This window comes from Lissotriton vulgaris, chromosome 3_1 (genome assembly GCF_964263255.1).
Source record: "Lissotriton vulgaris chromosome 3_1, aLisVul1.2, whole genome shotgun sequence".
Classification (NCBI taxonomy): Eukaryota; Metazoa; Chordata; class Amphibia; order Caudata; family Salamandridae; genus Lissotriton; species Lissotriton vulgaris.
This window is the reverse complement of record NC_141689.1, coordinates 29,362,219-29,434,307: the sequence shown is the minus strand read 5'-3', so window position 1 is coordinate 29,434,307 and position 72,089 is coordinate 29,362,219.

Here is a 72,089-nt window from a genome sequence, read left to right as displayed (position 1 = left end):
TATTTTAATAAATACGGCCGGGAGGGTAACTCCCTCCCGCCTTCCAAAAGTTCAGAACCGTTTCCGTCTTCCCATCCTTGGGGATTGTGTTTAGAGGGGGTGGCGGGTATCTCAGCCATATGAGAAACAAATCCAATTCCCTACAGTACAAGAGCCTTTAATAACAAAACATCTGATATGCAACTCTGACTATTGCATTTATGCCTTATCCAACCCATGTTATAAATATTACATCGGCAGCACTATACACAAGGCAAAAAAGAGAGCTTTGGAACATGAACTTACAACCATCACTGAGGACGAACAGTAGCCAATTGCTCAACACTTTGTAGTTAAGCACAATAAAGCCAGAAGCCTTTTGAAATTCTGTGTGTTGGATAGAATCCCGATCAGAGAGAGGGGAGGTAACATACTTCAGGAATTAAAGTGAGTGGAATCTAAGTTCATAAATGGTTACAGTACAGCACATCCTGATGGGTTAAACCTCAATAAGGAATTAGCGGTTCATTAAAGCTAAAGTAGATGTATCACCTAACAGCCCTTCTTCCTCTCAGCAGAAAGCCTCTTGACCAATGGTTTAAAAAAATGTAAACTCTTTTATGGTTCCCTCACTTTGTTTGCACATATTTTAGGTTAAGAAGTGGTCACTGGGCAGGGGGTAAATACACATTAGAAGCTGACCTATTTGGAACTTTGATGAAGTCTTGTATCCTTTGATTTATTTTTTCATGTGCCAGTGTTTTCATGTGCCAGATGTCATCTGACATCGTATAGAACTGAAATGTACCTGAGGCCCTCAAGGGCTGATTTACGTAGTTGAAAAGTGAATTGAGTTTTAAACCTTATCATGAAAGGCTTCCTGAATAATGCATTTTATGCTTTTTTACGTGATTGAGTCATTACATGATTGAAACGAGTGGCTGATCAAGAGTGATAATTGAGATAGAAGTAATAATATTGTTTGAAGGATACATTTCTGATTATTGAGATATGCCCACTTGGGCTTGATTGAAGGTTTATTCAGTATGGAACTGTTATATTGCACAATATAAAATTATTGCTGTGGGAAACATTACATGATTGACGTTGATGAAATGTATAAGGTATACTTTTAATTCACAGACATGATATTATATGTAATGAATTGCAAATGTTTATACACAGGGATCTTTAGTGAAATAACAGTGAAAAATAATGTATTTGTATAATTCTAAGATGACTAACCTTTTATAATTTACCAACTTTGCCTCAATACATTTTGTGTCACTTTCTACTGGGTTCATAATCGAGAGCATATTGTTATTAAAACAATGTTTGGAAATTGATGACCTTCTGGGCTCTCTGAAATGCATTGGGTATTTTTTTGCTGCCACACGCATTTCACATAATAAATCCTGAAGTTTTTCAATTGGAGATTGTGTTCTGCCGCTTCCTTTCCCCAGAAAAATGTGGGTTGGACCGAGTCAAGTCTACATTATTAATTAGTGAGTTTATTCCTACTGTCCAAGACTTGATGTGAGGGAGTTTGGTGATGCACTGGATAATTACATTAAACAGTTTCAGCCAGAATTAATTCCGAATGTAAAGCCTTCATTTTGAAGTGTTTTCTATGCAGGTTTGCTTTTAGATTAAAGCCACAGGGCATTCATTTTGACTGGTCATAATTTTTGCCCTGGAGTCAGCCCTGTTCTATTTGAAAACATGTTTACAGAAGAGGCTTGCAGCTGCTCTGACACCCAGACCTGATTTAGAGGTCCTGAGGGTTAGCTGCCAATAACAGACACACAAGTCCCTTCGCTCCCTGATGCGGTCACTGTTGTCTCTACAGTGCCGGGGCCTCAGGTGCTGTTATTGCCACCAGACACAATGTTCGTGCACTGTAAGATCTCTGAAGGGGTCCTGACAGCTGCAAATTTAGGACATCAACGACCACCCTTTAGGGTTTCTGTCCATTTCAAAGAGAAGAGGGTGATGTCATGGCAGCTGTTACCTGCGTTCAGCTAACAAAGACTGAAATAAAGTATTCAATGAGAGAGAAAACACATTGTAAATATAAGATGTCCCTTCCTGCACAGAAACAATCCTGCCTGTAATGCAGAAACCCTTGCACTTTGGTGGGGGGGCTGCATTTATGTTTGGCAACACACAGTGGCCACTGCAAGCAGAGAGCAGGAACGTGTCATATCTTTGTAAGTGCGAAGGATTTCTGCCCTCTCTCTTTCACTCAAAGCAGCTCAGTGCAGCAAGTTGCCTTGCTGGCTGGCGTTGCGTGACAGTAAATAACAAAAGGAGTTTGCCAGTACTGATAACAATGAGTAATATACTTGAAGTTCAAACACAGTGCATGAAACAGCATTCAAGACTGGGAGCTAGTCAATAGCTTTTTATTATTTTTTCACTTTGTTAGCAGAGAGACATATTTTTATTAAATATATATTCAAAAACAAACATATAATACATGCTAAATAGAAACTCAAGTTCGGGGATCATTCATCATATCAGACATATCACAAGCAAACGACATACAGCCATTCATGGGGAAAAGAGATACAATGATTACAAAAACTGTACAAAAGGGTGCACTATTTACAATGTAATAACAGGTGCAAGACAAGAAGAAAAAGAAAGAAAAAGAAAGAAAAGCCAACGTCTGCGCAGCAAATGAAAGATAATATCACTTCAAAAATATTCCAACACGGGGTACATTCCTATATCAAATCTGAATCTCCAAGATACTTTGTTAATCGTTAGGTGAAGGTAATGTACACAACAAAATGATAAGCAACAAGAATCCTTTCATTTAAAGCTTATCACTCTTGCAGACAGCGAGATGGCTGGGGCCTTCGCGTTTCGAATCCCGCTGATTTCTGGGGATTCTCTTCAGGGCCTTTGGTGAACTCGGAAAGCATAGATGCAGATTAACGGAGGTCTGAAGGTTTGTGACGGGGTGGACTGAGCCAAAGTCTTATCTATCAGAAGGGGAGATTTTTTAAGGAGGAAGGGCCTGGTGACAGAATTTGTCAAACGAGAACCTAGTTAATGTGGTCCGGGGGTAGTAATGGGTACCGCCTTTGGAGAATGAATTAGCCGCGAAAAGGTCGAGAGAACAACAAGTCAGGTAAGGTATTTAAAAAAAGTGTGGCGATTTCTTTGGGTTGGCGCTTTATTAATCTTGAGCGATATCTTTAAATAGGCGTTTTCTTAATCGCAATAGTAGATAACACGCGTTGAACCGCACCGGGTGGGTCGCGGGAGCAGTGAAATTCAAGGCGCCAACATCTTTACAATGCAGGGTCGACAGGGATTAATTGTTAAGATCGGTTAGTCTAACGGGACCTTTAGCTCGGCGGCGTCTGCACCAGCACTGAACAATGGCTCATGCGCATCTCCCCTTCTGATAGATAAGACTTTGGCTCAGTCCACCCCGTCACAAACCTTCAGACCTCCGTTAATCTGCATCTATGCTTTCCGAGTTCACCAAAGGCCCTGAAGAGAATCCCCAGAAATCAGCGGGATTCGAAACGCGAAGGCCCCAGCCATCTCGCTGTCTGCAAGAGTGATAAGCTTTAAATGAAAGGATTCTTGTTGCTTATCATTTTGTTGTGTACATTACCTTCACCTAACGATTAACAAAGTATCTTGGAGATTCAGATTTGATATAGGAATGTACCCCGTGTTGGAATATTTTTGAAGTGATATTATCTTTCATTTGCTGCGCAGACGTTGGCTTTTCTTTCTTTTTCTTTCTTTTTCTTCTTGTCTTGCACCTGTTATTACATTGTAAATAGTGCACCCTTTTGTACAGTTTTTGTAATCATTGTATCTCTTTTCCCCATGAATGGCTGTATGTCGTTTGCTTGTGATATGTCTGATATGATGAATGATCCCCGAACTTGAGTTTCTATTTAGCATGTATTATATGTTTGTTTCTGAATATATATTTAATAAAAATATGTCTCTCTGCTAACAAAGTGAAAAAATAATAAAAAGCTATTGACTAGCTCCCAGTCTTGAATGCTGTTTCATGCACTGTGTTTGAACTTCAAGTATATTACTCATTGTTATCAGTACTGGCAAACTCCTTTTGTTATTTATGATTACGGCTCAGCCATACTGATTAGAGCCAACCCTTGGTTGTTCTCAGGTTGCGTGACAGTGGCAAACCTGCTTCAAAGTAAAATACCACACCTGCATCTTGTATTTTATTGACTAACAGAGAAAACACAGCATGAATACTACAGCTCCATGCCATAGTATATTTACTAAAAGACAGAACACAGTGTAAATACTACAGCTCCATGTTGTATTATAATTACTAATAGAGAGAGCACCCGGGCATATTTATGATCCAGTTTGAGCCGCACTTGCACAATGCAACGTGGTACATGTGTGATCGCACTTGCGTGAAATTAATGAAGAAACAAAAGGCAACTTTTCAGAGCCCTGAGTGGCTCTATATATCTGGAGGAAAGCTCTGCCGCCCAAATCGCTGTATTGCCTTACTTTGCCTTGGGAAGGCAACCCATGGACTTTGAGTGGGTGTTCTGACGCAACTCCCATGTGTTTCGACACATTCCCAGATTTGCCAGAACTGGTGAACCGAGGAAAGTTCCAAATAGATACCCCTTTCCAGAAGAGGCGCAACAAGGAGAAATATCTTTATTGCTCTTGTCACATCCTATTGCCCCTTTTTGCACAAAACAATCCTCCATTTTTATTTTTATTTTTTATTTGAAAACGTTTATGTAGCGCCGGCTAGACCCGGAGATATTAGAGCGCTTTACATGAGAACAAGTTGCACAAAGTTACATTTGTTACCATAGCATAAAATAAAAACATATATGAGTTATCTGGAGCATGAGGGAGGGTGGAGGGTGAGGGTTCGTGGCAGGAGTGTAGGAGAAAAACAAATAAGGTTATGTGGGGCTGGAAAGGGGAGTCACCCCAAGGATCACAGAGGGAGAGGGCGGCGGAGGGAAAGGAGACAGTGGAGAGAAGAGGAAAAACAATGTCCAATGTCTGGCTTGGTAGGTGACGGATAAGGGGGTGAACCCAGTGGCAATCTTGTCTATAGATGCCAATACCGCTCCACCGGGCATCAGCCATGTTACTCGGGCACCGTGGTCAGTATAACATGTAAAGTTTCTGCCAAAGGGCATCATCAAAGTTCCATCAGCCACACCAGGCTCAGGTGGTATTAGGGAACGTCACCTGCCTCAACCTCCAGCTATCCAGTTTTCATCTCTCCCCAGCTGGACACAGAGCACCTCAGTGTGAGGAGCATGCAGACTCCGGCCCTCATTTCAGAGATATGGCAAAAAACTCTTCAGGCTAGTCTACCAAGAAACTGGCAGTGTAGATGAGTCTCCCAGCCTGGAGCACCACCAGATGGCCACAGCCCTGATTGAAAGCACCAAGAACAGAGTCACATGCGGCAGGCATCCCTCCCAGAAAGATCACCGTGGAGGAGAAATCCGTCATTCCAAAGAAGTGCACCTCCCCATAAGCAGTCAAAGCATCCGCAATGGCCAGTGACCGCCGCGAAACAGTTACTATCATTTCACTCGTAAAACACTCCAAGTTATTAAAGCACAGGCGCCATCTTGGGGAAAGGCTCAGCACCCATGAGAAAAAGCGGTGTTAGCGAGGATGGCCCAGCAACAGATCAATCCCAATAAACAACAGGCACCGAATCTGAAACTCTTGTCCAGGCTACAAGACTCCATTGTGCAGCCCCACAGCGGAAAGGTGAGGCGCTCCTCATACCTCACAAATGTGCGCAATCTTAGGGTCAGGCCGCCCAAACAATGCTCGCTGACAACAGCAAGATCACCATTGCATATCAGCAGCGGTACATCAACCGCTCACCTCCGTTCTCAGCTGTAAGCATTCACCAAGCTCCTGCCCAGGATCGGCAGCTCCAGAATAGCGGGTGGGCTCTCCTGTTCTGATCAAGCAGCAAGAAGAGAGGACACCCGTTGCTCAGCCTCCGTGTCCTCTCCTCGCATCACGGACAGCGGCCGCCGTTCTCATTGTTTTTAGTGGGGATATCCAGTCTCCGATATCCGTCGCACTCCCTAACCAGATGCAGGGTTAAAATTGCTTTCGGTGCAGCAGGATTCGACTTAGGTGCACCGCATTGGCAAAGCCGTTTTCTTCCAGAAGGGCGCCTATTTAGGTTGCTGTAGTAGCTGCTCTTCAATCCTCAACTTAGCTTCATCACAGTTGGGGACAGATGCTAAGCGGCACTGGAGAATCGCTGTCTTGATGCCAACTGATCCTGAGGTGTGGTGGAGTCGAGAAGGGCCATTTTCTGGGATATTTCACCAAAGAGGCGATCCCTAGCCCGGGAGTTCCCGGCCTTAGCTCCTTACCCGTCGGCCATCCTCATGCAATGGAGGCACCCTTGCAGCATGGTGCAAGGGTGCCTGCTTTAGCACTAGGCTGCCAAAATGGCGCAAACGCAAGTGAACAGTTAGGAATGTGCGCCATATTGCCTTAAACCTTCCCTTTCCCTGCCAGCCAGTGTAGCACTGCAAGGTGGTTTGTTGCGCTGCACTGCATGGCACTTTCATAAATCTACCCCACAGTGTAAATATCAGAGCTCCATGTCATATTATGTTTACTAATATAGAGAACACTGTAAATACCAAAACTCTACATCCTAACATGTGTACTAATATGGAGATCAAAGTGTATATGGATTTATAACTATGTGAAAATAAAAAATGTCCATGTACAACATGTTTCTGGAAACAAAACATTTTTTTAAAAAGAGAAAAATATATTTTTTGATAAATAAAAAGAATAATGAGATGATCATATGTGTTACTGCTGTATTCTGATGTTGTTCCAAATGAATATAAACAATGTTTAAAGGAAAGAATGTATAGGCCATGAGGGAAATATTCAATATTGTTTAGACTGTATTCCCCTCTTTTCCCTGGCCTCAAGCAGCTCTAGAGGGGGTCCCCCATTGTTTGTTAGATCAAAGTGTAAATGCCACAGCTCCTCATCATAATGTATTTAGTATTAGAGAGACGGCATTTGAAATACCGCAGCTACATCTCTACTATAGTAAAATTTAATTTTAGAACAAAAGCAAAAATAATGAAACAAAACGCATTGTATAAATCTTACATAGACAGGTTTAGATTGCACCCTTTTATTATTAGAGTTTTGTGAGAACTCAGGTAAGTTAATTAAATATGCATTTTAAAGTTATGGAGTACAGTATATAAACCTTTATCCAAACACAACTGCTGGCTACTGGAAGCCAGAAACAACCACAACAAGGATGTCTACGGCATTATGAAGAAGTTCTCCAATATCGTAACCACGGTGTATGACATCACCTCCTCCCAAGAACTATGCGACATTGTGGCAGACTTCTTCCATGACAAGATCCCAGCCATTTATAAGAACTCCAAACCCCAACACCCCACTACTAACAGCATCAGCCTACTCACACCCACGAGCACAAACCCCAAATACCTTCTCACCCGTTGGGACCCTTTCACAACTCAATCACCATCATGAGCTCCCATGGACAAATGTCCCAACTACATTGTCTACCTTGGTAGCAAGACGATAAGTGACGACCTTGAGCAAGTCTTGAGTGCCTCCATCAGCAAAGCCTACTACCCTGAGGATTGGAAACATGCTGAAGTGAGTCCCTCCTGAAGAAACCACCTGCTGACTCCCCAGATCCGAAGAACTACTGCCCCATCTCCATGCTTCCCTTTCTGATGAAGTTTCTCCAAAAGGCAATCAACCAGCAACTGGACCAAACACTTGGAACACCACAACCTCCAGGAACCCTCTTAATCCGGACTCTGAGCCAACTGCAGCAGCAAGACAGTTCTGATAGCCACAGCCACCAACAACATCAGGGCCTCCTAGACCACTGCGAAACAGCAGCCCTCATCCTTCTGACCTGTCAGCCGCCTTTGATACGTCTTCCACCACATCTTGATCAACACTTCTGCACCTAGTCCTGCACACTCATAGACACTTCTGCATCTCACTTCTGCCCCCACTTAGACACCTCTTCACCTGACTGCTGCACACTCATAGACACTTCTGCACCTGCTACTGCACAGTCATAGACATTTCTGCACCTGACCTCTGCCCACACATAGTCACCTCTGCACCTGACTGCTACACACTCATAAGCACTTCTGCCCTGACCATTACCCACTTATAAACACTTCTTAATTTGCTACTGTACACTCATAGACACTTCTGCACCTGCTACTGCACAGTCATAGGCACTTCTGCCATTGACTACTTCCCTCTCATAGGCACTACAGAGCCTAAAACTTCTCACTCATAGGCACTTCTGAACCTGCTACTTCACACTCATAGGCGTGTCTGAGTGTGCAGTGTGTGGTTCACACTCATAGGCATTTCTGCACCTGACTACTGAACACTAATAGGCATTTCTCCACAAATTGCACATTCATAGGCACTTCTGCACCTGACTACTTCCCTCTCATATAGATTGGTAATCTCAATGGGATAACCAAGTATTGTACAGAACTTTGGGATAGATACAGTAAAGGAGCAGTGGTTCTCTCACATAAAAAAACTCTTCTGTTTATGTCCCCCTTTCCCGATGGGAATTCACAAACATATGTGTAAGCAGCACACAACTGATGAAACAATTTTGATTCATCAAATCGTTTTTGTATTAGAAAATTTAAGGCATAAACAAAAATACTAATTGACAATATTCAACATACACAACAAAATACACAAAAATATATTCACAATAGTGACATGAAATGGTGACAGATTGTGACAATACACATAAAAAAAACTCCACAAATATTAACAAACAGACAAAAACATCAAAAATGAAACGAACCATTGATGCGTCGACCCCTATTATCGTGTGTGTTTCATACAAATCACATTGGGGTCTTCTTCAGGACAATGAACTGTTGTGTATGTCCTGTTTTGAAAGAAAAAGAACAGCTATTTTTAGATATCAGTGAGTGCATTTATATAAAAATAAAAATGTGGACATCAGGAAAGGGGGACATAAACATAAGAGTTTTTTATGTCGCAGAACCTCTACTATACTGTACTTCCCTATCATAGCCACTTCAGAACCTGCATCTTCCCATTCATAGACACTTCTGAACCTGCTACTGCACACTCAGGCTTTTGTGCACCTGACTGGTTCAAACTCATAGACATTTCTGCACCTGACTACTGAACACTAATAGGCTCTTCTGCACCAACTGCACAATCATAGGCACGTCTGCACCTGACTGCTGCACACATAGACACTGCACCTGACTGCTGCACACCCATGGGCACTTCTGCTCATGACTGCTGCAAACTAATAGGTACTTCTGCACCAGACTACTGCACACTCTTGGGCACTTCTGAACTTACTACTGCACACTCATAGACACTTCTGTACCTGACTGCTTCTCACACATAAGCACTTCTACTCCTGCCTACTCATGTGCACTTCTGCACCTGCAATTGAATATTCATAGTATGAGAAAGTTCCCTCTTTCTGCATGGTTGCCACCACTTTTTGCTGAATGGTTGATGTGCTTTGGATTAGTTGGCCCTGGGCGCCTGCTAGTCAGGTACCCAGGGTTTATGTGCTATCCCTAAAACTGCATTGAAGCCTAAACCCAATTGGCATCTCTGAACAACGGTCAGCCCCTGGTAAATTGTGCCACAGGTACCCAGGGCACTGTGACCAGAGAAGGTCTCCAAAGGCTGCAGCACTTATTGTGCCACCCTTAGAGGCCCTGTACCCAAACACTCACACACTGCCTTTGCAGGCTGTGTATTTTTTTGCAGAACAAAGTGTAGAGTCAACATGGCACACATATCTGTGTGCCATGCCTACAACTCACTGCCCTGGCATAAGTCAGTCACACTTCTAGATGGGTGTACTATACCAGTGGTGAGGATACTAGTGCTGTCATTAGGAGTATATTGTGCTGTGAGTTTGTCATCACAAACTCCATAGTACCATAATAGCTACACTGAAAACTGAGAAGGATGGTTTCGAACTTCTCAGCACATTACACCCACACTGATGCCACTCTGAGATTTAATGAAAAATGCACACAGAGGGCATCTTAGAGATCCCCCTGAAAACTAACCTACCACTAGTGTCCAGACTGAGTGGCTGCTTTCAGCTGCCACCATCAGACATGTTTCTGGACCCCTGGGTCAAGAATCTACTGCTCTCTAGGGCCTGAAACAATGCACATCCTGAGACTAGGTGCCAAGCCTCCTCCCTCAGGATGGGCAGGGTTCACAAAGGGGAAGCTTCAAAGGCTTTCCACCTTTGTGAGCTTCCCCAGGCCACTTGCTTCTCTCAGCAACTGGTCCCCACTGGTTCTGACCCCCACTTTGAGGACCAGCTGGAAAAACAAGTGAAGAAAAGAGGTGTGCCCACCTCTGCCAACTCCACTCCTCAGGTGGGGGAAGCGAGGTGAAACACAACTCTCAGTACATACCATCTTAAAGATGGGGAACTCACCCAGCCAAGGACAGGCCCATGCCCCCACCCACTGGAGGGTGGCATAATAGGGGATGTGGGAAACAACCTTTACAATGCAACTTTTACAACGCACTACCATTACAACGAAACTTTTACAACGCAACATCCATTACAACGCATGCCATTACAACGCAACCATTACAACGAATGACACTACAACGCATGTCATTACAATGCAGTCATTACAACGCATACCATTACAATGCATACCCTCACAACACATAGTACCCTTACACTATCCAACACTTACCCTACTGTTGCACCCCCTGGAGTTAGAATAGTAATTGTTACCCCTACACTATCCAACACTTACCCTACTGTTGCACCCCCCTGGAGTTAGAATAGTAATTTTAACCCTACACTATCTAATACTTACCAAACATGCAATGTAATGGTATGCGTTGTAAAGGTAGTATGAGTTGTAATGGAATGCGTTGTAAAGGTAGTTTTTAAAAATGTGTTGTAATGGCATGCGTTGTAATGGAATGTGTAGTAATGGATGTTGCGTTGTAAAAGGTATGCGTTGTAAAAGTATGCATTGTAACATCATACATCCGGGGATGTACCCACCCCAGGGAAGGGACCCTCTTGACCCTAAGTTTTAACGTCCTGTAATGCCCCTAAATCTAGTATTTAGGGGCACCCCTGAACCTTTCTTTCTCAGACAAGAAGAAACTACAAGAAGAAGAAGGACCAAACAGCTTTGCAGAGCTAACAAGATGAAGACGACCACTGACTTGGACCCAGCCCTAACGGCCTCTCTCCACCTCAAACCTGCAGAATCAATCTTCACAAGAAAATAACATAATAGTAAGCAGACAAAGACACTTTCTGTTTTGAATTTATGTTTGTATTTAGATTTTGAGGAAGTGTCAAGAGTTGAAATTGTGAAGGTTTAGTCACTATAACAGCCGCCTTGTGATTTCAATGTCTGTTTTATTCTGAGTACCCTTTATGAATTTACAATATAAAATTGACTATATTTTTTTTAAGACATACCCGTGTCCTTGCTGCTTATTATTATAAGTTATTTTCTTGCGAAGATTGATTCTTATACTCAAAAGGAATTTGTTTTAAATCATTGTTGAATAGCACATTAGGCAGACAAATCACTATTTCTTCATTTGACTAATATATCTAATTATCCAACTGTGTATATTTAGCAAATCCCTTGAAGGCACATTTACCCATCCACTTCTTTTGCCCAACCCTCAAGGGTATATTGGAGTGTCCATTTTATATATCACTTCCCATTCATAAGCACTTCTGAACCTGATACTGCATACTCAATCAATCAATCAAAGACATTTGTAGAGCGCACTACTTACCCGGAGGGTCTCAAGGCGCTTAGGGGGTGGGGGGTGCTGCTACTGCTCGAACAGCCAGGTCTTGAGCTTCTTCCTGAAGGAGAGGTGGTCTTGGGTCAGGCGCAGGTCGGTCGGGAGGGAGTTCCAGGTCTTGGCGGCCAGGTAGGAGAAGGACCTTCCTCCTGTTGTCGTTCTTCGGATGCGGGGAACGGCGGCCAGGGCGTGACTGTCTGATCGGAGATGGCGTTTGGGAGCGTAGAAGTTGATGCGGTTGTTGAGGTAGCTCGGGCCTTGATCATGTAGGGCTTTGTGTGCGTGGGTGAGGAGACGGAAGGTGATTCTTTTGTGGACGGGGAGCCAATGGAGGTCTCTCAGATGTCCGGAGATGTGGCTGTGTCGTGGGATGTCGAGGCTGAGGTGTTCTGGATCCGCTGGAGTCTCTTCTGGAGCTTGGCGGTGGTTCCGGCGTAGAGGGTGTTGCCGTAGTCCAGTCGGCTGGTGATGTGGGCCTGGGTGACCGTCTTCCTGGTCTCGTGGGGATCCACCAGAAGATCTTCCGTAGCATGCGCAGGATGTTGAAGCACGACGAGGAGACGGCGTTGACTTGTCTGGTCATGGAGAGGGAGGAGTCCAGGATGAAACCCAGGTTGCGTGCGTGGTCTGTCGGTTTGGGTGCGGTGCCCAGGGCGGGGGGCCACCAGGAGTCGTCCCAGGCGGAGGGCGAGGAGCCCAGGATGAGGACTTCCGTCTTGTCTGAGTTCAGTTCCAGGCGGCTGGTCGTCATCCACTCGGCTACGTCTTTCATCCCTTCGTGAAGGTCGGCTTTGGCGGCGGCGGGGTCGTTGGTCGGGGAGAGGATCAGCTGGGTGTCATCCGTGTAGGAGATGATGTTGAGGTTGTGTTGGCGTGCGATGGCCGCGAGGGGGCTCATGTAGACGTTGAAGAGGGTGGGGCTCAGCGAGGATCCTTGAGGGACGCCGCAGATGACTTCAGTGGCCTCTGACTTGTACAGTGGTAGACGGACTCTCTGTGTTCTTCCGTCGAGGAAGGAGATGATCCATTCCAGTGCCTTCTCCTGGATTCCGACGTTGCTGAGGCGCTGCACTAGGGTGCGGTGGCAGACAGTGTTGAATGCCGCGGAGAGGTCTAGGAGGATGAGGGCCGCTGTTTCTCCGTTGTCCATCAGGGCTCGGATGTCATCAGTGGCAGCGATGAGGGCGGTCTCGGTGCTGTGGTTGGCTCGGAAGCCAGACTGTGAGCGGTCGAGGGATCCATTCGTCTCGAGGAAGGCGGCCAGCTGTTTGTTGACGGTCTTCTCGATGACTTTGGCTGGAAACGGGAGGAGCGAGATGGGGCGGTAATTTTTGAGTTCGGTGGGATCCGCTGTAGGTTTCTTGAGTAGGGCGCTGAGTTTGGCGTGCTTCCAGCTCTCCGGGAAGGTGGCGGTGTCGAAGGAGGTGTTGATGATGATGTCCCGCAGGTGGGGTGCGATGACAGCGTCGGCCTTGTTGAAGACATGGTGAGAGCAGGGGTGGGTTGGAGATCCGGAGTGGATGGAGTTCATCATGCGGACGGTGTCTTCGGTGCTGATCGGAGTCCAGGCACGGAGGGTGGTAGTGGGGGGCGGTGGTTCGGTCGTGGCGTTCGTCGGTTGAGTGCTGAAGCTGTTGTGTATGTCCGCGATCTTGTTGTGGAAGTAGGAGGCAAGGGAGTTGCAGAGGTCTTGCGATGGGGTGATGTCGTTGTTTCCGGCTTTGGGGTTGGAGAGCTCTTTCACGATGTTGAAGAGTTCCTTGCAGTTGTGTGCGTTGTTGTCCAGCCGGTCCTTGCATGCAGTTTTCTTGGTGGCACGGATCAGTTGGTGGTGCTTCCGGGTGGCAAGCTTGAGGGTGGTCATGTTGTCCGGTGTTGGTTCCCTTCTCCAGGCTTTCTCGAGGGCTCGGCGGTTCTTCTTGGCGCTCTTGAGTTCGTCGGTGAACCATGGGGTCTTCTTGCTGCCGGGTCTGCTGGGCGGGGTCCTCAGTGGGGCGAGTTCGTCCGCACAGTTGCTGATCCACTTCGTGAGGTTGTCGGCGGCCTGGCTGGGGTTCGCTGAGCTGGCGGGAGGGTGCTGGCTCAGGGAAGCGGCGAGCTGGTCGGCTGTGATCTTGTTCCAGCTTCTTCGAGGAACCTGTTGCTGGTGGTGGTGGATCGTCGTTCTTTTGAAGGTGAAGTGGACGCAGCTGTGGTCCGTCCAGTGGAGTCGGGTGGCGTGGCTGAAGGCGATGTCTTTGCTGGATGAGAAGACGGCGTCGAGTGTGTGTCCGGCGAGGTGGGTGGGGGTGGACACCAGCTGCTTGAGACCGAGGTTGGCGAGGTTGTCGAGCAGGGTGATGGTGTTGCGGTCATTGTTGTTCTCCAGGTGGAAGTTGATGTCCCCCAGGAGGATGTAGTCAGCGGAGTGGAGGGCATGCGGGCTGATGAAGTCGGCAATGTCCTCGCTGAATTGTGTGGTCCCGGGGGTCGGTAGATCAGGGTGCCTCTGAGGGTGGTTTTGGGGTCCGTGTGGATCTGGAAGTGCAGGTGTTTGGCGGTTGTCAGGGTGTCGTCGGTGTTGGTCTTGATGCGGATGGTGTCCCTGTAGATGATGGCGATGCCTCCTCCAGTCTGGTTGTCGTGGTCTCTTCGGGTGATCTTGTAGCCCTCTGGGAAGGCGATGGCGATGTCGGGCGCTGAGGAGTCGTTCATCCAGGTTTCCGTGAGGAAGGCGACGTCAGGAGCTGTGGTGTCGAGGAGGTTCCAGAGTTCGATGGCGTGTCTGTGGACGGAGCGGGTGTTGAGGAGGATGCACTTCAGGTGGTTGCTGCTGCTGTTTGGTTTGACGGGTGTTGGTGCGGGACAGGTCCGGATGCAGGTGAACTTGCAGGCGTGGCAGCTGAAGGGTCCATACTGATAGGCATTTCTGCACCTGACTACTGCCCACTTAATAGTCACTTCTGCACACTTCTGCACCTTCTGCACCTGACTAGGTAATTCGGCATGTGACTGATATGCACTCATAGGCAATTTTACATATGACTACTGAACACTTATAGGTACTTCTGCACCTGACTACTGAACACTCATATACACTGCTAAATGTGTTACTTCCCACTCATAGACACTTCTGCACCTGACTGCAGCACACAAATAAGCACTGTTCACACCATTGGATGGTGCTGGGGGTATAAACGGCTTTTAAATACGCAAAAGAAGAACTGTAAGAAATAGAGGAACTACAGAGGGAACTACTAGGAGGAGAAGGAGTGACAGTGGCGGAAGCACTCTTAGACAACATTAATAAAACTGTATATGAATTCAACTCACATGACTTAAAGAAAAAAGCTGTCAAAGTCATGAAAGACATAAAAAACTTCACGAAGGAGAAAGCATACTCTTATTTATGGGAAGATTACTACACATCCTTGTTCACTCTAGACAGACATAACACATGGGATAGATTTAACCCCTTTGCTGCGGGGGTTATTCCCCCGCTGTGCTGGGGGGGAGGGGGCGTGCACAGCGCCTGCATGCTCATCACAAGCTGCTCGTCATGAGGCACGGCGCTCCTGTGCTCATGACGAGCTGAGCTCGTCACAGGTGCATTGGTTCTAATGGAACGTTCAGCACAGCAGGAGAATTCCCCCCGCACCTGAGCGTTCCACGGGCCATGATGAGCTGAGCTTGTCATGAGCACCGGAGCACCGTGGCTCATGACAAGCTCAGCTCATCATGAGCATGGGAGGGGTTAAAAAGAACCAGCCCTGTTTCATTTTCAGAATCATCTGAAGGCTCTGACGATCCAGACGCACAGGAAGGACCTAGCCCCTTTAATATAAATCTAGGGAGAGGCCAAAGATGCAAGAATTAAACATGGCATCAACTCCCAGGAGAACACCAGACCAGGAGGAAACACTATCAATGGAGTCCACTGGCATTTTAGACATCATTGAACACCATGCCAATGTATACAAAATAACTATTTCCAATTTGTGGCAGCATATGCTTTTAGCATCAGAAATCGCATTCCTGAAAAAAGGCTTATCCTTTGTCAATACTGAGAAAACTAATTTTTTCACTCGGAAGGTTGAATTATTTCAATTTTTTCAAAAAATCAGACTAAAGATTTTCTTTATGGACAAGGCACCAACCATCAAGAATCCACTACAGGGCTCAAACCGCCTTCCATATTTTATCCCACTAACTCAATAATGCCAACCTGAGTTATTAACCTTTGAAAAACTGATTGTCTGTGGTCTGGACAACCTGAAATCAGCTAGATACTTTATTCCATACAATGTCTCTCTGGCACGTGTTGGACATGATACATTAAGGACAATTTTATGATTTGGTCCGAGCCCCAGTCTGCTTTTGAAGATTTTCCCAAATATCTGAATGGAGTTTAGAAGTACCTCATTTTTACATCTGTCATACAGAAAACTGAAATTGCCTTCTTAAGCCTCATGTTCAAACATCAGTAAGGTAGAATATATACCAACCTAGACAAAGAAGCCTTTTTATAGCCTGCAGTAGCAATGACTGTAGGGTTCTGTGAGATGGCCTACCCGTTGATGAATTTTTATGCCTTTGCCTAAGGGATAAACTATTGTCCAGAGACTATCCAAAGAAAAATAGTAATAAACTCATTCAAAGTAATGGTACTGTCCAAGAAAATAGCTACTTATAGCTAAAAAGAAAACTTCCTTAGAGAAATTGACTGTGTTACTACCTACCGTATATATTTTAGTAAAATCAGCAAGCTGATAACAAAGAATTTGCACCTGATGAACATGGAAAAATGAAACAAGATCTTAACTTTTTTTTTATCCTATAGTTCCCGATCAATACTCTTAGACTTTTCTGAAAAGTGCACTGAGAAGTCTTCTTCACTGGGACCAGCAGTTTTGAATGCAGGAGCAGGATTAGCCTGTTGATTGATGATATCAAACAGTTTTTGGGACAGTTGTTAGAGCTGTCAAGCTGAGCTCTGAAATAATCTGATTTAGCAATACTAATGTGTTTGTTATAAGAGCTTCTCTTCTTCCTTAACTGTTTGAGACTAGAGGTGGTGGGGACATTTCTCCAACATCTCTCAGAGAGCCTTATATTGTGTCTTTTGTCGTTAAGGGCACCATTGAACCAAGGTTTGGATTGTTTGCAAGGAATCCTTTTGAGTTGCTTGGGGGCTGCAAAGTCGAGAATGTTTGTCATGGCGCTGACATATTATTTATGTTTGTGGGAGGTTCTAGAAGATTCTTGCTAAAGTTGGTGAGGTTAGGGATGTTGATGTCTCTCAGGTTACGAGTCAGTTTTTTTTTTTGAGTGGTTGACCTTGTCTGAGCAATACCTTTTCCTGGATGTGAAAGTAGATTTGGTGATGATCCGACCAATTGCAAGTTACTATGTCATCCAGTTGAATGATGTGATCTCTAGCTATAATAAGTTTGAGGGTAGCGCCCTTGGAGTGAGTAGGTCCATTGCAAGCCTGTATACAGTTGAGGCCGGAGAGGAGCGACTTAAGAGAGCTAACTAGTGTATCATTCATGTCCTTCCAGTGAAGGTTGAAGTCACCTAAGAAGATGTGGTAGGGGTCAGGCTGGCCGGGAGGGGTAAATAACACTGCACAGGAGAACAAATGGTCTCTTGATAGAGCAAACTGGGGGGATGGGAGTATGGGCAAACAGTAAATAGTAGAACTATTTGACAAGCATGTGAGGGTACAAAAAGCAAATGGCCCAATCCCATAGAATACTCATCCAACAGTCCGTCAGGAGGGACACCAAGTGATGAGCCTAGCCTTGGTCAGATTAGCGCTTGGAGAGGAGATGACCATAGTTAGTGTGGCAGAGATAGCTGAGGTTATCCCAGTGTTCCTGGCTGACTGAGAGACAATGTCAAAAAGCCCACATGTCTTTTACTACTTCCAAGTACAGGTAGTGAGTACCTTCAATGGGCAGAAGATGGAAGTTCTGAGGGACACAGAGGCAAGTATAACTACTGTCAGGTATCACCTGGTGTCCTCAGAGCACTCGATACCAGACACATTCCACCAGGTTGTGGTAGCAGACAACCATGATAGTCACTACCCTGTGCCTCTGCTTCCAATTGAATGGGGGAGTTTCAGGTTCTTGTCATTGTTGCAATTGTTGCAGGGATTCTGCTCAGGAAGAGAACTATGCTTGGTACCATTGAATGTCGGTATGTAGGGACTGAGTCCTCATACCACCTCTGTTTCTATGGGCCTGCATACAGCTAGCTTATAGTGCCTCACTTGCCCTCTTAATATTTCCAGAGAGACAAGTTATTTAGCAAAGAGAACACAACACTCCCCACCCTCTCATGGATCTCAGTAGCAGGCCACTCCCTTTCATTCTCGCATTCGAGTAAAATACAAAAGAGACATATAGTAAGCCATGTGACTCTGGGCAATAGCTTGCTTAATCTTCCCGACGGCCCCCAGCGCCTAGAGACCCTTACGGGTGATTGTGCACTTTACAAATGTGGATTATTATCATTATTATTTTCATTATAATTTGCAAAAACTGAGTAAAACAATATGATGTTTTTTTACAACTCTCCCTGTTCCCGAAAGCTAGGCAGAAGACTGTGATCTTACCACAACACACCGTTTGTTGGTGCCTTTCTTATAAAAAAAACACACTTTCATGCACAGCACATTTTTCTCATTTACAAATAAATGTGAAATTGTGTCTATTATCTTGCTTCTCTAGAGGGGAATCTACAAAACCTGGGTATCTTTAGAATACCCAATACGTGGGAAAACAGACACAAATTTAGCATGCAACCTCTTTATTGTAAGAAAGTTGTGGTTGCTTAAGTGTAAACTGCACAGAAAAAATCAGGAGCTAAACGGCAGTTAATTTGCTTGGAATCTGTGAAGACGTGGTATCATCACGCGGCTGCTTTGTATGCCTCATTCTTTTGCTTAAAATATTATTGTTCCTTGTTTTTCATTCTAGGCAAAACACCCTAATACCACCAATGGTTCAAGCAGAAATACTTTTGCAATTGGTCGCTTAGATTGCACACTAGGCATAACTCGCTGCTGCGGTGCCATCCATTGGAACTTTGCATCATTACAAGCCATGGATTGGCTTTTAGACGCCTTGCATGTGATGTGGACAGCTGGGAGTGAATAGCAGGCTCCTAGGAGAGTCTGTCATTAGAAACACCATTGTTCCTGAGAGAAAGCATAGTTCTACTCCGGAAGACAGGAAACCAAAAGAACTAAGGTGTGCCTCCAGCAGCCCTCGCTCAGAAATGCAGGTGTCACTCAGAGGTGGCTGGAATGAACCAGTCCCCTGGCTCAGGCTTGGAGAACCGGGCATGAGGCGATGTGGCCTGGTAAATACAGATGCCCAACATACATGGGACGGTACACAAGGGGGTGTAATGGACGGAGCATCTGAACCAATCAAACACTCACACCCAGTCAAAAGATCTGGGTTTAATCCATCACCGTTCTTTAGCCCACTCTGCCACCCCAGTTCAGACATGGCTATATGCAAATCAGTCTGACCCTGTGCCTCATGGGAACAGTCCAGCCCGAATTGCCAAGCCATGCCTTCCCTGGACCGGAAACAAGTTTCAGAGGACCGGTTTACGGCATTCCAGCCGTCTTCAGCCCGGCTTGCTTGAATCCAGTGGCAAAGTGAGCAAGGGACTCACGTCTGAGCATACCCTGCCATACTTATGGCGGCCAAAAGCAGTACAAAAGGGGGTGGTAATGGACGGAGCATCTGAACCAATCAAACACTCACACCCAGTCAAAAGATCTGGGTTTAATCCATCACCGTTCTTTAGCCCACTCTGCCACCCCAGTTCAGACATGGCTATATGCAAATCAGTCTGACCCTGTGCCTCATGGGAACAGTCCAGCCCGAACTGCCAAGCCATGCCTTCCCTGGACCGGAAACAAGTTTCAGAGGACCGGTTTACGGCATTCCAGCCGTCTTCAGCCCGGCTTGCTTGAATCCAGTGGCAAAGTGAGCAAGGGACTCACGTCTGAGCATACCCTGCCACACTTATGGCGGCCAAAAGCGGTACAAAAGGGGGTGGTAATGGACGGAGCATCTGAACCAATCACACACTCACACCCAGTCAAAAGATCTGGGTTTAATCCATCACCGTTCTTTAACCCACTCTGCCACCCCAGTTCAGACATGGCTATATGCAAATCAGTCTGACCCTGTGCCTCATGGGAACAGTCCAGCCCAAACTGCCAAGCCATGCCTTCCCTTTCCTTTACCGGAAACAAGCTTCAGAGGATCGGTCTCCGGCATTCCAGCCGTCTTCAGCCCGGCTTGCTTGAATCCAGTGGCAAAGTGAGCAAGGGACTCACGTCTGAGCATACTCTGCCACACTTATGGCGGCCAAAAGCGGTACAAAAGGGGGTGGTAATGGACGGAGCATCTGAACCAATCAAACACTCACACCCAGTCAAAAGATCTAGGTTTAATCCATCACCGTTCTTTAGCCCACTCTGCCACCCCAGTTCAGACATGGCTATATGCAAATCAGTCTGACCCTGTGCCTCATGGGAACAGTCCAGCCTGACCTGCCTAGCCATGCCTTCCCTGGACCGGAAACAAGCTTCCGAGGACCGGTTTCCGGCATTCCAGCTGTCTTCAGCCCGGCTTGCTTGAATCCAGTGGCAAAGTGAGCAAGGGACTCACGTCTGAGCATACCCTGCCACACTTATGGCAGCCAAAAGCGGTACAAAAGGGGGTGGTAATGTATGGAGAATCTGAACCCATCAAACACTCACACCCAGTCAAAAGGTCTGGGTTTAATCCATCATCGTTCTTTAGCCCACTCTGCCACCCCAGTTCAGACATGGCTATATGCAAATCAGTCTGAACCTGTGCTACATGAGAACAGCGAGCGACGGATTGTGCAGGGAAAGTCCCCTGACAAAAATCGGCATCTCACCTTCCGGTTGGATGCTGTGCTGAGTGTTGAACTGTTACTAATAACGTTGAACATTTGCGCATAACACGGTCACGCAATGAGCTCCAATGCGCCCCGTGATTTACATTTTGCTGCGGCATAACCGACTCCCCCACCCCAGGTGCACACCCCCGCGGCCTCGCGCGTACGGTGCACAGAACAATCTTAACCCCTTTGTCTCCTCACCGGATCGTCATCAGGTCATGGGTCGGAATGTGTCTCGGTGCATGCTTACAAACAGCCACTTATAAATACATGCCTCTCAACGAAGTCACGTAATCTGATGTACTAAGGTGAAACGCAACACTTGTTAAGGAACTCCACTGTTTTACATTTTCAAAACCCCTTATATATTCCAATATGACGCTCATGACATGCTTTGCATGCTACCTATGTTCAAAGCTCGGCTCGTGCATGGGCACTTCGAGCCAGAGCCGACTCTCCGCGTGGTGGGCCCATTCAAAGGAACGCAGCCGGAAGTGGAAGGCGGCCCCTTCCGCTCCCTAAGTGCCTGATTGCAGCAAGAAACAACTGCGAGGTGACCAGTGAACATTTCACACAGCACACACTTACAACCAGCGTGCAACGATTGCAATACACTGGTCAACAACTTTTTTTGCAAGTAGAAAATGCATATTGCTCAGCAAATGGGGTGGCAAGTGCGCTTACAAAGAAATAATGCGCAATTGTCACGTTTTTAAGGTACTCTGGGTTGCTTTCTTTCAAAGTGGATATAGACATGTTTAACTTGCCATATCATTTATTGGGCTGAAAGGGGACAATGGTGGCTACAATTAGGTTTAAAATTGCTTTCTCCCACTTCAAAGAGCCCACTGCTGCTATGATCAGCTGCTATGACAGTCCCCCAGCTCGACTCTCCTGGTGTGCCCTCCAGGGCATCGCTGCAGTCAGAGGACGCGCCTTACCTAAGCCTTTCTTCAAGCAGCGAGACACCTAGAGTGATTGAAGGCAGGGGTTCAAGTCGTTCGGTTCTTGACGGGTTCTGGCGATATGCTGTGTGAAACACAGAATTTTAGTTTACCTAGTTTTAGCCATGCCTATAGTTACATGGGTCATATCTCTTGCAAAGGAGTTCTCGGTACGCTTTTCTGGTTGTGCTTTTTTTTAAGGATCTCCACACCTTTTTCATCACATTTAAACTGCTAGTTAAAGGGTCACGGGTCCCGTAGTTTTCAAAGTCCTCAATCTTAAGTAATTGTACTGCAAGGAGCCTGCACTGCACGATTAAAAACACATATCTAATTTCCTTACTGCGGGCGCATAGTGATGGCTCTTGTCATTTGTAATAAAAACAAGAAAAAAAGCTCTCGCGTGGCAGCAGGGGGGAGGGATTCACTTGCGGGAGGAATAATTGCAACCAGATGGGCCACGCGCTCCCGCGAGTGGATCTCTTGACTTGCACACATTGCCATTTAAGGCAGTAGAACGCGTGCACGTGCTTGGCTGAAAAGCCTAAGCACTAGGAAAAGGTTGTTTTCCTTTGCAGCGCATGCGCTGCGATGGCTCGACCTAAAAAAGGAGACTGAGTCATATTACCTTGAATGTGCTTGCCCCAGGGCAGCTGTTAAGTTGTGCTGCCCTGGGGCAGTGCATTCCAGTAAGGTACTGAGCAGTCGATCCGTGTTACCCCAGTTCAGACATGGCCATATGCAAATCAGTCTGACCCTGTGCCTCATGGGAACTGCCAAGCCATGTCTTCCCTGGACCGGAAACCAGCTTCCGAGGACTGGTTTCTGGCATTCCAGCCATCTTCAGCCTGGCTTGCTTGAATCCAGTGGCAAAGTGAGCAAGGGACTCACGTCTGAGCATACCCTGCCAATTTATGGCGAACAAAGTGGTACAAAAGGGGGTGGTGATGGACCACTTTTGCAGACTGGGTCAGACTAATTTGCATATGGCCATGTCTGACCTGGGGTGGCAGAGTGGGCTAAATAACGGTGATGGATTAAACCCAGGTCTGTTGACTGGGTGTGAGTGTTTGATTGGTTCAGATGCTCCGTCCAGCACCACCCCCTTTTGTACCACCTAGTTGATATTAAGCTGACTGACCCAAGGAAGATTGCTATGGAGGTGGACCACTGTGTGAGTACCAGGGTCCACAAGAAGTGTTTGGGCAAGACTCAGGCAATGGTTGGCCGGGTCCCCAGCATAAAGGTGGGGGGGACAAGGATAAAGCACAGGAGTACCCTAAAGGGCCTCAAATTAAACCCAGGGTAAGGGTTCCTATCCCCCAGGAGATAAGAAGCAAGAGGTCTCTTCAGGAAAGCCTGCTGAGACTGGCCTCCACAAGTGTGTTGCATATGGCCAGGTGGGTCACTTGAAGGGGGACCCCAAGTGTCACAAAAGGACACAGCCACCCACTGGTATATTTGATTTACTGATGAGGCCCTAGTAAAGTGCACTGAGAGTGCCAGGGCTGGTAAATCATATGCCACTAGTGGGTTTGCAGCACTGGTTGTGCCTCCCACAGAAGTAGCCCTGTAAAGGTAACTGAGACCTGCCACTGCATGGTCTGTGCACAGTTTGTAACTGTCATGTCGACCACTTGCCAGGCCCCAACCTTCCTTTTTTCTACATGTCAGTCACCCCGAAGGTATGCCCAAGGTACCCCTGTGGGCAGGGTGCTGTGTATGTTAGAGGTAGGACATGTACTGCTGTGTGTGACATGTCCTGGTTGTGAATTGCAATGTTTTTTGTTTTTCACCATTGCAAGGCTGACTGTTCCCATAGGACAGAATGGGGAGATTGTTTATAACATCTTATTGACATAACTGGCCCTGAGAATCAGGTAGGAAATTAAGTTTAGTATGACTCTACTCAGAATGTTAAAATACATCTTTTAGAGAGAGTGATTTTTAGATTCTGTGTTTGAAAATACCACTTTTTTCGAAAGTTGGTATTTTCTTGCCTAACCATCCAGTGTGCCTCTGCTAGGTTTGTGTATTGCATGCCTGACTTTTGGATTACAGGGGCTGGAGAGAGGCACCAGCCCCAGAAGTCTTATGGGTCAGGGCTGGGCTAAATAGACCTGGGTTGCATTTAGAGTAGTGGGAGGAGATTTCCTTGCACCTGAATGAGCCTCATCTGCCTTGCACAATGCTCTCTCCACCCCCTCCCAGGAAGCTGCACCGGCATACAAGGGTGAGCTGTTGCATTTTTTTTAATTGCGCTATTCTTTTAAAATTGCATTGTAAACGTGCGGCATTATTTCATATCTGCATTCTTTTACTTTTAATTCATTTCCACTTTCCCTACCTGACTGTCCTTCACTTTTCACACTCCGCTCCACCGCTGCATGATGCCGATTGTTGTGGAGGGAGGTCACTTGACTCAACTTCGTCACCATCCTGGTGATGCATTTCCGGGGGTGGAGGGGGCGGAACTGCACACTTTGCCGGGATTTAGGCAGAGCAGACCTCAGACGCGCAGCATACAAGGGTGGGCTACTGCGTTATTTTAAATCGTGCTATTCTTTTCAAATTGCATTGTAAATGTGGGGCATTATTTCAGATCTGCATTCTTGTACCTTTAATTGATTTGCTTTCCCTACCTGACTGTCCTTTTCTTTCCCCACTCCGGTCCACCGCACCATTTTGCTGATTGTTGTGGAGGGCGGTCACTTGACTCAGCTTCATCACCCACCGGGTGATGCATTTCCGGGGGTGGAGGGGGTGAACTGCACACTTTGCCGACAATTAGGCAGAGCAGACCTCGGACGCGCAGCATACAAGGGTGAGCTGCCGCGTTATTTTAAATTGCGCTATTCTTTTATAATTGCATTGTAAACATGGGGCTAGTTCAGATCTGCATTCTTTTACTTTTAATTGATTTCCGCTTTCCCTTCCCAACTGTCCTTCACTTTCCCCGCTCCGGTCCACTGCTGCATCGTAAACGTGGGGCATTATTTCAGATATAACTTATTTTACTTTTAATTAATTTCCACTTCTCTACCTTACTGTCCTTCATTTTCCCGGCTCCGGTCCACCACAGCATTTTGCTATTTGTTGTGGTGGGCGGTCACCTTACTCAGCTTTGTTACCCTCCTGGTGGCGCATTTCTGGGGTGGAGGGGGCAAACTTTGCCAGCATTTAGGCATGAGCCGACCGCGTACGTGCAGCAGGTATGCCGAAGGTGCAACAAAGGCTAGCCAGTCTACACCCGTCCGCGGCTGGACGTCACCAGACGCCTGTCACTCAAGCCAGCTAGTAACACCTGCTGTTCTCCCCTCTGCAGTCTCCCTGTGGGTCCATCCCGTTGTAGAAGCTTTGGCTTCAACTCATGAACACCCAGTTCATCTCCCGCACATATCTATCTAATCACGGCCTTGACATTAAACTGCTTAGTCTCAACTACTGGTCTTTAGTTAAACACTATCTAGATGTGTATGACCTGCAGTGTGACGAAGTCACCAATGCTCTTTTTCTGACAGAGACATGGTTGTCTCCTGACACGGTGGCAGAACCAAGGTTGGCATTGCCCCCAGCCTATAACATCATTACCCTCAACCGGGAGACTAGAGGCGGCGGTGTGGCAGTTGTGTTTAAATCATGTTATACCTGCACATTTGTCACAGAAACTGTAATAGGCTGTGAATGTGGTCGGTTCGGGATCTCCTTTCACTCGAACTATACTATGTCTGGCTTACTGGTGTACCGCCCCCCCAGGCACCTCAAAGGAATGTACTGCACTGGTTGATGCAGTAGGTTCGCTGGTCATGTGATATGCGAACTTTTCTGTTATTGGTGACTTAAACCTGCATCTTGATTATCCTTAGGCAAGGGGCTCTCCCCTTTTGGGGGCAATATGAATTGCTTTGTTTGCCCCCCTGGGGGGGCAGAATTTTTTTTCTTTAAATTGGGCCAATGTTTTGGGGAGTGGCCCCTTGGGCTAGGGTCACTTCCATGGGGGCCATTTTAGGGAGCCCATATTATAAAATGTAGTCTTGGGGAGCGACCCCTTATGCAAGGGTTGCTCCCCTTTTGGGGCCTATCATTTTTCTTTGTTTGCCCCCCTGGGGGGGCTGATATAAATTTTAATAGATGTATTTGGCCCACTGGTCCAACTGAATAAATGTAGTGGGGAGCGGCCCTTTGGGCAAGGGTCACTCCTCTTTTGGGGGCAAACATTTTGGCTTTGTCTGTCCCCTGGGGGACAGATTTAATTATTTTTCCATCAGCAAACTTTAGCACACTCCACCACCCCAGTTTTGACATGGCCATATGCAAATGAGTGTGACCCAGTGCCTCATGGGAACAGTCCTGCAAAGCCATGTTTTCCCTGTCCCGGAAACAACCATCCTGGGACCGGTTTCTGGCAAATCAGCAGGCATCAGCCAGGCTAGCTTGAGTCCAGTGGCAAAGGGACCCATGTCTGGGCATACCCTACCAACCTAGGGCAGTTAAAGCGTACCGGGTCAGACTGATTTGCATATGGCCATGTCTGTACTGGGGTGGTGGAGTGAGCTAAAGAATGATGGTGGATTAAACTCAGATCAGTTGACGGGGGTGAGAGTTAGATTTGCTGAAGCGCTCCGTCCATCATCCCTTTTGATATCCCCCCCCAGGGGCAGTTTGGCATATTTTTTTGTGTAGGGCCAGTAGCCCGCCACCGTTTTTTTTTAATGGGGGAGAGACGCCCCTTGGACATGGGTTACTCCCCTTTACGGAGTATAATAGTGACCATTTCTGCCCTCTTTGGGTGGAAGAGTAGCAGTATGTTTTAGGCCCATCTGCACCCAAAGGGAGCAGAAGCATCTAGACATCAGAGTTTTTTAAATTTTTGTTTTGGGGTGGCCTCAAGGGCAAGGGTTGCTCCCCTTTTACAGAGGTGAATATTTAATTTATACACTTAGGCCCACCTACCCCTTAGCTTGGATGGTGGTTTGGTGCATTGTTTGCATATGTGATTGTAATGTTTTCTTCTCCTTTTTATTCTAGTGTAAAGCTTTTGATTCCTGTTTGTGCTTTCGACAGTGGTTGTTCTGCAGTTTTGCGTACTTGCAGTTTTTTGGTAATTAAAACATTAGTGTTGTATTTGCTCCAAATGAGTAATATTGTAATGTAGAAATGATTTGTTTTGTAAGTGGTCTCATAGTGGCAGCATAATTAGTTAGTGTTTTGAGCAAGAAAATCTTTGTGATGTGTTTTGCATTGTTTTATGTGTAATTTTCTTTTCTCTTTCTTTTTTAGTGGGATATTGTTGAACCATATTGTGTCTGTGCAGAGTACGTGGTGGTGAGTTTAGCTGCTCCGGCAAGTGAGTGGCATAGTTTTGAATTGTATGTTTTTTTTTTATAAAGGTGAATTTTGTTCATTACTTATTTTAGATAGTGTTTGTAGTTGTTGACTTGTTTGACAAGTTACCTTTATTAGTAATCATTATGGCTAGCCGTAGAATGACTGCTCAGCAGGAGGGTGGTATGCTTCTTGAATCTTCCTCTGAGCTGGATTATGAGACTGACAGTGCGTCTGAGGGAGAGAAGGGGGGGGATTCTGGCAGTGAGTTTTGTCTCCACATGGAATCATCGGATGATGAAGGTTCTCTCAGTGCAGATGAAGGGCCTATTTTAGAGGAGAATACTGATGTGCCAATGGTGCGAGAGCCATCTAGATTGCAGCCTGAGGCTGCTAGGCTTCCTACTGTAAGTGCTGGACTCTGGGTTGATCCAAACATGGTGCAGCCGGTGTTGCCTGCCTTTAGCAGTGATGCAGGGTGAAGAGGGGATTGTGACTTTTTTTGCCTATACAGTATTTTCAGTTATTTATGGATGATATACTTCTGGGTGAAATTGTTGAGCAGACTAATTTGTATGCTGAACAGTTTTTTGAGGGACAACAGTGACAAACTTAGACCCCCTCTAGAGCTACCTGGTGGACTCCCACCAATCTGGAAGAGCTGAAGAAGTTTTTGGGTTTGACTTTATTGATGGGTTTGCTAAGGAAGCTGAACCTGGCTTCATATTGGTCTTTCAGCCTTTTGATGGCAACAGCCATATTTCCTGCAGTTATGACTTGTGATCGGTATTTACTTTTGCTATGCATGCTGCATTTTGTGGATAATTCTTTGGTGTTGCCACATAGTCATCCTGACTGTGACCGTCTTTTTAAGATTCGACCTTGATCATTTTGTTGATCGATTTTCAGAGATCTACATTCCGGGGAAAGAAATATCTATTGAGGAGTCTTTGGTTTTGTTCAAGGGTCGTTTGGTTTTTAGGCAGTACATCCCTAGCAAGAGGGCACGCTATGGAATTAAGCTGTATATGTTGTCTGAGAGTAGGATAGGATATGTTTTTAATTTTCATGTGTACACTAATAGAGATTCGACTATTGAGCCACCTGGTTATCCGTGCACTTTTGGAGTTTCAGAGAAAATTGTGTGGGATTTTGCTAGAAGACTGTTCAACAGAGGCCAGCATTTGCACCTTGATAACTTCTATACTGCTGTGTAATTGTTTAAGGAATTGTTTAAAAAGGACACTTTTTCATGTGGCATAATCCACTCTAACCGCAGAGGTTATTCAAAAGAGCTTGTTTGCAAAAAAATTTAGAGGGGTCGGTGCAGTTCCTTGCGTAGTGAAGAACTACTAGCTGTGAAATTTGTGGACAGGAGGGCTGTTTACATGCTGACTACCATCCATGATGAGAGTACTTCACCTGTGCCTTTTTGGGGTCAGGTTGCTAAAGTGCACAAACCTGTGTGCATCCTAGACTACAATAAGCACATGGGTGGTGTTGACAGAGTAGATCAGAGGTTGGAACCTTACACTGCTATTTGGAAGACTTATGTTTGGTATAAGAAGTTGGCCATCCATTTTTTCAACTTAGCAACTTTCAATGTTTTTATTGTGTTCAAGGAGTGTTCTCCTGCGTCAAAGTTGACATTTCTTCAGTTTCAGCACTCTGTGATAGCTAGCCTTGTTGTTGTAGAACAGGTAAGTGTTCCTAGATTTGGAGTGGTGCAGGATGTGGCTCGATTGAAAGATCGCCACTTTCCTGATTACATTCCTTCCACATCTACAGAAGACATTCCCACTAGGAGATGTAGAGTTTGTTGGGGAAGATGTTTGAGGAAGGAAACTCCTATTTTCTGCCCCGGTGTCCTCCTAACCCTGGGCTGTGTGTGCCTGCTTGTTATAGAGCGTACGATTTGAAAATGGGGTGGTGATGGACAGAGTTTCTGAATTAAGCAGAATACTCCTACACAGTCAACAGATCAGGGCTTGATCCATCACTGTTTTTTAGCTCACTGCACCATCCCAGCTCAGAACCTGGCTACATGCAAATTAGTCTGTCCCTGGCCCAGTGCATCATGGGAACAGGGCAGACCAAACTACCAAGCCAATTCTTATACTGGAAAGGAAACAAGCTTCCGGGGACCGGTTTCTGGCATTACAGCCGTCTTCGGCCCGACTTGCTTGAATCCTGATGGTGCAGTGAGCAAGGGACTCACATCTGAGCGTACCCTTCCACGCTTGTGGTGGGCAAAACGATTCAGAAAAGGGGGTGGTGATGGACAGAGTTTCTGAATTAAGCAGAATACTCCTACCCAGTCAACAGATCAGGGTTTGATCCATCACCATTTTTAGCTCACTGCACCATCCCAGCTCAGAACCTGGCTACATGCAAATTAGTCTGTCCCTGGCCCAGTGCATCATGGGAACAGGGCAGACCAAACTACCAAGCCAATTCTTATACTGGAAAGGAAATAAGCTTCTGGGGACCGGTTTCTGGCATTACAGCCGTCTTCGGCCCGGCTTGCTTGAATCCTGATGGTGCAGTAAGCAAGGGACTCACATCTGAGCATACCCTTCCACGCTTGTGGTGGACAAAACGATTCAGAAAAGGGGGTGTGATGGACAGAGTTTCTGAATTAAGCAGAATACTCCTACCCAGTCAACAGATCAGGGCTTGATGCATCACCGTTTTTTAGCTCACTGCACCATCCCAGCTCAGAACCTGGCTACATGCAAATTAGTCTGTCCCTGGCCCAGTGCATCATGGGAACAGAGCAGACCAAACTACCAAGCCAATTCTTATACTGGAAAGGAAACAAGCTTCCGGGGACTGGTTTCTGGCATTACAGCCGTCTTTGGCTCGGCTTGCTTGAATCCTGATGGTGCAGTGAGCAAGGGACTCACATCTGAGCATACCCTTCCATGCTTGTGGTGGACAAAACGATTCAGAAAAGGGGGTGATGATGGACAGAGTTTCTGAATTAAGCAGAATACTCCTACCCAGTCAACAGAGCAGGGCTTGATCCATCACCGTTTTTTAGCTCACTGCACCATCCCAGCTCAGAACCTGGCTACATGCAAATTAGTCTGTCCCTGGCCCAGTGCATCATGGGAACAGGGCAGACCAAACTACCAAGCCAATTCTTATACTGGAAAGGAAACAAGCTTCCGGGGACTGGTTTCTGGCATTACAGCCGTCTTCGGCCCGGCTTGCTTGAATCCTGATGGTGCAGTGAGCAAGGGACTCACATCTGAGAATACCCTTCCACGCTTGTGGTGGACAAAACGATTCAGAAAAGGGGTTGGTGATGGATAGAGTTTCTGAATTAAGCAGACTACTCCTACCCAGTCAACAGATCAGGGCTTGATCCATCTCCGTTTTTAAGCTCATTGCACCATCCCAGCTCACAACCTGGCTGCATGCACATTAGTCTGTCCCTGGCCCAGTGCATCATGGGAACAGGGCAGACCAAACTACCAATCCAATTCTTATACTGGAAAGGAAACAAGCTTCGGGGGACCGGTTTCTGGCATTACAGCCGCCTTCGGCCCGGCTTGCTTGAATCCTGATGGTGCAGTGAGCAAGGGACTCACATCTGAGCATACCCTTCCACGCTTGTGGTGGACAAAACGATTCAGAAAAGGGGGTGGTGATGGACAGAGTTTCTGAATTAAGCAGAATACTCCTACCCAGTCAACAGATCAGGGCTTGATCCATCACCTTTTTTTTAGCTCACTGCACCATCCCAGCTCAGAACCTGGCTACATGCAAATTAGTCTGTCCCTGGCCCAGTGCATCATGGGAACAGGGCAGACCAAACTACCAAGCCAATTCTTATACTGGAAAGGAAACAAGCTTCTGGGGACCGGTTTCTGGCATTACAGCCGTCTTCGGCCCGGCTTGCTTGAATCCTGATGGTGCAGTAAGCAAGGGACTCACATCTGAGCATACCCTTCCACGCTTGTGGTGGACAAAATGATTCAGAAAAGGGGGTGGTGATTTTCAGAGTTTCTGAATTAAGCAGAATACTCCTACCCAGTCAACAGATCAGGGCTTGATACATCACCGTTTTTTAGCTCACTGCACCATCCTAGCTCAGAACCTGGCTACATGCAAATTAGTCTGTCCCTGGCCCAGTGCATCATGGGAACAGAGCAGACCAAACTACCAAGCCAATTCTTATACTGGAAAGGAAACAAGCTTCCGGGGACCGGTTTCTGGCATTACAGCCGTCTTCGGCCCGGCTTGCTTGAATCCTGATGGTGCAGTGAGCAAGGGACTCACATCTGAGCATACCCTTCCACGCTTGTGGTGGACAAAACGATTCAGAAAAGGGGGTGGTGATGGAAAGAATTTCTGAATTAAGCAGAATACTCCTACCCAGTCAACAGATAAGGGCTTGATCCATCACCGTTTTTTAGCTCACTGCACCATCCCAGCTCAGAACCTGGCTACATGCAAATTAGTCTGTCCCTGGCCCAGTGCATCATGGGAACAGGGCAGACCAAACTACCAAGCCAATTCTTATACTGGAAAGGAAACAAGCTTCGGGGGACCGGTTTCTGGCATTACAGCCGTCTTCGGCCCGGCTTGCTTGACTCCTGATGGTGCAGTGAACAAGGGACTCATATCTGAGCATACCCTTCCACGCTTGTGGTGGACAAAACGATTCAGAAAAGGGGGTGGTGATGGACAGAGTTTCTGAAGTAAGCAGAATACTCCTACCCAGTCAACAGATCAGGGCTTGATCCATCACTGTTTTTTAGCTCACTGCACCATCCCAGCTCAGAACCTGGCTACATGCAAATTAGTCTGTCCCTGGCCCAGTGCATCATGGGAACAGGGCAGACCAAACTACCAAGCCAATTCTTATACTGGAAAGGAAACAAGCTTCGGGGGACCGGTTTCTGGCATTACAGCCGTCTTCGGTCCGGCTTGCTTGAATCCTGATGGTGCAGTGAGCAAGGGACTCACATCTGAGAATACCCTTCCACGCTTGTGGTGGACAAAACGATTCAGAAAAGGGGTTGGTGATGGACAGAGTTTCTGAATTAAGCAGAATACTCCTACCCAGTCAACAGATCAGGGCTTGATCCATCTCCGTTTTTAAGCTCATTGCACCATCCCAGCTCAGAACCTGGCTGCATGCACATTAGTCTGTCCCTGGCCCACTGCATCATGGGAACAGGGCAGACCAAACTACCAAGCCAATTCTTATTCTGGAAAGGAAACAAGCTTCCGGGGACCGGTTTCTGGCATTACAGCTGTCTTCGGCCCGGCTTGCTTGAATCCTGATGGTGCAGTGAGCAAGGGACTCACATCTGAGCATACCCTTCCACGCTTGTGGTGGACAAAACGATTCAGAAATGGGGGTGGTGATGGACAGAGTTTCTGAATTAAGCAGAATACTCCTACCCAGTCAACAGATCAGGGCTTGATCCATCACCTTTTTTTTAGCTCACTGCACCATCCCAGCTCAGAACCTGGCTACATGCAAATTAGTCTGTCCATGGCCCAGTGCATGATGGGAACAGGGCAGACCAAACTACCAAGCCAATTCTTATACTGGAAAGAAAACAAGCTTCTGGGGACCGGTTTCTGGCATTACAGCCGTCTTCGGCCCGGCTTGCTTGAACCCTGATGGTGCAGTAAGCAAGGGACTCACATCTGAGCATACCCTTCCACGCTTGTGGTGGACAAAACGATTCAGAAAAGGGGGTGGTGATGGAATGAGTTTCTGAATTAAGCAGATTACTCCTACCCAGTCAACAGATCAGGGCTTGATACATCACCATTTTTTAGCTCACTGCACCATCCTAGCTCAGAACCTGGCTACATGCAAATTAGTCTGTCCCTGGCCCAGTGCATCATGGGAACAGAGCAGACCAAACTACCAAGCCAATTCTTATACTGGAAAGGAAACAAGCTTCCGGGGACCGGTTTCTGGCATTACAGCCGTCTTCGGCCCGGCTTGCTTGAATCCTGATGGTGCAGTGAGCAAGGGACTCACATCTGAGCATACCCTTCCACGCTTGTGGTGGACAAAACGATTCAGAAAAGGGGGTGGTGATGGAAATAGTTTCTGAATTAAGCAGAATACTCCTACCCAGTCAACAGATCAGGGCTTGATCCATCACCGTTTTTTAGCTCACTGCACCATCCCAGCTCAGAACCTGGCTACATGCAAATTAGTCTGTCCCTGGCCCAGTGCATCATGGGAACAGGGCAGACCAAACTACCAAGCCAATTCTTATACTGGAAAGGAAACAAGCTTCAGGGGACCGGTTTCTGGCATTACAGCCGTCTTCGGCCCGGCTTGCTTGACTCCTGATGGTGCAGTGAACAAGGGACTCACATCTGAGCATACCCTTCCACGCTTGTGGTGGACAAAACGATTCAGAAAAGGGGGTGGTGATGGACAGAGTTTCTGAAGTAAGCAGAATACTCCTACCCAGTCAACAGATCAGGGCTTGATCCATCACCGTTTTTTAGCTCACTGCACCATCCCAGCTCAGAACCTGGCTACATGCAAATTAGTCTGTCCCTGGCCCAGTGCATCATGGGAACAGGGCAGACCGAACTACCAAGCCAATTCTTATACTGGAAAGGAAACAAGCTTCCGGGGACCGGTTTCTGGCATTACAGCCGTCTTCGGTCCGGCTTGCTTGAATCCTGATGGTGCAGTGAGCAAGGGACTCACATCTGAGAATACCCTTCCACGCTTGTGGTGGACAAAACGATTCAGAAAAGGGGTTGGTGATGGACAGAGTTTCTGAATTAAGCAGAATACTCCTACCCAGTCAACAGATCAGGGCTTGATCCATCTCCGTTTTTAAGCTCATTGCACCATCCCAGCTCAGAACCTGGCTGCATGCACATTAGTCTGTCCCTGGCCCAGTGCATCATGGGAACAGGGCAGACCAAACTACCAAGCCAATTCTTATACTGGAAAGGAAACAAGCTTCCGGGGACCGGTTTCTGGCATTACAGCCGTCTTCGGCCCGGCTTGCTTGAATCCTGATGGTGCAGTGAGCAAGGGACTCACATCTGAGCATACCCTTCCACGCTTGTGGTGGACAAAACGATTCAGAAATGGGGGTGGTGATGGACAGAGTTTCTGAATTAAGCAGAATACTCCTACCCAGTCAACAGATCAGGGCTTGATCCATCACCTTTTTTTTAGCTCACTGCACCATCCCAGCTCAGACCCTGGCTACATGCAAATTAGTCTGTCCATGGCCCAGTGCATCATGGGAACAGGGCAGACCAAACTACCAAGCCAATTCTTATACTGGAAAGGAAACAAGCTTCCGGGGACTGGTTTCTGGCATTACAGCCGTCTTTGGCTCGGCTTGCTTGAATCCTGATGGTGCAGTGAGCAAGGGACTCACATCTGAGCATACCCTTCCATGCTTGTGGTGGACAAAACGATTCAGAAAAGGGGGTGATGATGGACAGAGTTTCTGAATTAAGCAGAATACTCCTACCCAGTCAACAGATCAGGGCTTGATCCATCACCGTTTTTTAGCTCACTGCACCATCCCAGCTCAGAACCTGGCTACATGCAAATTAGTCTGTCCCTGGCCCAGTGCATCATGGGAACAGGGCAGACCAAACTACCAAGCCAATTCTTATACTGGAAAGGAAACAAGCTTCCGGGGACTGGTTTCTGGCATTACAGCCGTCTTCGGCCCGGCTTGTTTGAATCCTGATGGTGCAGTGAGCAAGGGACTCACATCTGAGAATACCCTTCCACGCTTGTGGTGGACAAAACGATTCAGAAAAGGGGTTGGTGATGGATAGAGTTTCTGAATTAAGCAGACTACTCCTACCCAGTCAACAGATCAGGGCTTGATCCATCTCCGTTTTTAAGCTCATTGCACCATCCCAGCTCACAACCTGGCTGCATGCACATTAGTCTGTCCCTGGCCCAGTGCATCATGGGAACAGGGCAGACCAAACTACCAATCCAATTCTTATACTGGAAAGGAAACAAGCTTCCGGGGACCGGTTTCTGGCATTACAGCCGCCTTCGGCCCGGCTTGCTTGAATCCTGATGGTGCAGTGAGCAAGGGACTCACATCTGAGCATACCCTTCCACGCTTGTGGTGGACAAAACGATTCAGAAAAGGGGGTGGTGATGGACAGAGTTTCTGAATTAAGCAGAATACTCCTACCCAGTCAACAGATCAGGGCTTGATCCATCACCTTTTTTTTAGCTCACTGCACCATCCCAGCTCAGAACCTGGCTACATGCAAATTAGTCTGTCCCTGGCCCAGTGCATCATGGGAACAGGGCAGACCAAACTACCAAGCCAATTCTTATACTGGAAAGGAAACAAGCTTCTGGGGACCGGTTTCTGGCATTACAGCCGTCTTCGGCCCGGCTTGCTTGAATCCTGATGGTGCAGTAAGCAAGGGACTCACATCTGAGCATACCCTTCCACGCTTGTGGTGGACAAAACGATTCAGAAAAGGGGGTGGTGATTTTCAGAGTTTCTGAATTAAGCAGAATACTCCTACCCAGTCAACAGATCAGGGCTTGATACATCACCGTTTTTTAGCTCACTGCACCATCCTAGCTCAGAACCTGGCTACATGCAAATTAGTCTGTCCCTGGCCCAGTGCATCATGGGAACAGAGCAGACCAAACTACCAAGCCAATTCTTATACTGGAAAGGAAACAAGCTTCCGGGGACCGGTTCCTGGCATTACAGCCGTCTTCGGCCCGGCTTGCTTGAATCCTGATGGTGCAGTGAGCAAGGGACTCACATCTGAGCATACCCTTCCACGCTTGTGGTGGACAAAACGATTCAGAAAAGGGGGTGGTGATGGAAAGAATTTCTGAATTAAGCAGAATACTCCTACCCAGTCAACAGATAAGGGCTTGATCCATCACCGTTTTTTAGCTCACTGCACCATCCCAGCTCAGAACCTGGCTACATGCAAATTAGTCTGTCCCTGGCCCAGTGCATCATGGGAACAGGGCAGACCAAACTACCAAGCCAATTCTTATACTGGAAAGGAAACAAGCTTCGGGGGACCGGTTTCTGGCATTACAGCCGTCTTCGGCCCGGCTTGCTTGACTCCTGATGGTGCAGTGAACAAGGGACTCATATCTGAGCATACCCTTCCACGCTTGTGGTGGACAAAACGATTCAGAAAAGGGGGTGGTGATGGACAGAGTTTCTGAAGTAAGCAGAATACTCCTACCCAGTCAACAGATCAGGGCTTGATCCATCACTGTTTTTTAGCTCACTGCACCATCCCAGCTCAGAACCTGGCTACATGCAAATTAGTCTGTCCCTGGCCCAGTGCATCATGGGAACAGGGCAGACCAAACTACCAAGCCAATTCTTATACTGGAAAGGAAACAAGCTTCGGGGGACCGGTTTCTGGCATTACAGCCGTCTTCAGTCCGGCTTGCTTGAATCCTGATGGTGCAGTGAGCAATGGACTCACATCTGAGAATACCCTTCCACGCTTGTGGTGGACAAAACGATTCAGAAAAGGGGTTGGTGATGGACAGAGTTTCTGAATTAAGCAGAATACTCCTACCCAGTCAACAGATCAGGGCTTGATCCATCTCCGTTTTTAAGCTCATTGCACCATCCCAGCTCAGAACCTGGCTGCATGCACATTAGTCTGTCCCTGGCCCACTGCATCATGGGAACAGGGCAGACCAAACTACCAAGCCAATTCTTATTCTGGAAAGGAAACAAGCTTCCGGGGACCGGTTTCTGGCATTACAGCCGTCTTCGGCCCGGCTTGCTTGAATCCTGATGGTGCAGTGAGCAAGGGACTCACATCTGAGCATACCCTTCCACGCTTGTGGTGGACAAAACGATTCAGAAATGGGGGTGGTGATGGACAGAGTTTCTGAATTAAGCAGAATACTCCTACCCAGTCAACAGATCAGGGCTTGATCCATCACCTTTTTTTTAGCTCACTGCACCATCCCAGCTCAGAACCTGGCTACATGCAAATTAGTCTGTCCATGGCCCAGTGCATGATGGGAACAGGGCAGACCAAACTACCAAGCCAATTCTTATACTGGAAAGAAAACAAGCTTCTGGGGACCGGTTTCTGGCATTACAGCCGTCTTCGGCCCGGCTTGCTTGAACCCTGATGGTGCAGTAAGCAAGGGACTCACATCTGAGCATACCCTTCCACGCTTGTGGTGGACAAAACGATTCAGAAAAGGGGGTGGTGATGGAATGAGTTTCTGAATTAAGCAGATTACTCCTACCCAGTCAACAGATCAGGGCTTGATACATCACCATTTTTTAGCTCACTGCACCATCCTAGCTCAGAACCTGGCTACATGCAAATTAGTCTGTCCCTGGCCCAGTGCATCATGGGAACAGAGCAGACCAAACTACCAAGCCAATTCTTATACTGGAAAGGAAACAAGCTTCCGGGGACCGGTTTCTGGCATTACAGCCGTCTTCGGCCCGGCTTGCTTGAATCCTGATGGTGCAGTGAGCAAGGGACTCACATCTGAGCATACCCTTCCACGCTTGTGGTGGACAAAACGATTCAGAAAAGGGGGTGGTGATGGAAATAGTTTCTGAATTAAGCAGAATACTCCTACCCAGTCAACAGATCAGGGCTTGATCCATCACCGTTTTTTAGCTCACTGCACCATCCCAGCTCAGAACCTGGCTACATGCAAATTAGTCTGTCCCTGGCCCAGTGCATCATGGGAACATGGCAGACCAAACTACCAAGCCAATTCTTATACTGGAAAGGAAACAAGCTTCAGGGGACCGGTTTCTGGCATTACAGCCGTCTTCGGCCCGGCTTGCTTGACTCCTGATGGTGCAGTGAACAAGGGACTCACATCTGAGCATACCCTTCCACGCTTGTGGTGGACAAAACGATTCAGAAAAGGGGGTGGTGATGGACAGAGTTTCTGAAGTAAGCAGAATACTCCTACCCAGTCAACAGATCAGGGCTTGATCCATCACCGTTTTTTAGCTCACTGCACCATCCCAGCTCAGAACCTGGCTACATGCAAATTAGTCTGTCCCTGGCCCAGTGCATCATGGGAACAGGGCAGACCGAACTACCAAGCCAATTCTTATACTGGAAAGGAAACAAGCTTCCGGGGACCGGTTTCTGGCATTACAGCCGTCTTCGGTCCGGCTTGCTTGAATCCTGATGGTGCAGTGAGCAAGGGACTCACATCTGAGAATACCCTTCCACGCTTGTGGTGGACAAAACGATTCAGAAAAGGGGTTGGTGATGGACAGAGTTTCTGAATTAAGCAGAATACTCCTACCCAGTCAACAGATCAGGGCTTGATCCATCTCCGTTTTTAAGCTCATTGCACCATCCCAGCTCAGAACCTGGCTGCATGCACATTAGTCTGTCCCTGGCCCAGTGCATCATGGGAACAGGGCAGACCAAACTACCAAGCCAATTCTTATACTGGAAAGGAAACAAGCTTCCGGGGACCGGTTTCTGGCATTACAGCCGTCTTCGGCCCGGCTTGCTTGAATCCTGATGGTGCAGTGAGCAAGGGACTCACATCTGAGCATACCCTTCCACGCTTGTGGTGGACAAAACGATTCAGAAATGGGGGTGGTGATGGACAGAGTTTCTGAATTAAGCAGAATACTCCTACCCAGTCAACAGATCAGGGCTTGATCCATCACCTTTTTTTTAGCTCACTGCACCATCCCAGCTCAGACCCTGGCTACATGCAAATTAGTCTGTCCATGGCCCAGTGCATCATGGGAACAGGGCAGACCAAACTACCAAGCCAATTCTTATACTGGAAAGGAAACAAGCTTCCGGGGACTGGTTTCTGGCATTACAGCCGTCTTTGGCTCGGCTTGCTTGAATCCTGATGGTGCAGTGAGCAAGGGACTCACATCTGAGCATACCCTTCCATGCTTGTGGTGGACAAAACGATTCAGAAAAGGGGGTGATGATGGACAGAGTTTCTGAATTAAGCAGAATACTCCTACCCAGTCAACAGATCAGGGCTTGATCCATCACCGTTTTTTAGCTCACTGCACCATCCCAGCTCAGAACCTGGCTACATGCAAATTAGTCTGTCCCTGGCCCAGTGCATCATGGGAACAGGGCAGACCAAACTACCAAGCCAATTCTTATACTGGAAAGGAAACAAGCTTCCGGGGACTGGTTTCTGGCATTACAGCCGTCTTCGGCCCGGCTTGCTTGAATCCTGATGGTGCAGTGAGCAAGGGACTCACATCTGAGAATACCCTTCCACGCTTGTGGTGGACAAAACGATTCAGAAAAGGGGTTGGTGATGGATAGAGTTTCTGAATTAAGCAGACTACTCCTACCCAGTCAACAGATCAGGGCTTGATCCATCTCCGTTTTTAAGCTCATTGCACCATCCCAGCTCACAACCTGGCTGCATGCACATTAGTCTGTCCCTGGCCCAGTGCATCATGGGAACAGGGCAGACCAAACTACCAATCCAATTCTTATACTGGAAAGGAAACAAGCTTCCGGGGACCGGTTTCTGGCATTACAGCCGCCTTCGGCCCGGCTTGCTTGAATCCTGATGGTGCAGTGAGCAAGGGACTCACATCTGAGCATACCCTTCCACGCTTGTGGTGGACAAAACGATTCAGAAAAGGGGGTGGTGATGGACAGAGTTTCTGAATTAAGCAGAATACTCCTACCCAGTCAACAGATCAGGGCTTGATCCATCACCTTTTTTTTAGCTCACTGCACCATCCCAGCTCAGAACCTGGCTACATGCAAATTAGTCTGTCCCTGGCCCAGTGCATCATGGGAACAGGGCAGACCAAACTACCAAGCCAATTCTTATACTGGAAAGGAAACAAGCTTCTGGGGACCGGTTTCTGGCATTACAGCCGTCTTCGGCCCGGCTTGCTTGAATCCTGATGGTGCAGTAAGCAAGGGACTCACATCTGAGCATACCCTTCCACGCTTGTGGTGGACAAAACGATTCAGAAAAGGGGGTGGTGATTTTCAGAGTTTCTGAATTAAGCAGAATACTCCTACCCAGTCAACAGATCAGGGCTTGATACATCACCGTTTTTTAGCTCACTGCACCATCCTAGCTCAGAACCTGGCTACATGCAAATTAGTCTGTCCCTGGCCCAGTGCATCATGGGAACAGAGCAGACCAAACTACCAAGCCAATTCTTATACTGGAAAGGAAACAAGCTTCCGGGGACCGGTTTCTGGCATTACAGCCGTCTTCGGCCCGGCTTGCTTGAATCCTGATGGTGCAGTGAGCAAGGGACTCACATCTGAGCATACCCTTCCACGCTTGTGGTGGACAAAACGATTCAGAAAAGGGGGTGGTGATGGAAAGAATTTCTGAATTAAGCAGAATACTCCTACCCAGTCAACAGATAAGGGCTTGATCCATCACCGTTTTTTAGCTCACTGCACCATCCCAGCTCAGAACCTGGCTACATGCAAATTAGTCTGTCCCTGGCCCAGTGCATCATGGGAACAGGGCAGACCAAACTACCAAGCCAATTCTTATACTGGAAAGGAAACAAGCTTCGGGGGACCGGTTTCTGGCATTACAGCCGTCTTCGGCCCGGCTTGCTTGACTCCTGATGGTGCAGTGAACAAGGGACTCATATCTGAGCATACCCTTCCACGCTTGTGGTGGACAAAACGATTCAGAAAAGGGGGTGGTGATGGACAGAGTTTCTGAAGTAAGCAGAATACTCCTACCCAGTCAACAGATCAGGGCTTGATCCATCACTGTTTTTTAGCTCACTGCACCATCCCAGCTCAGAACCTGGCTACATGCAAATTAGTCTGTCCCTGGCCCAGTGCATCATGGGAACAGGGCAGACCAAACTACCAAGCCAATTCTTATACTGGAAAGGAAACAAGCTTCGGGGGACCGGTTTCTGGCATTACAGCCGTCTTCAGTCCGGCTTGCTTGAATCCTGATGGTGCAGTGAGCAAGGGACTCACATCTGAGAATACCCTTCCACGCTTGTGGTGGACAAAACGATTCAGAAAAGGGGTTGGTGATGGACAGAGTTTCTGAATTAAGCAGAATACTCCTACCCAGTCAACAGATCAGGGCTTGATCCATCTCCGTTTTTAAGCTCATTGCACCATCCCAGCTCAGAACCTGGCTGCATGCACATTAGTCTGTCCCTGGCCCACTGCATCATGGGAACAGGGCAGACCAAACTACCAAGCCAATTCTTATTCTGGAAAGGAAACAAGCTTCCGGGGACCGGTTTCTGGCATTACAGCCGTCTTCGGCCCGGCTTGCTTGAATCCTGATGGTGCAGTGAGCAAGGGACTCACATCTGAGCATACCCTTCCACGCTTGTGGTGGACAAAACGATTCAGAAATGGGGGTGGTGATGGACAGAGTTTCTGAATTAAGCAGAATACTCCTACCCAGTCAACAGATCAGGGCTTGATCCATCACCTTTTTTTTAGCTCACTGCACCATCCCAGCTCAGAACCTGGCTACATGCAAATTAGTCTGTCCATGGCCCAGTGCATGATGGGAACAGGGCAGACCAAACTACCAAGCCAATTCTTATACTGGAAAGAAAACAAGCTTCTGGGGACCGGTTTCTGGCATTACAGCCGTCTTCGGCCCGGCTTGCTTGAACCCTGATGGTGCAGTAAGCAAGGGACTCACATCTGAGCATACCCTTCCACGCTTGTGGTGGACAAAACGATTCAGAAAAGGGGGTGGTGATGGAATGAGTTTCTGAATTAAGCAGATTACTCCTACCCAGTCAACAGATCAGGGCTTGATACATCACCATTTTTTAGCTCACTGCACCATCCTAGCTCAGAACCTGGCTACATGCAAATTAGTCTGTCCCTGGCCCAGTGCATCATGGGAACAGAGCAGACCAAACTACCAAGCCAATTCTTATACTGGAAAGGAAACAAGCTTCCGGGGACCGGTTTCTGGCATTACAGCCGTCTTCGGCCCGGCTTGCTTGAATCCTGATGGTGCAGTGAGCAAGGGACTCACATCTGAGCATACCCTTCCACGCTTGTGGTGGACAAAACGATTCAGAAAAGGGGGTGGTGATGGAAATAGTTTCTGAATTAAGCAGAATACTCCTACCCAGTCAACAGATCAGGGCTTGATCCATCACCGTTTTTTAGCTCACTGCACCATCCCAGCTCAGAACCTGGCTACATGCAAATTAGTCTGTCCCTGGCCCAGTGCATCATGGGAACAGGGCAGACCAAACTACCAAGCCAATTCTTATACTGGAAAGGAAACAAGCTTCAGGGGACCGGTTTCTGGCATTACAGCCGTCTTCGGCCCGGCTTGCTTGACTCCTGATGGTGCAGTGAACAAGGGACTCACATCTGAGCATACCCTTCCACGCTTGTGGTGGACAAAACGATTCAGAAAAGGGGGTGGTGATGGACAGAGTTTCTGAAGTAAGCAGAATACTCCTACCCAGTCAACAGATCAGGGCTTGATCCATCACCGTTTTTTAGCTCACTGCACCATCCCAGCTCAGAACCTGGCTACATGCAAATTAGTCTGTCCCTGGCCCAGTGCATCATGGGAACAGGGCAGACCGAACTACCAAGCCAATTCTTATACTGGAAAGGAAACAAGCTTCCGGGGACCGGTTTCTGGCATTACAGCCGTCTTCGGTCCGGCTTGCTTGAATCCTGATGGTGCAGTGAGCAAGGGACTCACATCTGAGAATACCCTTCCACGCTTGTGGTGGACAAAACGATTCAGAAAAGGGGTTGGTGATGGACAGAGTTTCTGAATTAAGCAGAATACTCCTACCCAGTCAACAGATCAGGGCTTGATCCATCTCCGTTTTTAAGCTCATTGCACCATCCCAGCTCAGAACCTGGCTGCATGCACATTAGTCTGTCCCTGGCCCAGTGCATCATGGGAACAGGGCAGACCAAACTACCAAGCCAATTCTTATACTGGAAAGGAAACAAGCTTCCGGGGACCGGTTTCTGGCATTACAGCCGTCTTCGGCCCGGCTTGCTTGAATCCTGATGGTGCAGTGAGCAAGGGACTCACATCTGAGCATACCCTTCCACGCTTGTGGTGGACAAAACGATTCAGAAATGGGGGTGGTGATGGACAGAGTTTCTGAATTAAGCAGAATACTCCTACCCAGTCAACAGATCAGGGCTTGATCCATCACCTTTTTTTTAGCTCACTGCACCATCCCAGCTCAGACCCTGGCTACATGCAAATTAGTCTGTCCATGGCCCAGTGCATCATGGGAACAGGGCAGACCAAACTACCAAGCCAATTCTTATACTGGAAAGGAAACAAGCTTCCGGGGACCGGTTTCTGGCATTACAGCCATCTTCGGCCCGGCTTGCTTGAATCCTGATGGTGCAGTGAGCAAGGGACTCACATCTGAGCATACCCTTCCACGCTTGTGGTGGACAAAACGATTCAGAAAAGGGGGTGGTGATGGACAGAGTTTCTGAATTAAGCAGAATACTCCTACCCAGTCAACAGATCAGGGCTTGATCCATCACCGTTTTTTTAGCTCACTGCACCATCCCAGCTCAGAACCTGACTACATGCAAATTAGTCTGTCCCTGGCCCAGTGCATCATGGGAACAGGGCAGACCAAACTACCAAGCCAATTCTTATACTGAAAAGGAAACAAGCTTCCGGGGACCAGTTTCTGGCATTACAGCCGTCTTCGGCCCGGCTTGCTTGAATCCTGATGGTGCAGTGAGCAAGGGACTCAAATCTGAGCATACCCTTCCACGCTTGTGGTGGACAAAACGATTCAGAAAAGGGGGTGGTGATGGACAGAGTTTCTGAATTAAGCAGAATACTCCTACCCAGTCAACAGATCAGGGATTGATCCATCACCGTTTTTTAGCTCACTGCACCATCCCAGCTCAGAACCTGGCTACATGCAAATTAGTCTGTCCCTGGCCCAGTGCATCATGGGAACAGGGCAGACCAAACTACCAAGCCAATTCTTATACTGGAAAGGAAACAAGCTTCCGGGGACCGGTTTCTGGCATTACAGCCGTCTTTGGCCCGGCTTGCTTGAATCCTGATGGTGCAGTGAGCAAGGGACTCACATCTGAGCATACCCTTCCACGCTTGTGCTGGATCAAGCCCTGATCTGTTGACTGGGTAGGAGTATTCTGCTTTATTCAGAAACTCTGTCCATCACCACCCCCTTTTCTGAATCGTTTTGTCCACCATAAGCGTGGAAGGGTATACTCAGGTCTCCCTTGGGTGGGTACTTGGTGAACCTACAAGTCCTATATATCCCCACAACCAGGAAGGGCCAGCGGATCTAATGGTATATTGCTTTCAAAGAGCTGTCCTAATTACAAGAACTTACAGGTGAAAACGTTGACACAAAAGCCTGTTTTTTTTCAATTAATTTTCAATTTTTCCAATATTTAACTGTTAGTTTCTATAAATAATCCTTGATGGATCTACACAAATGACCCATTTCTGAATTCAGAATTTTGTGTACTAAAATGTAGAGCTTTCCAGGATCCATTATTGCTTTCATACTAATTTTTACCATTAACTGGAAGGAGGTTGAAAGCACTAAAAATAGCAAAACTAGGCTATGTCCCAGAAAAATGCCAAAACGGTGTAAAAAATGTTGGTTCTCTATCACAAAACTGTCATTCTGTAAAAGCTGGGAAAATGGTGATTTCATCCCCACAAACCCTTTTTGATAACATTTGCAGGGAAAAACCTAGAAGCTTTCATTTGTAGCCCGTTTTTCCCATTTTTCTGAAAAAAACAAACATTTTACTATATGCTGGCTAATTTCTGGGACCCCTCCAAGGGAATTCACAAACCCTGGGTACCTTTAGAATCCCCATGATGTTGGAAGAAGAGGACGAAAAATTGGCGTGGATACCTTATGTGGTCAAAACGTTACAGAGGCCTACGCGCGCACTACCCCAAATAGCCAAAAAAAGGCTTAGCACAGGAGGGGAAAAGGCCTAGCAGCGAAGGGGTTAAAAACTATCATCGGGCCATCCAGAAAGCAAGGGCAGCACATTTTGCCAAGGAATCAAAAAGAGTCACAATCCTTCTTAAAGGATTTTCTCTATTCTCAAAAACCTTAAAAATGCTGGAGCACCGGTGACGACCGTCATCAAGTCCGACAAACACTGTGAGGACCTCGCCGCCTTCTTTATAAATAAGGTGGATAACACCTTCCCTCAGGTTATCATTACAGGCCTGACCCTGGGGTTGCACCGCCTGCCGCTCCCACACTGACCACCTTCCCTACAATTTCTGAGTATGTGCTACGTGTACTTTGCGGTAAGGTGAAATCTGGCTCCCCGGCTGACCCTATGAAGCCTGACCAGCTGATAAGACTGCTCCCTGTGTTACTGTCTCTGTCAATGGCCAAGGTTCCCAGGTTATGGAAGCAGGCCAGGGTAAAGCCGCTGTTAAAGAAGCCTAGCCTCGATCCAGCTAAACAGGAGAACCTTCGCCCTATTTCCCTACTTCCGTGGGCTGCTAAGATCTACAAAGCCTATGTCAATTCTATCCTGTCAGGCTACTTGGAGGACAATAACATACTGGACTCCCCCAAGGCAGATTTCGCCAGGGTCTCATCTCAGAGTCTGCCAGCCTAGCTGTGACCGAACATCTAAGAGCAGCACTGGACGAGGGACACACTAATCCTATTAGATCTTAGTGCAGCATTTGATACTGTCTCCCACCAGATTTTGATACAGAGGTTGAAGGAGGCTGGCATAATGGGCCCGCCCTTGATTGGTTTATCTACTTTCTTTCGGAGAGGTCCTTTCAGGTGTCGGCCCCCTCCCTTCACCTCCAGATTCCATTCTATCAAACAAGGAGTGCCGCAGAAATCTGCGTTAAGTCCAACACTTTTCAACCTGTATGTTCAGTCTCTAGCTGAGGTAGCCAAGAGGAGAGGGTTGACTATAGTGTCATATGCTGATGACACACAACTAGTTGTCGCCCACTCCGATGACTGTTTGAACAGCGCTACAAAATTCTGGAGCGGTCTCGCGGACGTCGCATGGTGGATAACTGCCAACTGTCTCCAGCTCAATGCCAGCAAGTCTGAGGGCTTGCTGGTCAGGAAAGACCGGGAGCTGTGGAGTGAACAGTGGTGGCCTACCACCTTGGGCACCGCACTGACCCCCAAACAGGTAGTGAAGAAGCTTGGGGCCTGGGTGGACACAGCCTTGAGTTTTCAAACCCAGACTAAGAAGATGGAGGAGACATGCTTTGGCATCCTCTGCAGGCTTAAAACCCTGCTGGGCTTTTTCGACCCTTCCATCCGACAGATGATTGTCCAGGCGTCCTTGCTGTTGAGACTGGACTATGCCAGCTCGCTATACTTGGGGGCCAACAAGACGGAGATTGTGAGGCTACAGAGAGTCCAAAATGTGTCCGCCAGAACTTCTCTACCTACTACTCAGGTCTACCTCGCTGCTGCTCCATCTCCACCGCCATTCGTCAGCTTCACTGGCTGCCAGTGGCAAAACAGGTGGAGTTTAAGTCTCTCTGTTTTGGGTTTAGGATCCTGAACACCCCAGCTCCTGACATTCTGGCTGGCCTGCTCTCAGTCTATGCCCCCTCCTGTCACCTTTTTTCATCAGGTCAACACCTTGCAGCTGTTTCCCAGCTTAGGAGGGCTCGTGCCGGTGGATGCTCTTTTCGCATTCTGGCAGCTAAGCTGTGGAACGCTCTTCCTGTTTACATCCAGAGCCTAGACAACTACCTGACATTTCGGAAGGCTGAGAAAACTCATCTTTTCCCATCTCTAGGTGCGGTAGTTTCTCGGGCCTCTCTTGTACCCGCTCTGATGGACTCTTTGCTGTCAGTGGCCTGTTTTTGCTTTTAGCTCTGTACTCACCTCTGCTGGGGCAGCTGTTGCATTTTACAAATCAGTCTAACCTAACCTAACTAGTGAGGGCAGAACTGGTTTTGGATGGGTACAGACAGTCTTTGTCTTCAGAGAACAAAAGATTTGGTGGTATAAATATTGGGGCCCACACCCTAGAACTTTGGAACTTGTTTGGACCAAGAAGACTGCCAGGGAGAAGAGTTGGAGAAGCTGTGAAAGGATTGGACTTGAACTTTGAACTTTCTGCAACTTCTTTTCTTTGAGTATCTCCAAGGGCTTTAGGTAGAGCTTGCCCCCTGTTCAGAAGTCCCAAGAACAGCAAAGACTTCAAGTTTGTCTGCCCTCAGCACTGGGGACTGAGTGTTTTGTGCTACAACAAAAAAAGCAACCCAACGCCATCTACGACGCCACTGCTGATTCTGTGTCCTGAAGGAAACGCAGAGGTCAACGCCGCACCGTGACCATGGTCTTACCAACAACGCCATCTGACGCCACTACTGAATTGCTGCTTTGCACTGTTATCTGTGAGCAACGCACTCCGCACCTCCTCACTTCAAAACACCGCCTTAGTATCCCTGACGATGCCGCTTCACGCCGACATCAATGCCGCTGCTTGCACAGTAGTTCAAGGACACCGCTTGTAGGTTACACGACACACGTCCTCATCCCGCACCTCAGCCTTGGCCTACCGGTGCTGATGCCATCGACTCCAGTTCATCAGCTGACGACAGCGCTTCAGCAATGACAACAGCGCTGCCTGCACCGTGACCTGCCTGCATGGCGACGAGCAAGGCATTACTTCACACCCCGACCATGGTCTCACCAACGACACCATCTGATGCCGCCAATGAGCTGCTGCTCGCACTGCGACCTGAGGGCATCGCAATCCACACCTCTGCACTTCGCACTGCAGCACCCAACACCTGCTGATGCCAGCGCTCCTGACTTCAACCTTAGGAGTTCGATCTGCAACGCATGTGACTTCGAGGGCCCGACTACTCCTGCACGGACATCCGGACCCGATGCCTGTGGACGCTGTACTTTCAGAAGCTCAACAAGAGATTGCTGACACCCTGAATTTCTAAAGGTACTGTTTTGCCGTTCTCCCTGACACCGTAACTGGATCACGACGAGGCGGTCAGTCACAACTGTTTCAATTTGTTTGTTCACAATGCCGTGATAGCCCCAGGCAGAGCAATCGACTCCAAGGAACTGTATTTCAAGTCTATTTTGATCACTGAAGATTTCTAAGTACTGTATTGTGGGTTTTTATAATTTATGGTCTTGTTTTAAGTATATGAAAATATTGGATATTTTTCTAAACTGGTGTGGTGTCCTTTTGTAGTGCTTACACTGTATTACTGTCGGTTATGTGCAAATGCTTTAGACACTGCCTCTAGAATAAGCCTGACTGCTCATGCCAAGCTACCAAGGGGGTGAGCAGCGGTTATTTTAAAAGTGTAACTCCCTTGTCCTGACTAGGAAGAATGGCTCCTACTTGGACAAGGTGCAAACCATTGCCAACTAGAGACCCCCATTTCTAACAGTTAAGTTAACCAAGGGGCTGTTTTTACATTGCATTACACAACGCTTGTACATGATGTTCTTGGTGATGATAACATGTTATGAGGAAAGTACATGTAAGCAGGTATTTCCTAAGCTGGCCAAACATGCAAGCAGAAATGTTTTACAAAAATCACACTTTCTAAGGATATCAACTTGTAATGAGGAGATGATAAAATGGAAGAGTTTGGGCTCAGGGCCTAAGCAACATCACAACAGTGCCCTCCTATTTATTTATGAACAGAGGGACCATTACGCCACATCCTGTGATATGCATGGTGTACATGTAATTTGTGGGTATATTTCACTGAATATACACCGGTGGTTGATGAATTTCAAAAACTTCAAAAAAATTCTAAACTATCAATTAATATGCACATGGAGCAATGATTCACATCTCTGTACAATCCTTACTAACATTATTCATCTCATGCAAGTGAAGACAGATATGATGTAAGCATAGGAGGCTAATGCCTACAAGTGTAAGTCATGATTTAAAAATGTATGCATAGATTTTAGATGTTATGTGTGACAATCAATGGCAAATTAATGGCAAACTCATGCGAAATCATTTGAAACCCACACAAAATTATGAAAACGCATATCATCATTGTGCTATGTACGTGCACGCTGGTATACGCCTCGTGTTTCACATCGTGGAGTAGGACAGAGGCAAATCAGATTATTTAAGAGGAGGTGAAGGTTAGTGGTGGCCAGACACCACACCGCTACAGGTGCCACACAGATTTCAAGACTTTTCAGTTGTGCCTTGGAACACGTTGGTGTGCTCCTGTACAGGTTTAGGAGATGTCGAAATATCAGGAGAAATCACAGGAAGGTGCAGGCTGCAACAACTTCAGGAAGTTTTTTGATGCCAGGGAAAGCGGTGTGTTGCTGTGTTATGTGGTTGGTACCTACCACGAATGCTTCAAGCAGGAGGACGTGTGGGCCAAGGATATCCACTATTTGAAAGACAACGTTGGTGCCTTAGACTTGCTTACCGGGTGAGTGAAGCCTTTGGAGTTGAGTGGGCGGTCCACCATGTTCATCATCTCTGGTCAGACATCATAGCACGTGAAAATGATCTGCTTCATTATGTTAGCATTTATATAAATGGACCTGTGGGTAGGTATATGAAGACTTTGACATATGAATAGAGTAATGCTCAATCCCGTGCCATAACCTATATGTCAAGAAAGTTTAGGTGATAAAATGCATAGTTTTTTGGAACATGATGTGACATAGGTATGTTTTGTTATATATATGTACATATATCTGCATAATAAAGTTGAGTTATTTGGCTTTATACACATAATAAATGTTATGAGTTCAATATATTAGGCAAGTCTTACTTTTGTGTGATGATGAAGTAACTGTCCTTTTTGGATGCATATTTTTACTTTCATTCACAACTGTGTTGATGTAAGTATATGGGCACCTTCAGGTGGGCCTGATCCCACTGATCCCATGGAGCTTGAAAATTAGATTAAGGACCAATGTAAGTTTGTAATTATTAATCTCTCTCTCTCTCTCTCTCTAGAATTGATGCAGTTATGTTATGTTATATATGTTTATAACACGCACAGATACTCGGCAGTGCAGCGCTACTCGGACAGTGTCCCTGTGCTGAGAAGCGTAGACATTCAACCCAGACAGAGGCTGGCCTACTGGCAGGAAGGTTGGAACAGCAAGGTTTAAAGAAGAGAGCACATGCAATTTAGCACTGGTTAGCACTGGAACAGAACACAGAGTCATGATGCAATGCACAAAGTAATTGTGACTTCTAGGAGGAGGAAGGCTAAATGTTTTATGACCATGCAGGAAGTGCCAGGTCCAACAGCCCTTTGTCCTGGCCCGGTGTGCAGGGTCACACACCAGCTGCACTTTATTTATTACAACTTCATCGAGGCCAGATGTCTTACTAGTCCATCTAAACCTCCAAAAGTGTTTCAAATGCATCAACATATCATGTTACCTCAGGTGTATATTCAGTGAAATGTATGGAAAAGTATATGTTCTTTGCCAAGTTTTACACACTGAGGTCTTTCATGGGGTAGCAGACTCACCTATACTGAACTGGACCTTACCACATGGCAGTCTGCTAACACCTTCCCTTGTGGCATATGGGCATTGTCAACTTTGCACTACACATGTCCAACACATGCCAAACACGCCAATTGAGGGGCATCTATCTCCTTACACCTGCAGCAGTTCACTAGACATAGCTCCAAAGTGGATGCTGCTCCCTCCAATGCTCTCCTCTTACAGGGCACACTGGTCTCAACAAGGATACAGGCCCTGGTGCTCCAGTGCACCCTGTTGTTTTTCACCCCTTCTTGGAGCTACTGCATCTCCATTCTGCCTATTGCTAGACAAATTAGCCCCCCCTGAAATGTGCGTTACCCCCCCCCCTCCAAAATTTGGCCCGACCTGCGCCTTTGACTCTGCACTACCCCTAGAGACAAGTATGTGCTACAATACTGGTTGAAAACCCGGGTTCTTTGATGGTGGATTGCGGATGATCTTCACAATTGTTGCACCCATAAGTTCTCTCGCCGCCTCTGTGTTTCACAGTCTACCTTCGGATAAATTTGCTGGGTTCCTCTCTTCAGATAAGATCCAGGATGTGCAGGGAGTTATTCAAGATACCCCACAGGGTGTTTTGTCAATTTTTTTCAGAATGTTATCATTCCCTATATACTGAGGAAGTCAGCGTGCAAGTGATAGAATCAGAGTCTGGTTCTTTTACTGAGGAACTTAGTACTTTAAGAATCTTGGATCATCAAAATGCAGCACCCATTGAGTGGGAAGAAGTAGAGGCAGCTCTAAATTCATTAGCTAGTGGCAAGGCAGCTGGCCCTGACTCTATTCCGTTGGAGTTTTATAGCATATTTCGGATGGAGCTCAGGGATGATCTTTTAATAACTCTGAGAGATACGCAGCAGGGCAGGATTCCAGACTCATTGCGGTTTACAACGATCATTTTGCTGAAAAAAAAGGATAAGCCGGAGCTGGAAACTGCTTCATTCATCCAAACTCGCTTATAAACATGGACAGCAAGCTCTTTTCTAAGATATTAGCGGCTAGATTGGCAAAAGTAATATCCCCTATAGTTTCTATCCGGCAACACGGTTTTATCCCTGGAAGAGACACTGCGGATCCTCAAGGATCATCACTCAGCCCAACCCTCTTCAACGTCTACATAAGCCCTCTCGCAGCCATCGCATGCCAACACAACCTCAACATCATCTCCTACGACGACGAGCTGATCCTCTCCCTCACCAACGACCCCGCCACCGCCAGAGCCAGCCTACACGAAAGGATGAAAGACGTCGCCGAGTGGATGAAAAACAGCCGCCTGAAACTGAACTCAGACAAGATGGAAGTCCTCATCCTGGGATCATTGCTCTCCACCTGGGACGAATCCTGGTGGCCCCCTGCCCTGGGCACCACTCCAAAGCCAACGGACCACGCCCGTAACCTGGGCTTCATCCTGGACTCCTCCCTCTCGATGACCAGACAAGTCAACACCGTCTCATCATCTTGCTTCAACACCCTGCGCATGCTCCGTAAGATCTTCCGATGGATCCCCACCGAAACCAGGAAAACGGTCACCCAGGCACTCGTCACCAGCCGTCTGGACTACAGAAACACCCTCTACGCCGGAACCACAGCCATACAGAACGCATCCTCACGACTCGTCCTGGACATCCCCCGACACAGCCACATCTCCGGTCACCTGTAAGACCTGCACTGGCTCCCTGTCAGCAAGAGGATCACGTTCAGACTCCTCACCCACGCACACAAGGCTCTCCACGACCTAGGCCCCAATACCTCAACAACCGCCTGACTTTCTACACGCCCACCCGCCAGCTTCGATCAACCAGCCTCGCCCTCGCCGCTGTACCACGCATTCGCAGAGCCACCACCGGAGGAAGATCCTTCTCCAACCTGGCAGCCAAGACATGGAACTCCCTCCCCATCCACCTTCGGCTGACCCAGGACCATCTCTCATTCAGGAAGCAACTCAAGACCTTGATTTTCGGGCAGTAACGGACCCCTCCCCCCAGTGCCTTGAGACCCTACCGGGTGAGCAGTGCGCTATATAAATTCTGTGATTGATTAATTGATTGATTGATAGCTCTTCTGGACTGGGCTCAAGCTACGCGATCTCCCCTTGGCGCAATCCTGTCAGACGCCAAGAAGGTGTTTGACAGGGTTGCGTGGGGATTTCTATTGAGGGTTCTGTCTTGGAAGGGGTTTTGTCAAAGTTTTATTTTTGCTTTACAATCGCTCTATATTGCCCCACAAGCAATTTTGTCTATTTCTGGCTTGCAATCGAGGCCGTTTGACATCAATAGGGGCACCCGCCGGGGTTGTCCCTGCTCGCCTCTTTTATTTTCTCTCTATATTGATTTGTTTATTATTCAAATTCAATTCAAAATTTCTTTATTCGACTGTCAAAAATGCAGTCATAAAAGCATGTAAAATACATATATATACAGTTCATTCGTGAAAAAATACAACAGACAGATAAAAACGGGTAATCACAAAGAGATTAAATGATGACATAGTCCAGTGTGAGTGTACTTATTTGAGACATAGTTACTAGGATAATGCAGTTCAACTGGGGATCAACCTTCCATACTTAGTCTGAACTTCAGGGCTGTTTTTAAAAAGTTACAAGTAAAAAAAGTGCTATCGTCGTGCAGCATTTGGAGATATAAAAGAGCTGGCTTAAATTGCACAAAGTTCAGTTTTTTAAGCAAGGGTTTTAAAAACATGTTCCGTGGTCTCGAGTAAAAAGTGCACAGGAATAAAAAGTGAGCCAGGTCTTGCGGAGACTTATTGTCGCAGCCGCAAGGTGGCAACACTTGACCTCTATGGGCTCCACTCGGTACAGCTAACAACAGGTGGTATAAACCAAAACGGAATCTGCTCAACAGGAAGCGCTCATGTCTTGATATATGCCAGGATAAATATGGTTCAGAGCGTATACAAGTCTTAGTTAGAATATGACTCATTACACTGGCCTTCTTCAACTCAATTTCTTCCCTATCAAGCTGTCAATTTAGTAGGAAAGTATCCTTTACATAATTAACGTCTTTCTTGGATATGCGCTGGGGTGTTAAGTAATGATCCAACCTACCCAGATCTTTGAAGCAATTTCTAATATATTTCAGCCAGGGTATCTTGAGTTGCCCTTCCCAGGTGAGGGCTTCAGAAAGGATATTGTGGGTCAGTGGTATTGAGACATTCATCCAACAGTTCAACCAGCAGAGCAGAGGATTTACAGCAATTTTATCTCCTAGGTACGGTGTGCCCAGTTCCTCGTGGACGGAGAAATTAGCGGTGCTTTTTGGTAAACTCAGGACCTGTTTCAGGAAGTTGTTTTCAAGAGTTGCAAGGGCATCCGCTGGTGCAAAGCCCCATAGTTCGCTTCCATAGCAGGCAACCGCAACGCTTTTCGCTTGGTAAAGCTTCATTACGGCGGACACTGGTGTGTTACCCATTTTGCGTGCAAAGTCCATTATTCCAGTGTTGGTCCTTAGTATTTCACCTTTCTTTTTGTTTATGGCAGGGCCCCATGAAAGTTTATGATCAAACAATACTCCAAGGTATGAAAAGGTTTTTGTAGATGGTATTTTTCCCCATTAACTGAGAAGGGGTAACGTTTTTTTGAAGCTGAGCCTACCATCATGACGAATGATTTGGAGTTGTTGACATTCAGGCCACGTAAGGTCATAAATTGGAGAAAGGAATCTAATAGTTTTTGAAGTCCGAGTGCAGTTCTGGATATGAGAACGGCGTCGTCCGCGTATAGCAGAACAGGCACGCCCTTTTTCCCAATGCAAGGATAATCCGTGTCAATTTTTAAAAGGTGTTCCTCAAGTCCATTTATATATAAGTTAAAAAGAAAAGGTGCTAAAATACAGCCCTGCCTGACCCGCCGGTTGATTTTAAAGTCTCTCGTTACTTTCAGATCTTTAGTGTAACGGAAATTGGCACGTGTGTCATTATGGAGGTCAGCCAAAAAGTTGATCAGGTTATTTTCAACGCCCATGTTCTGCAGGACTTCCCAGAGTTTACTTCTATCGACACAATCAAAGGCCGAAGAAAGGTCCGTAAAGGCCATATATAGTGTTCCTTCTCTGGCTTGAGTATATTTGCCACTGATTAAATATAAGTTCAGGCATTGGGTAGGTTTAGCGTGTCCTGGTCTGAATCCATACTGGACGGGGGTCATTATACTGTTATGTTTTATGATTTGTTTATTAATAAATTGGAGCTTTCTCTTAATATTATTCCGGTAAGGGTAAACCTGGTCGAATTTAAAGTTCTGGCATATGCAGATGATCTTATTGTCTTAACTAGTAATGTTTCATCGGCTTTCTCAGATATTAAGAAACAGGCTGAATCCTTCAGTCGCATATCGGGGTACAAACTTAATGTCCAGAAAACACAGGTGATCCAGTCAACCACCATGTGTCCTTCTGACGCACCTATTGTCCAAACTACAACCTATCTGGGTGTTAAAATCACGGCTGCAGTAGAGCAGATACCGGAGATGAACATCTTACCTATAATAGGGACTGCTAATTCTACTCTGCGCAGGTTGGATAATTTGCATCTGTCATTATTTGGCAGGAGGAATGTTTTAAAAATGCTGATTCTGCCGAAATTCCTGTATATCTTCGGGACTATTCCGTTGGAATTTGCTCAGACCAGACTCAACAGAGCAGAAAGATGCTGCAACAGGTTCTTATGGAGCTGCCACCTTCCTCGAAGGGCTGCTAAATGGATGTGTCTGCCATTGGAAAGGGGCGGTGGGCAGTTCCCAGTCTTTTCTTGTATAATTGGGCTGCATTTGTGCAACATCTTGCCCAGCCTCTCTTTGGTCTATGCTCCCCACTTCCACCGGCACTTAGTCCCTCTATATTTGAGATTGGGTTAGGGGAGGAGGCTAAGGGGATTCTCTCTTCAGTCTTAGAGCCCAGTTACTACAAAAAGACCAAGTTCCAGGTAGTTAAAGCATTGTACTCAGTTTGGAAGAAGGTGCGACGGAAATGGATGATCCTTAAAATTAATTTTTTTACACCTCTTGCTGCTGTCAGATTGTTGCCCTCTATTTTCAGTATTCAGTTATAAGTAGGTGGAGATCCCATGGTATCCTTACGCTGGGAGATTTAGCTTATGATGGTAATATGGCTTCTTTTACCTTCTTGAAAGACAAGTTTGGCTTGGGCACGCATGAATTTTTTAAATATTTACAACTGTGGAGTTATATAGGCAATCTCCTACAAAATTCTCCAACCGCATTAGTGAGAAATTCACTCATGAATTTGATCTTGAGGAAGGCCCGTATTGGGGCCCTTTATCAAAACCTGTTGTTGGGTCTCCCTGATGACCTTTCCTACCAGAATTTGAAATTGGATTTGAAATTTGGAACAGCTGGTACAGACATGGGTCAGGCTCTGGAGCTTTCAAACTCAGCCTTAATATCAGGGAGCCTTTGCTCCTAAAGCTATATGGCACTATTCGATTTATATTATACCCCCAATAAAATATCTAAATGGGGAGGCAGTGGGGTTCAGTGCTGTCCAAGGTGTGCCTTGCCAGCTGTTAACGACGTACATATGTTCTTTACATGTGTTAATTTGGATGAATTTATTCAATATGTACAGTCGTTCATCAATAATTCTTTAAAAATTTTGGTTGTACTCATAGTGGAGCTGGTAATAATGGGTTCTGAAACGCACAGGGTTAGATCAGATTATGAATCCGCCTTTCTCTCTTTTGCAATAGCATTATTGCGGTTGTGTATAACCTCTGAGTGGATTATTCCAGTCCCTCCTACCTTTCCGAATTGAAGAGCAAGGATACTGGCTATTCACAACTTGGAATCAGCCGTTTTTCTGAGAAGCGGCAGGAGGAGACGTGAGAGGGGCTTGAAAATATGGGCACCATTTAGGCAATGGTTGAATGATTTTTTTCTTGAATTTCTTGATTTGTGTGATATTATACTTTTATATTAAATTGTTTTAAATTATATGATGTGATTTGTGACAGTTGTAATAGATCGCAATGATGTAGTTGTTTGTTTTTGTTTTTGTTTTCTCTTTTTCTCTGTGTTTAGTTTCTGTATGCTTTCAAGCTATTTAATTAAAAAAACATTTTTTAAATAAAAATAAAAAAAAGCAAAACATAAAAAACAATGTAAATTATTCCTGTTAAAAAACAATTTCACAAATGGGGAAAAAACTTCACAGTGTAATGTTTGAATCTCAAGTAAACAACCTAACCCACATGAGAAAGACACTAAAAACATAATACCATGAAAGTGCTCTTGCAGCACATACAATGTACGCATAAGAGTTCTTTATGTGCACAGGGTCTTTTTACAAATTGTCTAGCTGAGCCGTCTTTGTTTTCAAAATTTCTTTAAACCCAAAGGTTTTCCTTAGACACCGAATCAGGTGTGTGATGTATGTACTAAAACAGAGCCCAAAGGGATCATTGTTTTAAGTGTTTACTTTTGGTGTCCTATCCCTATGGACGACTTGGACACCTCTAGTTTATTTATTTAGTTATTTTACCTCACCAAAACTCTTCCTTCATTATCATGTATGAAAGTGCTTTCAACTATATGCATTCCAAATGCCATTTGTTAAAAAAATTGTTGCATTTGATGAATAGGCTATGACAATAATACGCCACTTTATAACACTAAAATTACAAGGGACAGTTTTTAAAAATAAACCATTAGCAAAATAAATAAGTAGCAAGACAGTTGCCATGTAAACCCAGATTCTTATCAATAGGTTTGGGTCGAGTTCTCGCAGTTCCCTGTGGTGTAAAGGCATGGTAATGCAATGCGGAGTGCTTTAAATGCTTGTGCTGGGAGCCAATGTACACAGGAAAGAAGAGGTGATGCAGACATACGAAGGGAGATTAAACAGCCAGATTTTCAGTTCATGCCAAAGTGTAACCAGCATGACCACGTTATATATATATATATATATTTTTTTTTAAGCTTTTATTCGATATGCAAGATATCTTATAAGCGTACACACAATACAGCCATTTACAAATCTACAAAAAACATCATTTTAAAAAGGCAATATTAAATGCACATTTAAAAAATTTAAAAGGACATATAATGACGAGAATAAATTAGCTAAAAGTGAATTAAACCGTTATTGACAGTCTCTTGCATCGAATCAACCAAAACTGTTTTAAAAATTTGGCTATACCACATACAATAGGGGGGGAAGTATCCGTCATTAGGATGCGCAGGGCTACTAGATAACTACGAGTGCCCATATTCCGGCAAAGGGGTTTAAGCCAAAAGCTCCTGGGCTTTGCATAATCCGGGCATTCAAATAGGATATGCGTTATGGACTCTATCCTAGTAGGACAACATGCACAATAAGGGGACGTGTGAGCACCAGATTTCCACTTTGATACCAGAGCCCCAAGTGGAAGCGAGCCCACTCTAAATTTAAAATACAGTGCTCGGTCAAATGGAAGAGTAATTAGGTCCAGATAGGGCTCGAAAACTACAACATCTTTTACTGTTAAAAAGGCAACAGTGGACTTGCAATGTTCCGGGTTTATGACTAGCTGTTCCGCAACCCAATTCCAGTATAGTCTCTTCAGCACCTCTTTTGGTGGAGCCGATCTTGATAACCAACAGTCCCCCAGTCCAATTTTCTCCAAAAGTTTTTTAGTATCTCTCAACCATCTTATTTTTGCCCAGCCGCCCAAGCTCATAATCTCCGCCAACCCAACAGCATACGATTTTAACTCTTCACCCCTCCAAATACGTGTCCATAGAGGGAGTGGGCGAAGCCGGGCTTGGTCTTTAATGTTCTTACAGCCTGTATCCAACAGCACCGGAACTGTTGGGGTGCTCGGAGGGATGGCGATTATGGATTTTAGGAGCTTACTCTCTACTGTTGCTAAGGCGTCCAGACAGCAATGCCCCCACAGTTCGGCCCCATACAAGGCTGATGTTACTACCTTAGCCTTGTAGATGTCAATTACTGGGGTAAGCGACCTCCTAGGTGATTCCCGGAATTCCCTCAGGAGGGCTCGTCCTACTCTCTTGTGGTTGAGGACCATCTTAGCAATATGAGGTGACCAGTTCATGCTATCGGTAATCCGAATTCCAAGGTAGTCAAATTCGGATACTTTCTCCAAGGCAACAGAATTAAGAATAGGAGGGCGGCCCAGTTTCCTTGGAGGATTTAGGACTAGGAACTTAGTTTTGTCCACGTTGATTACAAGTCCCTTTGCAGCACAGAAATTCTGGAAACAGGTTAGCAGTTTCTGGAGGCCTTGCGGAGTCTTGGAGATCAAGAGCGTGTCGTCCGCGAAAAGCAGGGTGGGGATCCGCACTCCTCCGAGACAGGGGGCGTCAGATGGTTCTTGCTGGAGATATTCCACCACCCCATTCACATATAGTGAAAAAATGGTGGGCGCCAGAACGCATCCCTGCCTCACACCCCTAGACACTGGTATTTTCTCTGTTAGCTCTCCATTTCTTCCCCAGCGGACCTGAGCAAAGGTATGGGCGTGGAGGCTAATGAGGAGAGACAAGATGTAAGGAGGCAATCCCAGCCCATGGAGCACCCTCCATAACTCCTCCCGGGGGACTAGGTCAAAGGCAGTCCTCAGGTCTATAAAGGCCAGGTATAGACTGCCCTTGCCAAGCTCCACCACCTTCCACCCCGGAAGTGCCAACCTGAACACCTGCTCTATTGTTCCCATTCCTGCCCGGAAACCTGCCTGGAAGTCTGATAATATTTTATTTTCCTCCACCCAGTGAAGAATCCTACCAAGTATAGCTTTACCTGCTATCTTTTGGGTGGAATCTATCAGGCTTATTGGGCGGTAGTTCCCCGGGGTTTCTCTACATTCTTTTTTATAAATCGGGACCACCACCGCCCCCTTCCAGGAATCGGGCACTGGCCCTCCCATCATGATGTCGTTAAGGAGAGCTGCAATAACCCTTCCCCACTCTACTGGGTTTGCCCGCATGAGATCCCCCGGAAAGCCATCTGGACAAGCTGCCTTGCGGGGGGCTACCCACCCAATTACCTTTTCGATCTCTAAAGGTGTAAAGAGATCGTAGGTATGGGGTTCGAATACTAGTGGGGAGAACACCCTAACATTTAGTTCCCCATCTGCCGGGAGGTATAGAGCCCCAAAGTGTTTTACCCAGGTTTGTGGGGGGATGTTACAGGGTCTCATAGCTTCCTCGGGCCTGTTCCGGGAGCCTACAAGGTTCCAGAAGGCCCTTGAATCCCTACTTTTGCTAGCATGGAGCAGGTCCTCCCAAAATTTCTCTTCCCACTCCTTCCTGGCGGTTTTAAGGGATCTATTGTAGGCCTTCCTTGATTCCAGTATACCACTATGGGATTTATGCTTCACTGCCTCAACAAGCCTTGTTTTATGTACCCTACATGTTTGAGTATACCATCCATCACCTTGCTTTTTGTTTCGGTTATTTCCTGACTTACTAGAGGGGATGGTGAACACCTTTGTCAAAGCCTCTACTAGAGAGACAAAGAGCCCACTCACCCTACCCACCCCTTCCAAAGGAAACCCCAGAGTTGTCACTGCTTGGTTTAAGAGAGTTGAGATTTCTCCAACCCTTTCCCCGGGAGAGGATCAATTTAGCACATTTTAGGCGTCTTCCACAGAGTGAGACTACAGACTCATCGGGGGGAGCTAATACGGGGTTAATAGTGCCCTTTTTTACAAGGCACCACCACTGGGTCATGGTTAAGGAAAGTGGATTGTGATCACTTTCAATCGTCGGAACCACGACCATATCCCTCACATGGTTCCAGAGACATACATCTAATAGGATGTAGTCTATTCTAGAGGTGTGTCCTGGTCTATTATACGTCTGCCCCCCCCCCCCTGTCCGAAATTGTCCTTCCATTCACTGCCCTTAGGTTTAGTACAAGGCACAGGGAGTATAGCTGTAACGCCACTTCTGACCATCTCCTAATGGGTGGAATCTCTAAAACAGGGATCCCTATCCTAGTGTCCTCCTCGTCCTGGTCAAGGGCAACATCCGAGCCTAAGGGCTCGAACGTACAGTTCATGTCACCCGCAACCAGGGTACATGACTTGTGTGGAGTTCTATTCAGAAGGGTCTCAAGGAGAGATAATACAGAGGACTTCCTCCCGCCCTTAGTCCCTCTGGCGTAGACATTATAGACATTTAATACTATTTTTCCCCTTTGGTCTCTTAAAATAATATTTTGAATATCCGGACAACCTGTCTGTGGCTCCTCTATCCTGCAGTCTAAGGAGGCTGCTACCCATATGAGCAGACCGCCCGAGGGGCGTCCTCTCCCTGTTTCTGAGGTTTCAGAGTAGGAGGAGAATCCCACCCTATGTACCGACTCCAAGCTCCAGGTCTCTTGAAAGATACATAAGGAGTGCTCATCAACCCAAGCATTCCAATCTGGGAGGGCCAACTTTCTTGCGACCCCTGCGACATTCCAGCTGAAACCCTTAAAAACTAGGTCCGTCACAGCTGGTGTGTCACTGGTCGCGGGAACACTACTGTCTGTAGGCCTCACAGAGGGAACTTGCAAATAACAACAATCTAGAGGAATATCCATAGAGGCCACCAACCCACTAGCGCTTACAATTGGAGGAGAGGTAGTTCGGGAAGGTGATGCTACCATTGGGTCTGTTCTGTTCACAGTTGCTTTCACTGCAACTGCATTTGTATATTCCCTTGGATCGCCCTCCTCCAGTCAGCAGCACCCTGGCACCCACAGAGGGTTCAGGCCATTTCCCCCAAGACCTCCAGCCCAGCATGTGTCCCAATTTTGGCAAAAACCAGGGGTACTAGGACTCTCCCATGGCGACATAACAATTTGCCTAGGGTAGAAATAAGATAGGTCCACTACTTTAACCCCTGCTACATTCATGTTTTTTATAGGTCTACAGATGGAGCTCACTACTCTGGGGTCTTGAAAGTTTATTATTATGCAGTCCCCCTCCTGAGTTTTTTTCCCTTGCCCTACCCACCCTACTCTGCGAACACTTAGAATAATCCCATCCACACCAGTCGGAATTGGCTTGTTTGACTTTAGCCAGTGGATGCACTTATTCTTAAGAGATTGGTGGTTCTCCAACTGGCCTTCTTTCAGAGGGGGAACATTTACCAGAACAGCAACAAATGGTTGGCAGTCTGGCGGGAGGTTTACAGGTGGGATCCGGCGTGCGAAATTTCGAGGGGCCACTGAGGTAATAGCTGGTGCTATAGTTTGGAGAGCAGTTTTAGTGACCTTCCCTATCGCTGTTCCCTGAGCTTTATCTTGTAAGCCAGGTATTTGACTAGCTTTTGCTTTACCACTGCTAGCCTGGGGCTGTACTTGTGGAAGTGGCTTAGGTGCAGTTTTGGCAGCCTCTACAGGTGTTGGCGTTCCCTTGGGTTGGGGCCCTGCTTTAGGTGGGGAAGGGATTTTGGGTGCTAGAGCTTGCACTCTACTAGTTTCAACCTTTTTTGCCCTTTTTGGGGGATTGGAATCTACCTGCAGTGATAAGGAAGCTACTGGGGGCACACTCCCCTTTGGGCCCATGTCATGGTTATCACTCACTCTATTCAGCTGTTTAAATGTAGTTTTAAGTGAGTAGAACCCGTCGAGGGTTAATTGCTCTAGTTTATCTATTCTAGCCCCCAAGCCCTTAACCTGAGTCAGTAGTGGCATCAAGAAACTATTTACCCTCTCCAAAATAATATCGATAGTCACGGGATCGATAAGCTTGGGGACATTATCAGTGCTATTACTAGTAGGTGGGCAGTTATTTAAACACATAGGAGAAACCACAGCATCCCTCTCTACCTCGGCCTTATCCTCTGGGAGCAGGCCCTTTGCGTCTTTCCCACCTAGGCCAAAGGGCTTTCTTGTTCTTTTGTAGAGCGCGGCCTGTCTCACCAGCCTGCCTTTTTTAAGGTTACCTGCCTTTTTGCTTTTAGCCCTTATTTTCTGCCTACTTACATCAGTTTCAATTACAGAGGGCACCCCATCTGGATTCACTATAGTGGGGGAGGGCGATATTGGCAGTAATGGCTGGGTTATAGCTTTGTTTAGGGGCATAGGTGATACAGGTGGAGGTGGTGTGCTTGGGCCACCCTCTTCCTCAATGCCGCTAGGAAGAAGCGCGGCCAGAAGTTCCAACCTGTCTATGTTTTGCCTTATTTCTAGCAGCTGGGGGGGGTCTATAGAACAGCCCGGGACATCAACAGGGGGGGCAGATTGAACCCTCTCACAAGCCGGTGTCAGGGCCTGTGCAGCGGCCCCCAAAGATGAGCGTCAGGAAGGGAGGTAAACCTCGGATAGGCGACGCTCTGACATAGCAATCTCCTTTTCTATTACAGCCGCCACCCTGGTAATAAAGCGGTCCATAGTTCCAATCACTGGGCTCCCGCCAACACCTCCCCTTTCACCCTCACTCCTGAGCAATTTTCCTGAACGTGTTGACATGGTTGGGGGTAGACCCTAAGGAGTCTCACACGGCCCACCTGTGCTCGGCACTGGATGTAAGAGACGTGGCCCAGCCCAGCCTCTGTCAGCCCCTGACTGCCACAGACTGCCCGCCCTTTGCTCGGGCTTCGCTCGGCGTCCCGCTCGCGTCCCGCTGAGCGCCGAGCAGAACGTGAAGTAGGCACGTTGCAGGCGGGGGGCGTGTCTGTTGGTGGGCGTGTCCGCGCGCACCTGGTGAAGCAGGGACTCCTGGACTTCTGAGTCCCTGCTACAGCGAGAGGCAGCGGCAGCACAGCCCAGCACAGCAGTCGGTCCCAAGGTCGGAGGGACAAGTAGCAACCTTCACAAACTCCCAGGTGGGTCCCAGCGAGGAAAGGAAACACGCGCCTTTTTCTCTCTGGCCAGGCGGGTGGCGTGTCTGTTGGTGGGCGCGTCCTCGCGCACCTGGTGAAGCAGGGACTCCTGGACTTCCGAGTCCCTGCTACAGCGCCGTCTTGGTGTTCTCCTCAGCGCCTCCCAGTGATCAGAGCTTTACCAGCAGCTCTCCCACCTTTAGCGCCGCGAAGCGGCACCCGCGAAGCGGGTGCGGCGAGAGGCAGCGGCAGCACAGCCCAGCACAGCAGTCGGTCCCAAGGTCGGAGGGACAAGTAGCAACCTTCACAAACTCCCAGGTGGGTCCCAGCGAGGAAAGGAATCACGCGCCTTTTTCTCTCTGGCCATGCGGGGGGCGTGTCTGTTGGTGGGCGCGTCCGCGCGCACCTGGTGAAGCAGGGACTCCTGGACTTCCGAGTCCCTGCTACAGCGCCGTCTTGGTGTTCTCCTCAGCGCCTCCCAGTGATCAGCGCTTTACCAGCAGCTCTCCCACCTTTAGCGCCGCGAAGCGGCACCCGCGAAGCGGGTGCGGCGAGAGGCAGCGGCAGCACAGCCCAGCACAGCAGTCGGTCCCAAGGTCGGAGGGACAAGTAGCAACCTTCACAAACTCCCAGGTGGGGACCACGTTATAGTAAATGCATCAAAGGGAATTATTCATCGGGGTCATACAACACTCACAGTTGCAACACAGGTCCCTGTCCTCCACCCCACCCCACACAGCCAAGGTTTTGCCTTGATTTGAAAACCTGTGTCGTCTGTCCTGCAACAAGTGTCTACTTAGTACTACATTTGTTAATGATAAATAAGAAAAGCCAACTGACGGGCTCTACTTTCGGGTGCGCTTTTGCAGAGGCAATTTGAAGGGCCCCCTTTTCTCTCCCCCACACTGCCTGAGCTAACACCTGCTGTCCAGCTTGTCTGCCGTCTCTCTCTTTGTAGCTGACTGGCCGCTTGTGTAGGAGGGCCAGGGAAGAACGGAGTGAGTGAACAGCAATGGGATGGGGGAGGGGAGTCATCATCTTCTGAGCGCTGTAGGACCGTGGGAGGAAGAAGAGAGTGTGGGAAGGGAGACATGAGGCTAGGACAATGAAAGAAATTTTAAAAACAATTATAAGACAAACTCCGCAAACAAATTGATTAAACTCGTCTGTTTGTGACAGCCCATGAGACCAGGCCTTGGTCCACGAGTTAATTTCTGGCTGCTCTAAAACCCACGTGTGAAGCGCTGGAGCTCAAAGGCATCACCCACAATGTGCAGAGAGGGAAGCCGCAAACTCGAGTCTGCACAGACTCGATTTCTCTGCTCCCCCTCTGTTTGCAGCCTCTACCCCGCTCTTTCCCAAGAAGTCACAGTGAGGAGGTGGGAAAGGGAGGTGTGACCAATTCTCCACTCCCCGAGTGACGTGAAGCCCCGGCACTGCAGGGCTTCACTGTAAGACACCCCGGGCTAATTTTATCCCCCCCCGCCATCAGAGGGTGGAGACTGGTGCTATGTTTTTGCTGAGCTCATGACATCACAGGACTCAGGTCTGTGTGATCGTGAGACCGGCAAATACTGTAGACTTTGTCACTCAGTGCCAGCGTCACTGCAGACTGCCTCATCGCAGAGTGAGTAGCAGGCAGTGGGCAGCAGCTCCGGCCCTGAGAACAATAAACTAATGATGGGTGTTTAGGCTGTGTGCATTGATTCACTGTTTAACATAAAACAGTGAGTAAAACACGTTGCTTTTTGTTGGCAGTGCCAAATAAAGTAAAGGGGGCGGAGTCCCGATGCCCTCAACGAGAAAACGCCCCTGGTGTAGGGGTCCAAGTGCACCCTGATAGTGGTATGCTGAGGGGTCTTGAGTATGAAACAGGCAGCTGAGTTCTGCGCTAACTGAAGGCGTTGAAGGAGTTGTAGTGGGTCACCTACGTAGAGTGAGTTCACGTAGTCAAGACGGGAAGAGATGAGGGCCTGGGGGACACATCTATGAGAAGACACCAGAAGCATTGGAAGGAACTTACAGAGTATACAAAGTATGTGGAAAGAAGTAGTGAACATGCTTCTAAATTCGGCGTGCGGACCATCATCTTGGCAGTATAGATGCTCTGTTGCTGTGGAGAGGTGTGGTGTAGCGGCCAGGGCAGCTAACTCCAGAGCATAGGGCTCATGGTTCAATCCCCGGCTCCGGTGGCAGCTCAGTCAGCACCATGTGACTCTGGGCAATAGCTCACTTAATTTCTATGATGGCCCCAGCGCCTTGAGACCCGTCAGGGTGAGTAGTTTGTCCTTTACAAATACAAATACGGATTTAATCAGGCCCTTAGACCTAAGATCCAGGGCAGCCAGGCAGACATGTTTGTCACACCCTAGATCATTTAATTACTCACACTCAAAATATCTTTATATATCTTTATGACTTGTCCCCAAAGGTACTACAAAGTAGTTCCTATATGGTCAGTATTAGCTATTTGTATGATTGTCTTACATTCTGGTACTTACAGCCTGCCACTGTGAGACTTCCTCAGCTGCTACTGTCCATGGCTGCCCTTTATTTCACTCCCTGTGTTGAAAGACCCTGTGCTTTGACAGATGAGTGTCTCCACCTGCCCCAGCATGAAAGTAAGCCTCCACCACTGGCACTACAATAAGGACAAACCCATGAATCATGTCCTCATTTTCAGACTCTAGGAGAGAATATAAGGCCTACCTTACTAATCAAAGGAGCAACTGTGCCAAGCTTACTGAAAAATGTTTCCAACTGAACACTTGCTTGGCCAGCTGGCTTTGCCGGGTCTTGTTTGTGTTGCTGGGAGACAAGGTGGAAGCCTGTATTACCCACAATGCCCCAAGACGAGCACCAATAAAATTTCTCTTCAACGAATCAATAAATTACCAGAAGACGTGCTGCGCTTCTGAGTATTACACAATCTCTGCACATGGCTGTGCAATCCATGCTTACAAAGGTTGGTATGTAGCGCCCTCTGCTGCACATGGTTGGGAATGCAACTGAGTGAGAGTCTAGGACAGAGGTCTTCAAACTTTTTTAGGTTGAGCCCCCCCAGCTGAATTTTTTTAGATGTCGGGCCCCCCACCACTTGAAAAAAAATTCTGAAACCTGGTACACTACATAATCAACTGCCATATGCATATCCGAGGTATATCCAGCAAATGATGTTAAACACTGTAAGATTGTTTAACAAACTTCAGGTCTGTGAATGGGTGTGATTAAATGACAGAGGTTTATTACACAGTTCAATAAAAAATGTTCTAAGATAAAATGTGCACACATGTCTAGCAGGTCAGCAAGCAGCTGCAGTGTTCGTCTTCACACTGCCTGGCTGTATAAAACACGTAATTATGGAAAGACAAGACATGAAGTATAGTGCAGCAGCTGTCCTCAACAGCCTGGCCCAGCTCTGTACACACAACGTGAGGAGTGCAGCAGCTGTCCTCAACATACTGCACCACCCAAGAGCTTAGGGAGCTGCCCTAGGCTCTCAACACACGACTCCGGAAGTGCAGCGCCTGCCCTCAACAGATTGCACCAGCTCTGTGCACACAACTCCAGGAGTGCAGCCCTTGTCCTTAACAGCCTGCATCACCCAAGAGCAGTCCTCAGCTCTCCGCACACAGCTCAGGAGCTGTAAGAGTTCCCCTTTGTTCTGTGCCCCATCTGAGAGCTATTTTCAGTAGTGCATCTTTGTATAATATTGTGATGTCCAATTAACTTCTACGACTAATGACTTAATAGAGGACCATCAAGAGATCAATAACGACCAGGGAGTGATGCAATGGAGGTCTTCAGGGCTGATATGGACTCATGCAGACTGAGGGAAAAGGGAATATGAAGCTGTAGGGCAGCTACGATGCTTGCAGCGATCAAGGCCAGCGACAAATTGGGACAACGTTAAAGGAAATTTAAAGAAGTGGATTATTAAATTCTTCAGGAAAGCCATCAAGCCGTCGGAAATCCGAACCTTAGCAGATGCATGACCACTGTTTGCAAGAGAAAATGTCTGTGTTGACAGTTTATCACAATAAAACATAGTCATTTTAATTTTAAAAGTATTTATTGCACAACAACACCGTGGTAAGCCAAGAAGAAAAGACAGCAACACACACAAAGCTTGGAATACCACTATTAAACACAGGTGTACATAGAACTTACCACGGCATCTTTAAAACATATTTTCAGAATAAAAAACACCTTCTAAACGATAAACAAAGTGTTACAGTGATCTGTTTTGAACCAACTGGGAGTAGTGGGGATAGAAGAAGAAAGTAGTCAGTAGTCGCTTCTGCACACCTCTCCAAGGGGTTCCCACCGAGGACTAAGGAGCTTTCCAGCCATCCTGCAGTCACAGATGAGGTTTTCAATAAAGTTAATTGTATTAGCTATACTCTCCCCAAAAGGTCTCAGCTGCAGTGGGAGGCAAGCTGTCTCCTGTTCTGTGAAACCGAAAGTGAACAGATTTATTTTAGGCAAGCAGACGCCCTGGAAAGGACTTTTTTTGTTAGCTTTCACTTACCTGTTAGTGATTTTAAATGTTCCGAGGTGAGCTCTTTCACAGCGAGGTGGCAGGTAATGACAGCAATTAAAGAAGAAAAGTCAGGAAGTAAGAATCAAATGGCAGGAGTGAAGAACGCCACACTACCAAAAGGTAGTAATATATGCAGGGGCTTTATGCATGCAAAATTTGGTGGCATTTCCTGCATCTATAATGCTGCCCCCCTCATTGGTGGAATGTCAGTGGTGACCCTCTTATGTGCTGATTGGCTGCTGTTTCCCAATCCAGACGCCCCATTTGATATGGAGGAAGAAATACCGGACGCTAACATACTTGCAACGTTCGACAGTAAACAAAGGTGAGATTTCAGGGTGGAGTCCGCGCCCCCCCTTAGATAGTGTCATGCCTCCCGGGGGGGACGTGCCCCACAGATTGAAGAACACTGGTCTAGGACCTGATGTAGGCTTTAGGGGTAGGTTCTCCATCCTTTAGGGTGGTGGAAGCCGTTATCTCCTCCACACTGATGGAGAACCACCCCCTAAATTTAGAAATGACCGCTTGTTCAGCGGTCACCTTTACACCTTAACTCCATGCGCGCTAGCGGAATTCCGCTCCTGCGCTGAGTTTTTCTAAATCGCACTTTACGTGACGAGCTGGGCTCGTCATCAGCGTGCGAGGAGGCTACGCCATGACGAGCCCAGCTCGTCATCAGCGTCGAAGGGGTTAAAAGAAACTGCCATCTCAGCGGTTCCTGCCGTCACAGTGGTTCAATTCAAGGTCCAAAACGTCCACTAAACTTTGAACATTTTTGTTTTTTTCAAAAATAAAATACCATAGCAGGAGTTTGAAAACAAAACTAGTGACACTCACACCAAGGGAGTTACAACTGTTGGCGTTGAAAGTATTTGTTTTACTTTTGCCTTTTTATTTACAGTGGAGAGATGACATGTGCATAGAGCTATTGCCATTGTTTGACCTTGTGGTGCTGATTAACAAGTCTACCATAAATAAGATATGAGGGAGGGAAGATACGAGGAATGTGGTCCCTGACAAGGCAAACGACAGACAGACAGTTCAAAATATTTGCCCTTGACGGGTGCAGTCTTTACTGTTGGAATTAACTGTGAATTAATTTCTGATTTCTGTCGCTTTATTTCTTTTCAACCTTTTGGGTCTAGTAGCGGTTTTTGATTACTTCACAAAGATTAACTATTTGTGAATACGGAATTGCTATATATTTCTCATACGAGAAGTTTGTTGATAACTGTTTGATTCATTGTTTATGTGTTATTTGTATAGTAGGTGTAAATATGTATAAATGTTTTGTAATTGTATATAGGTGTATATAAAGTGTTCTTCTTGCCTATGAAAAAGATAAATCTTACTAAAAATAATGAATAAAAGGGTTAAATAAAATTACCCATACAAACAAAGAGACGTTGATTTTTGTTTGTTGTCTCATAAACTTAAGGCGAGACTAAATAAGTGGGAGGGCTAGCATTTCTGTTCTTTTCACTGTAAATTGGGTCCAGCTGCCCCCTGTCCCAGGACCAAACTCCGTGGTTTTACTAATTGAGTTATGTTCTGGCACCTCTGAATGTTTTTATGCATCATGTGTCTTCCTTGATTTTACACCTCTGAATGTGTTGGTTTATGCATCATGTGTTTTTCCTTCCTTACACCTCTGAATGTTTTAGGCATCATGTGTTCTCTCCGGTACCTCTGAATGTGTTTTGATGCATCATGTGCCTTGTTATTACACCGCTGAATGTATGTTTTATGCATCATGTATTTTTCCTTCCCTACACCTCTGAATGCTGTGATGCATCATGTGTAACGTGTTCTTGCTTATACCCCTAACTGTATTGTGATACTTAGGTGGTTGTTCTTTTTAGTACAGGTGGTCCTAGTGAGGTCCTGGTCCCCTGCGTGACATTCTCCTAAGGTGGTTAGGGTTGCGTAGGTGGTACTTACCTGTTACCCGTAGTTACTGGTTGTGATTTATAACAGTTATTTTGTGCTATACTTATTCTAAGTTCTAGAAGTGCTATTTCTACTAAGTGCTGATTCTGACAGTGGCCCATGTGGCCCTGTCCTGTACATAATCCCTTGCGAATATTGCCTTTGCCAGTTGGCACAATGTACATGTGTGACTTCTATCTGATGTATTTTTACAACACAGAAGTTATTTTTATATAACCTTGTGTGGAGTTCCTTTTGTGGTGTGCCTAGGATGTTGCTGCTGTTGTGTGCTGGCGCAAATGCCTTACACATTGCCTCCGGGATAAGCCTGTCTGCTCGTGCCAAGCTACCAAGGGGGTGAGCAGGGGTTATCTTGGCGTGTGACTCCCTTGCCCTGACTAGAATGGTGGTTTCTGCCTAGCTTTGGCGTCAGCCTTAGCAACCAGAAATAGCCAGTTCTAACAGGCACCAATCAAAGCATTTGCCGGTCTGCATCTCCAAAGCTCCCGCAAGACTCCGAAGTAATAAAAAGACTAGAGGGATGTGTAGAATAAATACATTTATTTTATATATATACCTGGTGTGGTTCTCATTTAATTTGGTCATTCACAAGATTATAGACTGGTAAAACAAGCTGCTTTACATGCCTCCAAGACTTAGCCTGAAGGTTGCTCTCCACAGCTACTACTAGGATAGCTTTCTATAAAGGTTTTCTGTAACCTACTATCGACAAGGGTCATTTGGACTGGTACAAAGCGCCCACTAGAATAGTGGACAGCATATGCCAGGCCAACTTCTCACACTCTCACCAAAGGTGCAACCTTCCAAATGAGAGTCCTAAGGAAAATAAAAACCAGTCCTGCGCCATAACAACTTCAAGAATTCTGTTTAAGCCCTAGTGACTCCTAAACTGGATAATGGTAGTGCTACCCTCTGCGGCCTTCCTAGAGTGAGGACTACAGGCTCCATATGCTCTCATCACATCACGCCTGAGTTGCAATATCTTAAATGGCTCCAGTATGAAGCCAGTATTCATCGGAAAATTGCATGCTTGACTCATAAAGCTTTACAATTCAACACCCCAAACTTGAGCTCTGTGGGGGCTCCTGGTCCTCTAAAGTACCTTAGTGATCAAGCCACCGAAATTCCATAAAAAGAAAACCAACAATCTAGCATCCTTCGGTAGTGCACCAACAATTTGGAACTCCTTACCACCTTAAAAAAGATTTAAAAATTCCACAACTTCCTTCAAAAATGAAGGCAAAGAGTTTCTGATGAAGATATGTCTGGGCTAGTTCCCAGTCACCTTAGGATGCACTTGTGCACTTGTTTAAATTGTTCTTTATAGATCTGTTATATTTATCATGATCTGTTATGTTTTGTTTCTTGTTCTGTTTGTATTATGGTTTCCACAGCTTGTACCTTCTTCACTGCCAAGATGTAAAGCACTATGTTACCCATATGTGGTCTTGTTTGCGTTCTACAAAACTCTTTAAAATAAAACAAAACATAAGTAAATATTTATTGAGTCCTTGACTGAACCTTTTATTGTATTTCTGGCCTTGTTACTAGTCGGAACTCCCTACTTATCACTACTAATCACACACTTTCCGACACTGTCCCACAGAGCAACTCAGCATGACCATGCTGCACCATGCCCCCTCCTGGTGGCACTCTACTTGCATCCTAAGTGCCCGCAGGGTCAAATAGACACTGTGGCTTGCACCAGTGACATAGGAATGAACCCGTAACTGGTTGAGCAATCTGTTGCTGACTCCCATGGGTGTACCCAGATGGCAACTTCATTGCACCTCAACAGGCCCTGCAGATCTCTGATGTGAGTCTGCTACACAAGTTCACAAATAATCAACTATATGCTGCAGTTCAGTCAATTCACAACTCTTTCCCAGCAACCCTATCTACATTTTAGGTTCAGGAGGCATGTCACAAGACTTCAGAAGACTATGCCAATATGTGTCCCAAGCGGCCAGCAGATGTGGATAGCAGACCTAGTGATTACACACAATCCTGGGTGCTCTCCCCTAATTACAGACTGCAGTTAGAGCATGTAAAATATTTACATAGTTTGTACTGCACCCCGTAAAAGATGCACAGAATTGGCCTGATTGAGAATGCACACTGTGATCACTGTGTGGTGCCCTGCATTTAATTTTTACAGCTGGCATGGGACTGTCCTGGAGTGCAGAACTTCTGGGTCAATGAATGTGATGCACTTGAGGTAATCACTGCTG